The 70,033-nt window shown below is 50.1% G+C and overlaps 2 protein-coding genes across 9 annotated transcripts; one reads left to right on the top strand and one right to left on the bottom strand.

Annotated features, from left to right (window-relative positions):
* The first annotated feature begins 7,356 nt into the window (after positions 1-7,356).
* LOC130158941 (G-protein coupled receptor 83-like) lies at positions 7,357-19,543 on the top strand. Of its 6 annotated transcripts, none has more exons than XM_056360065.1 (6): positions 7,357-7,414; positions 10,151-10,226; positions 10,331-11,020; positions 11,721-11,846; positions 13,143-13,276; positions 17,372-19,543. In XM_056360065.1, the coding sequence occupies exons 3-6, from the start codon at positions 10,637-10,639 to the stop codon at positions 17,964-17,966; spliced, it is 1,239 nt and encodes a 412-aa protein (XP_056216040.1). In that variant the 5' UTR covers positions 7,357-7,414; positions 10,151-10,226; positions 10,331-10,636; the 3' UTR covers positions 17,967-19,543. The 6 variants fall into 6 exon arrangements, with proteins under 6 accessions (XP_056216040.1, XP_056216038.1, XP_056216036.1 ...); XM_056360061.1 differs by lacking the exon at positions 7,357-7,414 and adding an exon at positions 8,935-9,055; XM_056360066.1 differs by lacking the exon at positions 7,357-7,414 and adding an exon at positions 8,941-8,978.
* Positions 19,544-22,174: 2,631 nt separating this feature from the next.
* Positions 22,175-46,482, bottom strand: EDA2R (ectodysplasin A2 receptor). 3 transcript variants are annotated; one of them, XM_056360002.1, is made up of 9 exons: positions 46,390-46,482; positions 40,436-40,546; positions 39,589-39,767; positions 38,742-38,827; positions 38,299-38,463; positions 37,654-37,800; positions 36,701-37,191; positions 36,032-36,080; positions 31,091-35,624 (listed from the first exon to the last, which is right to left on the bottom strand). In XM_056360002.1, the coding sequence occupies exons 2-9, from the start codon at positions 40,520-40,522 to the stop codon at positions 35,329-35,331; spliced, it is 1,500 nt and encodes a 499-aa protein (XP_056215977.1). In that variant the 5' UTR covers positions 40,523-40,546; positions 46,390-46,482; the 3' UTR covers positions 31,091-35,328. The 3 variants fall into 3 exon arrangements, 2 of the variants coding, with proteins under 2 accessions (XP_056215978.1, XP_056215977.1); XR_008825531.1 differs by lacking the exon at positions 46,390-46,482 and adding an exon at positions 36,277-36,407 and having other exon boundaries at positions 35,538-35,624; positions 40,436-41,692; XM_056360003.1 differs by lacking the exons at positions 31,091-35,624; positions 46,390-46,482 and adding an exon at positions 22,175-23,326 and having other exon boundaries at positions 40,436-41,692.
* Between the last annotated feature and the right edge of the window lie 23,551 nt (positions 46,483-70,033).

Raw genomic sequence — 70,033 nt, forward strand, 5'->3', positions numbered from 1 at the left:
TTTGCAAATACCACTCCAAGCCCTCCCGTCACCCACTGAATCTCAGCTTTATGAAGGCTTTTGCTCCCCCGTGCTCCCTGCAAGCATGCCACTGCTACACTTGGCTTTTTTGCTGTTCAGAAACCTGCGAGAGCCTCAGCACCTTTTGTCCAGTGCCCGTACTGGTGCCGGTGCTGGTGCCCCAGGCCTGGCCACCCTGGGCTGCATGGGCAGAGCTGCAACCCTGGCCCAAGCCTGCCTCTGCACCTGCCCTGCAGGAAGAGGGTCAAGGCAAAATGCTGGCAGGCCAAGGGGCGATGCAGGAAGATACCTGTCACTGATGCTCTGTTACCTTTTCTACCCCACCCAGAAGATGGGGAAAATGCAGGGAGAGCCTTCCCAGATGACCAAGTGAGTTTTCACCAGAGATCCCCAGCTCAGAGGTTTTCTGACCTGGCACATCTGCTAAAAGCTGCCCACAGACACACTTGCCACCACGTTACGGTCCCCAAACCAGGGGCTTGGTGGGTGACTTGGACCCAGCTGGAGCTTGGGAGGATGCTGCAGCTGCTGTCAGTTTCTTGACACAACTGTCCTTTGCTGGCTTCTGCAACGCTGGGCCCTGTCACCTCTCTTCCTTTGGTCAGAGCTGCACAAAGGGACAGAGTTTTGAAGTAAATGTGTATTTTACCACTACTTTTGGTGACTCTTCTTCCTTCCTTCCTCCCTTCCTTTGGTATGTGAGTTGTCCCAGCAAACCAATCATGCCTTTAAATTAATCAGGCCCTTAAAGGGGACAAAGAGGATGAGCCATTACAGGATGCCATTATTTAAAAGCCAGGAAAATGTACAGCAAATGCCAAGGTGCTACCTGAGTTTTCTTCACCTTGTCAAATGCATCCAAATCTCAGGCTTTGCCTCCTTAGCTCGTGACAGGCAAGCTGCAAATGAGAGGTCTCTGTGATATCTGCCGGCACTCTTGCCTCCCGGCCTCAGACACCTTCAGAAGGGTTCAAGGTGGCAGCGGTTTCCTGTGGCAAGGTGCTGCCTTGCAGAGTTTCAGATCTCTGGCCTCAAATCATCCATGCACCCACAAGACAGGCTTAGTTTTAAGCCTGTGAAAAGTGAAGGAGCTTTGAACATTTCAGCAAAAGCCACAGGGGCCCCTGTGAACTCAGTGAAGGGCGTTTTTAAATGTAGTTTTTGCAGGGTCTCACCTGAACTTGGGAGTGTCCCTGTTTGCTGTTTCTGTATCTTCACAGGCAGGCTAAAAGCAACACGTGCTGGATGGTGCACCGAGAGCAAGCTGCAGCCAGAGATGGAGAAATAAACATGCACAGTAGCAATTGTATGTACAGCATGCACAAAAAATGACTTGCCCCTTCTACTCATTGCCAAGTCACTTTTATTAGCAATGAGTTTTCTGTTAAGCAAAAAACTTGGTTTATTGGTTGGTTTGCTTGGGTTTTTCTCTGTCCTGTACTCCTACATAGAGCATGAAGGAGAACTAAAGAAGAATCTCCTATGAAGAAAACACACGCTGTGGGGTGTTAAAGGCTTGGAGGCTTCTGGAGCCAAGAGTCTGCCACAGCAAAGAAAGATTCAGTTCTTCAGAGACTGTCGGAGGGGTTGGTCTTCCCACACATACGGGCTTTCCGATCTGAAGGACAGAAGGTTGCCAACCCGCGCATGAGCCAGGCTGGAGCGCTTGGAGGCACTGGCTGTCTGTCACTGTTACCTGCTGGTTTTTCATGCCATGACAGAAATCATGGGGCCAGCTGTCAGGCAGGAACTGAATGTGCCATCAGTGGTATTCTGTGTGATTTGAAGGAGTAAAAAAGGAAAAAAAAAAATAAAAATCAAGGCTGAAGCTCCAGATCCCAGTGGAGTCACTATACAATACCCATCAGCTCAGGGAGAGGGCTGATTTAAAATGTCGTGTTGGTTTCCTTTGTTTTGTCACCCAAGGCTTTCAGCTGAAGATTCAAGAACTATCAAACCCATTTTAAAGCCTTTCTTTTCCAACTGCTCCAAAGTTCCATCATTAGTAGCTATTACATACTTGCCATTTGTATTTTGAATAATAAAGTCTAAATTGTAACTGTCCATAGAAAATCAAATGCAATTGCTATTGCATTGTTGCTCTTTTCTTATTTCTCCTATTGAGGCCCATTTTGTAAAACCCCTCTGCTCAGTCGCTTGTGATGAATGTAAGTGCTATTTAGAATATATGCTAATGGCACACTCTAAAATTGAAATAATGTGTTTGAAGGCACTGTTCGAATTTAGGTGGGAAGCTAATGCTAGCTCATACTCTGACCCTGGGGAACTGTGACTGAATATCACTGGAAGATTAGTTTGTACTTCCCAGTTCCTGCCACCTGAATTTTAATTTGACTTAAGGTAGCAGATGAATTTAAAATTTCATTGTAGTTTCTGTTTTAAATGTTAAATATCAGTTGTTTAGAAATCTGGCATGTTTACCCCAGGTTAGGAAAACTTCTGCATGGCTGCTGCTGAGTAGCTCTGTCCAGGTGGAGGTTTGTAGTCCACCCTGAGTGAGCCAAGCTTGGATGAAACAGGAATATGAAGGGAAGCAGTCTGGTGCAGATCTTGCCCCACAGTTCAGAAGTGTACTAGTTTTGGCTGGGATGGTGTTGGTTTTCTTCTTAGTATCTGGTGCAGTGCTGTGTTTTGGATGTGGCATGATAAAGGTGTTGAGAACACACTGATGCTTTAGTTTTTGCTTCATAAAGTTTATGTTAAATCAAGGACTTTTCAGTTTCTCAGGCCCTGCCAGCAAGAGGGCTGGGGGGCTGGGGGGACACACAGCCAGCACAGCTAACCCAGGCTGGCCAAGGGGATATTCCATACCATATGGCATCATGCTCACTGTATAAACTGGGGGAAGAAGAAGGAAGGTGGGGATGTTTAGCATTGTGGCGTTTGTCTTCCCAAGTCCCTGTTATGCATGATGGAGCCCGGCTGTCCTGGGGATGGCTGAGCACCTACCTGCGATGGGAAGTGGTGAATGAATTCCTTGTTTTGCTTTGCCTGTGTGCATGACTTTCGCTTTCCTTATTAAACTGTCTTTATAACAACCCACAAGTTTTCTCACTTTTACCGTTCCAGTTCTCTCCCCCATCCCACTGTGGGGGGAGTGAGCAAGCGGCTGCTTGGGGCTTCATGGCCAGCTGGGGTTAAACCACAACAAGAAGTTATTAATTCAACCCCTGGCTGTGCTGCTCACACCCGAGGTGAACTCGAGCTTGCTTTTTAAACGTGTGTTTCGGGAGTGAGAAGGGATGAGTGACCTATACGTCGCTCAGCTGTGCACATGAAATAGTGCATGCAGGCGTAAGACTTTGTAATAAATATTTCAAGGGCTCAGCTATACATTTTGTGCCTTAAAATCTGATGGTGATAACACAGTAGACGCCAATATTTGAGAGCAAAAGGAGGAGTTCTTGCAGCTCATAAGTTACAATACATCTGGTGCCTGAGTATCTATCCGCGTTATTATTAATTCATCTGTCTAGAGGGCATCTAGCCCTCCGGGAAAGAAGAAGACCCTCTGACATTTAAAAGTAAGACAGAAAAAGATGCTGAATGTCTTTAATATCTCCAGCCTGCAAAGTCTCTGCAGAGACAGGCAGGTAGCTTGAATTTTGCCCAAGAAAACAGGCAAAAAAGTCTAAGCCATTTTATTTCACAATTCCTGCTTCTGAAATATTTTCTGATAGGTAAAAACGCAGTCAGGAGTCAGACACTTGTCTAATGACATGGAAAACAAAGGACTGGCAGCTCCATTGAGCATTCGTGGGACAGGAGGTGGCTGGCGTGGAGCAAAGGCACAAGTGCACAGTGTCAGTGTCAGAGGAGCCTTAAAGCAAGGGAAGACTCATTTATTTCATTGCTGTGAGTACTTTTAAAATAGCTTGATTTCAATCGAACGCTTTGAACCATGCCTTTGGGAACGTGGCTGACAATGATTCCAGTCCCTGCTTGGGTTTCAGGTTGCAGGCTATCCTCTGAGATGTTCAGCTCACCCAGACATGGAGGCACACGTGTGGACATGAGTGCAGCAGCTGATCCAGCTGCCTCAGCACCGGGCCATGTATGGTGCTCTGCTGAATCCCCCCACGCGTGCTGGGGGACCTGCTGGGGCTGGGAGCAGGCCAGCTGGGCACAGGTCAGTGCTGGCCATCACAGAAGTGGACAGAGCCAGTGGGGTGGGTAAGGGGAGCAGCTCCTGGTCAGTCCCTTCCTCTTCCCCTTGCACCAAGCAGGGGGGCTGTAACCTGGGACAAGAGGAAAAGCCAGGAGCGGTAGCAGGCATATGACTCCTCACCTATCCTCAATCTGGGAACCAAGCAAGCAATAAGGCGTAAGTGGGCAGTAGTGGGACCAGCTGCAAAGGGAAGAGTCTCTGTCCCCCGTTAGGAGGGTTAATAAGGATTCTTGTTGTACAAAGGAAGGCTAGGTGCAGCAATTGTAATGAATCAAGTCTTCATTCTTCAACCAATGAGTGCCTGAGTGTTTCAAGAGGTTCTAGCACATATCTGTAATTGAGTAACTTGCACCTGGAGAAATATAACGTGTCTGGGATTTTGCTGGAAATTTGATTAGACTTAATTTGTAGCTTTCCTCTTTGAACATGCTTGCAGTTATAAAGCCAGTAATAATATGTGCCAGGCAAGAAAAACATGAGATGATAATGAAATGACTCTTTAGATGCATAGGAATCTCACAGTCATGACGAGAATGACTTCAGGGGGGGAAAAAGCAGAAGCCTACCAGATCATCTTGTTGTAGTGATAATAAGCATACAGCGTGTCCTTCCTACAGCCCTGGAGCAAGGAACTCCATATAGTAAATACAAGACTTCATTCTGCTTCTGCTGAAAGCAGTTGGAGTTTTGCCACAGCCTTGAACTGAAGCAGCTTTGAGACCCTGGGAAGCAATAAATACAAAATTCTGAGCAAAGAACTGGTTTACTGGAAACAAACACATATCAAATACATATTATTTTTTCTCCCACAGAAGGAATTCCTATCTCTATTAGGCTCTGTTTTTTCTCCTATTTACTAGGAAGATCTTCAGTGCTTTCTCAAAAAGCCTCTAGCTGTTGTGGTGCAAGCTGGGATGCTCAGTCTGCTTCACAGCAAACATATACCCAATCTGGAGGAAAAAAAAAAATCTTGAAATTGTCGTGACTGTTTACTTGCCTTGACAGAGGTTGCAAGTGTGGCTGGAGACTAGGGTGTGTGCTAGAGCCGGGACAAATGATCCCAGCAAAGCTCAGCAAGCAGCCAGGAGCACACGGACCAATTGCTCATGGCTCCACAGCCGCCAGCAGCTCCAGCTTTGGGCAGCGCAGGGGAGGGCATGCACTGAGCTACCTCTTGCCAGCACCACCTCAGCTTTCCAGGATCATGAAACTGAGGCTGAGGATGCTTCTGGATTACTGGTTTTTAATTTCTTGGTAGCAACAGCTACTGGAGACTAGTCCATCTTTCTAGAGAAGAACTGAGGACACCAACTGCTCACTCTCACAGCAGGCAGAAAAGGCAACCTTCCTGCCAGAGAACAGGACAGATGTTAGGAAGCTTGTGTATAGCAATTTTAAATGCATTATTAATTGGAATTAGCAATAAGTAGATCATTTGGAAAAGTGTTGTTATCGCTGTAACAAACGGGACTGCCAACATCTTCTTGTTGAATTGGACTGGACTGTTCAAACCTTAGACTCATGATAAATTTGAAATATTGGTTCCACACATCAGTGTGTGACCTTTTAACCTGTAAACAGGATTCTCAGTCTAGCAGGAGGGATGTTCTCTGTGTCCCATGTCCCTCCTGTGTGCTCCCCATCCCACAGCTGCTCCCCTGCTGACGACATGTGGTCCAGGAGCCGGCCCAGCCTTCAACTTGGCGTGACATGGCTGTGGTGCTGCCAGCAAGAAACGGACACTGGGAGAGGTGCTATGGGCATGGAGAGCCATGGGCCTCAGCAGATCTCACAGGTGACTGGAAGGAAGCAGAAAACAAAACCTTCTTTCTTGCTTTTTCAATAAGATGTGGTTAACACACACAGCGTACAAGATAAGAAAGACAATAATATCTAGTTTAAAAATATGTTGTTTAAAATCTTTGTCTGAAACCCAAACTGTCTTTTTTCTCACATTTTTGTGTCAGCATCTGTCAAGAGGAATCTAGATATGGGAAAAACACTTATCTGAGAACAATCCATCAAGGCTGAAAATCTACTAAGGGCCTCATCTCAGAAATTCAGGCTTGGAGAGTTTTGTGCAGATTCCCCGCCCCCGTCCCCCCGTCCCCGTCCCCCCCTTTTCTCCCATTACTTAAGCTGCCAGTGTCTCTGCATGCACAGATGCTCCGTACCAGATCAGGTGTTGCAGGACCCACGCTTGAAGCCCACCCAGCCCAGGTTTGTGCCTGCAGCGGGCTCTGCTCTTGGGCAGTCGCTGCATCCCCACCAGGCGGCCACGGGCACTGCAGCTCTGGCCACCCCTGCCCGAGGGCTCGATCGGAGCCCAGAGGGTCAGTGCAAAGACCTCCATTGGGCTCAGCAGGCTTCAAATCGGGCTTTTGAAGAATCCCGTTTCAGAAAGGTGGCACAGGCACTAACTTTCTGTACCAGCTGGCCTGAGAATTAACACGGGGAGGAGATCAGACTTTCATCCTCAGCATCAGCATGTATGTGTTCTGGTGACCCAGACAGAAGAAAAAACTGAGGCATTACTCTAACTGCCGTTAATGGCTTTTGAGACCAGCCAAATCTCTTAGAAGAAAAGAATCTTGTTCCCTTTCACAAGACCTTAAGAGCAACTCGACTTCAAAAGGAACAGTGACAATTTCCACTACACGCATCGAGCGCCCTATCTGCTGTTTCCTATACTTTTAAAAAGAGAGTAACATGCAACTTGTAAGCAGCTCTTTGCTAAATGCCACAGAGGAACACACAAGTCAGGATTCCTGCAGAGTTCTACTATGCTGCGAACTGCTTTGTGCAGACTCTCTTGTAGCGTATGCAAATGTACTGCAAAGCATATGCAAACCCGCGGCACAGCAAGAGGTCGAGCCACGGCCAGCAGCGCACGGTGCTGCTTTCCAGTGACCTGGCGCACGCGCCTGGAGCCGGACCGCGCTCCTCGGCGGGACGGGCGGAGGCAGCGGGGCGGCCCCAGCGCTGCCCGCAGGGGCACAGCGGCCGCGGAGCCGCACTGTCGCGCGTGGAGCGGCGCCCCACGCGTGTTCCCGCGGGCTGCGACTCCCCTAAGGGAAAGGGGGGTGGGGGGTGTGTGCCCGGGGCCTTTTCATGAATGGAGCAGCGGCCCCGCCCCGGCCCCGCCCTGCAGCACGTGCGGCGCGGGGCGGGCGCAGCAGCGGCGGGGCCGGCGGCAGCGGCGGGGTGAGCGGTGCGGGGAGCGCGGTGCAGGGTGCGGGGCCGCCCGGGGACGGGGCGCCCGGTGGGCGGCTGCCGGGGTGCGCAGGCTCGTTACTTTGGGTTTGCGGGAGCGGAGGGTTTGCGTGTCTGCGTCGGGAAGAGGTGATGGGTGCAGCGGCGGGGGCCCGCAGGCAGTCTCTGACCCAGGCGCCGGTAGCCGGGGAAGTTGCACCGGGGCAGCCTTTGCCCCTGCAGCCCTTCAGGCCATGTCGCGATATGGGGCCCGCCAGGCAGGCTGTCCTGCACCGCGGGACCCTGGTGAGCGGCCGTCGCGGTAACCCGCGTTTAAGCACACGCTTCCTCAGGAAACCAGGGGAGTTGTCTCTGCTGTGCGTGTGGTCTCACCCAGGGCAACAGCCAATACCAAGAACCTCACCAGCTACTGAAAGTGATGTTTTACTGGGTATAGAAAGACCTGAGGAGAAATTCTGTGTTAGAAAATCAGGTTTCAGCTCCATCATGTCAAGGTCTTCCATCCTCCTCAGGCATTTGCTCCTTGTTCCTTACCTGGAAAGGACAAGATTCAGCTGTGCCATGGGTCAGGTCAGGAGAGCAGACCAATCCAGCTGAAAACAATGTTTATTTAATTTTCAGATGGATCAGAATTTTTATTTAGTTGTACAGGGACCTGGACATAGGCACAAGAGAAGTGACTATATGTAGGAAGGAACATCCCTATTCATCATCCACACTGAAGGCCATGGTGCCCTGGTCACTGTGAGCCACTCGGGAGTGCAGGTCCTACAGGTAGTCCTTGAGAAGTGGGCTTCTCAAGCACACAGGCACTTAAGAAAACCTGTTTGGCTTTTTAAAATTGAATAATCTGTACAAGGTTTCTTCTTGCTGTCCACCAGTCTGAAGCATACGGACTGTAAATCTGATTTGACCCATGCATTATAGCGGTTTCTTGAAACTCGGCCTGATCTCATGCCAGCAAAGACAAGTTTCCACATGAGAACCTAATGTAAATTGATGCAGGGAAGGGAATAGGTGGTTTCACCTGTCACTCTGCAGCATCCTCTCTCAAGCTCAGTGATGGCATTTCAGTGTAGCATGAACATCCCAGCTGTGCCTATTGAAAGATCAAAACCGCTCAGCTGGAGCTGACTAAAATAACACTTTTTTGTTACACACATGCTGCGTGACCCTTAGGCTCCTCTCACTGCCCACTGTGAGCTGTCATGCACTGTAAAGAACGACATCCTTGGTATATACCACAGTGGACAATAAAGAGGTGTGGAGCCCTGTGTGCCATACCCAGGTATGGGATAAACCTCGCAGGTCTCCTTAGGCCCTCAGTGTGATGGAGAGCCCCTCTGCTCTCCTGCACCACAAGTCCAGAGGGATGTAGTTCTGGATTCTCTCATTACCTGTGTAAGCATTAACTCCTTTCTGACTTGTGCCGAGCTCCTGTTCTCAGAGATGTTTTGCTACAATGAGTCCTGTGTGCCAACCGCCTTTTTCAAACAAATGTTCATCTCTTTCCCTGATTTCAGTTCTGCTCCCAGTTTCATGGCAGCTCCCCGGGGTAAGGATTATGAGTCACACTGGGACTGGGGCTGGTCCTGGTGCTCCCCACACCACCAGCGTTGGGACAACAAGAAGGTCAACTGCCTGCTGCATTGCAGCTGCTTTGCTCTAACAGCATCCATGACCATTTGTCACACTGTCCTACCTAGGCTTCTTTCACTCATAAAATTCCCCAGAAAACAGCCGTAGCCTCTTTGCAAGACTGGTTCTTCTCTCCGTCTCCTGAATGATTCCCTCTTCCTTCCACCCCACCCAGCTGCTTTAACATCCACTTGCTTTAGGAGACACTCTCTTGCAGGGCTTCTGGTACTTGCGACACTCCCCAGAGGAAGCAGGCAAGCCAAAACGTGTGGGTAAAAACGGTCCCCTGCATCTTATTTTGGTCAGAGGACAGCTGATCTCTGACTCTTGGTGTTTGCACTGCCAGCATGACTGAGTGGTGGGTTGGTTTGGGGTCTGCTGGTGGTCTGCTTTGGGCCACTGCCTGCCACGAGGAGAGGTGGCTGCCCTGGGCAGCCTGCTGGTCTGCTGTGTGGGAGGGTATGGGGGGGCCTTTTAGCACTCTGAAAGCTCCACTAATTAATCCTTTATGCTGTTCGAAGCCCATTGATTTGTGCACATGGCCTTGGGGCTTGATGGCAATGGCATGCGCCAAACAAAACAGCCACCCTCTCGAGAACCAACAGAGCTTCTAAATGACTTTCTCCTGCCTTGCGTAGCATATCTGTAAATGCCGGCATGCCTAGTTAATAGGTTCCACCTAACAGCAGTAGATCAATGCAATCTAAACTCAGCAGAAGTATCTAAAAATGGATGTCAGTAAAGGTGAGGAAGCAGAGATTTTGTCTCTAGGGAGTTGTTTTGTGTATCTGCTGCTGTGTGTTGGTTTGTTTGTATAGGGTGTAAGTGGCTCCTCTGTGAGCTGCATGTCCCTGCTGCTAAGTCTCACCTTTTGCAGGGAAGACTGTTCTCTCGCTGAAACTGAAACACTGGAAGCAGAATTCAGTTGTTATATGGAGAAGAAACTATGAGATAGACTAACGTCAACTTCTGATGTGATTTCCAGGTTCTGAATTGCTTTAGGATAATTGCACGGGTTATATGCAGACAAATTCTACCTCTCCTCTCAAAAATGATCCCCTAAATGGCTCTGCCTTTACCTTTCAACAGAAAAGAACTGGGTGTTTTGAAGCAAAGGATGGAAGCACCAACAGCGCAGCCTCCTGTGGAACTTGGAGGAAAAATGGTGAGAACAAAGAAGAAAAAGCTGATGTGGAATTAAAACAACTTCAGATCCTGCCTGAGGTTTTCCTACGTTTGCTACATGTAATAACTAGTTCTTCTTTCCAGCCTGCCTGTGGAGCTATTGCCCTTCTTGATCTACGAAGGAGTTGAGAGCCATGCACTCCCAGACCAGCCCGTTTCCAAGGTGCCGGTTGGATCTGCTCCCCAGTGACGCCTTTGCCCCTGGGGAACCCATCACACCTTCCAAGCTCCCTCCAGGTTTCTGCTTTAACGTGGTGTTTGTAATGGCAGCTGTGCCTTCACCAGCTTCCTAGAAAGTCAAGTAGCTGGAGGTGATGGATCACTTGCTACATCAGCTGGAGCTGTGATCCTAGCAGCCTCGAGCTGGGTGAAGACTCAGGTTAACCCGCCATGCCTCGCTTGCTGCTTCAGTCATACAGGTCACAGATGATGGGGTTTCTTGAGGAGTCTGACCATTACTCTTCCTTGGCCAAACTCATGTCAATCTTCCAAGCAACCAACAAGACCACCTTCAACTGGACAGACAGCAGCATTATTGAGTGGGAGAAATTTGCTGAGCTGGCTAAATACGAGCCAGAATCCCAGAAACCAATAGTGAAAGCTCTCCTGATTGTGGCGTACTCAGTCATTATCATCATGTCTCTCTTTGGGAACATGCTGGTGTGCCACGTGGTGCTGAAGAACAAGAGGATGCACTCAGCCACTAGCCTTTTCATCGTCAACCTGGCAGTGTCTGACATTATGATCACGCTGCTCAACACGCCTTTTACCCTGGTAAGTGGCCGGCTGTGCTGTCCCTTCAGCTTTCAGGGGAGTCTCTCACAAGAGCGCTCTGCTGGGTGGTCACACCCTCGGTGCACACTCTTCTAGGGCTGAGGTGTGAACCCAACACAACCAAGTCTAATAGACAGCTCTGCCAGGCAAGTAAAACACCGTTCAGCAGCCTGTGGGCTCCCTTTGCTCTGTCGGACTGTGTCTCCTGAAAGGCTCTAAAGTCTCTCCAGGCATGCCACCAAACCCCAGCAAGAGATTCCTGGGGAATGCAGAATTAAGTGCCTGGTTGAGCATGTACTTTTAATGTACATGCAGGAAAGGACTAGAGAGTCACACTTAAGACTTAGTAAGGTCTTCAGTGAAAGCTCTCTGGACCTGAAGGGGGATTTTGTGGCCAAACCATGGTCCAGTTTTTCGAAATGTAGTAGTTGGTATAATCAGAAAGTTATTACCGCTGTTCACAAATGGTGTTTATATGAATAGACCAGGAGGGCCGTGACAGCACCGCTGTTTAATCTGTGGGTTTTGAGCTTGTAAACTCTTATGTAATGGTTTTTCAAAATCCAGCATGGGTAATCTTTCTTTGGGTTTCAGGTGGAGCTGCCCAGCCAAGTGCCAGCTCAGGTGCAACCCAAACAGTTTCCCCATGGATTTGTTTTCAGTACACTTGCTGGCTGTTGACCTGTTGTTTTCCTCTCAGGTTCGGTTTGTGAACAGCACGTGGATCTTTGGAAAGGCCATGTGCCACATTAGCCGCTTCGTGCAGTACTGCTCCCTCCACGTCTCCACGCTGACCCTGACAGCCATCGCCCTGGACAGGCACCAGGTGAAATGCTGCCCATCCGCCGGTCCCTTGCATGGCTCTCCCCAAGCCCTTGTCAGTCTCTGGCGAGCCGTGGGTTCAGGGAGGCTGAATCTTGGGGATTAAACCCACATCCAGTGAGAATGCTCCAGAGCTAAATTCAAGGACGCCCCTCGTGTCTGGGGTAGGAAGGCTTGATGGACTCCTGTAGGCTCCCAGGTACAGGGCAGGGAGGGAAGAACCGAGTGGCATCGCAGGTTTCACAGGACACTCCAGACTTTCAGTGAAAAGCATGAGGACGCCTCCTTCATGCAGTTTGAAAAGAGCCAGGCCCAACCGAGCTGGTGGGTGCGGCAGGGCATGTTGGCTCAAGAGGCTTTGTTTAACATGGAGCATCTTGAAAGACAGCAGAGCCGACGCTGAGCGCAAAGTTTTGCTTCAGCTGTACAGGGAACTTTTCCAGGCTTTGACTTTGATACCCAAACCCCATAGAACACTAGCCTGTAGCGTCTTCAGCTTAAGTTCTAATTTAGTTGCCTGTTTGTTCTTTTTGCATTTATTTTCCCATTGGGCATTTGCTGTATCGTCAAGTTGCAGGACAGTTGGAGTAAAAAGAAATTCTGAGACTAATGTCCCATGGTGTAACTATGGGACCAGTGCTGGACCAGCATAAAGCAGGGCGGCAGAGTGGGAAATCTCTGTTGGGAGGAGATTTCAGCCTGTACCCACCATCTGCCCACAGCCAGGCTGCCTCAGCTGCCTGCTGCCATGGACGCACCCTGCACTGCCCGTACAGGAGAGAGCAGGCGGCCCAGGCCACGCGCTGATCTCTAGCAGTCAGTCCGATATTGTCTTCCAGACTCTCAGGTTTTATAGGCTCTTCACCTTTTCATCCAACAAAGAAAATTTTGTAACAGGTGAGTTAATGCCTCAAAAGAGGGGAGAAGGGGTCAGCTTCATAGGTTCAGCTAGAACATGAGACATTTCTTTACATAATTCATATAGATTAAACAAACATACCTGTAAGTGAAGAGACTTGTGTTAGGTGTCTTCTTTTATTCCTATCTAATGTAACCCACAATTTAAGGAAAACGGTCCTCGCAGAACAAAATAGAGGAAAAAGTTTATGTGAAAGCACTTCTGAGCAGACTGAAAAGTTCAGCGTTCCCAATTTCACTCTAATAAGCAGGACATTTTCCTAATCATGACTGTCATTTTCTTAACGGCATTAAACTATGTCAAAAAATGCCTCTGCTGTGTGCATTAGTGAGGGACTTTGCTTTCCCACGCGTAGGAGTCATGCTGAAGTCTCTGTTGCAGGTCATCCTGAACCCGCTGAAGCAGAGGATGTCACTAACGAAGGGAGCACTGAGCATCTCCGTTATCTGGCTGATGGCAACGTGTTTCTCCCTACCCCACGCCATCTATCAAAAGCTTTTCCAGTACAACTACAGGTGAGTTATTTCCCCCTCCAAGTGAGCATGAGGCAGTGCGGCAGCCCTCTGCAGCCATGGCTGTCATGGTGAGAGCTGCTGGAAGAGCTCCCAGGCTTGGGGAGGGACTTCATGGGGTCGGTGGGAGTTTGTGCCTGGGTGAAACCTCATCTTCCCGCAGCAGAGGCGTGGCCAGCTGGCGGAGCTGCCTGGCTCACTGCAGGGCATGCACGTCCTCAGGACATGGGTTTGCTTGTGCCACCTCCCCAGCGGCCAGCCGAGGGGGTGAGTCTCTGCGCCCAGCCACACGCCAGCGACAGGCTTCGGGCTGGGGCATGGCAGGGCCGAGGGACCGACCGCCGGTGTCACGGTACCATCAGGAGGGGCTTTCTCCCCAAAAGTCTGTTTTCTCCTGAGGGCCAAGAGGGAATTTCCTCTTCCCTCCTCGTGCTCACTCAGCTCCTTACACTTGAGAAGACCACATCTAGCCAGCTTGCTCAGACAAGGAGGAAGGAGAGAGCCAAAGCTGAAGTTTGAAAAAGGAAGAAAATAAAACTCATAGTGTAAACATCTGGTACTGACATTAGCAAGACCGTACAGAAAGAACAGGGAGGAGAGGGCTGCCTTTGTGAGTCAGCAGGGCTGTGTACCCCAGGACTCCAAGGCTTCATACACTGGTTCATCCATTTTACCTTCCTTGCATTTCATCCATCTGGATTTACAAAACAGGATCAGCCTTCCTTAAAGCTTGAGGCTCCTCTGCCTCAAAACCAAGAAAAGCAAAATGGAAACCTCCGCCTCTTCCTCTGCAGCAAAGGGCTGGTGAGAGGAGCAGTGCTTTGGCAGGGAAACGAAGCCATCTCAGTGTGCCTCCTTGCCATGCCCGGCAGGGACAGGAGCTCTTTGCTTGGCTGAGCACAACAGAAGCTATTAAACGGAGATGAAGTGCAATTTCACATCCATGGGAAGACTGCTGAAGTATCAGAAGGAAGCAAAGGTTCTGATCTAGAGGGGAAAAAAAGAAAAGGGGAAAAAAAAGAAAAAGACTATCTCCCCCACTTCCAGCTGATCTAATGATGGCATTCATTGCTGGGAAGTCACCCTCTCTACCAGGGAGAAATAAAGAAGCAGAAGGTTTGGGTTGGTTTACCCTTGCAGTCTTCTGTTCCTCCGGCCTGTTCTGGTCCCCTTGTCCCCACCAGCCTGTGGACTGCTGTGACTTCTCCTGGCTAGAAAACAGCCCATGCTACACAAACCAGTGCTTTTTGTGGTGGTGTGTTACACCGCTGATGCCTGCATTTCACAGGAATGCCGAGCTCGATGCTGAAAGGATAATCTTACAGTGAACCGTGTTTTCAGCTGGCGAGCAGCGTCCCAGGGAGCAGGGTAAGGAGGCAGCCATAGGCAGCAGGAGAAAAATTCCTGTTGTAGATATCGAGCTTCTGTATTGAGGACAAACACCTTTGCTCCTACAGCACAGCCACTTCCCTCCCATCAGCATGGCCAGGGGAGCGTGTGACTGCCTGCACAGGCTTTTTTATCGCTGTTTGTGTGCAAGGGGTTACACAAATCTGGAGTGCAGTCTGGGGCTTTGCAGCTTTTCCTTGTGCTTGTGATTGATTTGACTGAGAGATGCCTCTGGGGGGGATATAACATCTTCAACTGCTTAGACTTTGTAAACAAAGTGCTGGATTACTCCTCTACTTGCATTGCTTTGCAGCTGTGTTCGGGGTATTATTGAACAAATTGCTTATGAATGAACAAACACCACTATCTGTTTCACGGCATCTGTCTCTGTTCATCCTTTAGCATGGCCGGAGGAAACCGAGCCTCACATCGGCATGAGGCAGCTCAGCAATATAAGGACTTCCAGGACATGCTATTCTCATCCCTGCTTTCCATTGAATAAAAATTGTAGTTGTAATATGGCTTGTAATAGCTCTTGTAGGGCCAGGGGCTCCTGAGCATAGAATCAAATCACAGAATCATTTAAGTTGGAAAAGGCCTTTGAGATCATCAGGTCCAGACATTAACCCAGCACTGCCAAATGCATCACTAAACCTTGTCCCTAAGCATCTCATCTGTATGTTTTTTAAACGCCTCCAGGGATGGCAATTCCACCCCATCCCTGGTCAGCCTGCCCCAGTGCTTGCAGCAGTCCCACCAGGGAGCTGTTGGAGTTCTGGGGATGGGAGGACATGGGCTCCACCAGCACCAAACCGCCCTGCCTGCAGGGCACAGCAGTGCAGCCAAGTCCATGGCCCTACCACAGCTTACCAAAACACAGCATCCTGCCTGGTTTTGCTCTCAACCAGCCTCTTCCCTGAAATAATCATAAGCCTCTTCCACAGCTCTGTGCCCCTCTCTTTAGTGGGTGGGAGGACAGGGGGCAGTGAGGGCAGCAGATGGGTTGTGATTACCTGCGGGCTCACGCTACTGCCTGCTCTGTTCAAATATGTTTTTAAGCTCCGCAAGCACCAAAGCATCACTCTAGGTCTCAGCTGCACTCCAGCACCAATGGCCACAGCCCAGACACCATCCAGGCATTCCCCAAACAGCCAATTCGGGGTGGTGAGGGATGTCCACCCTACTCTCACCCCGGCACTTCTGCTCTTTACCTATGGCTTTGCTCTTCGTCTGTGGCAGGTTCGACCCCACACTGTGGTGTCACCTTGGGCATGGCGCTTCCTTCCCCTGCCAGATCTGCGGCTGCTTTGGCAGGTGCCCTTTGGCAGGCAGACGGGCAGAGCTGCCTGCAGGCAGGGGCTGGCTTCACCCATGCCAGCAGTGAGCCAGGTCCTGGGGAGGAAAAGATCAGGAGCTCAGTTCAGAAAAGATGATTTTTTTCCCTTCTGTGTCAGTTCCCCTCTTGAACAGCGTCTCCAGGGACCTCCATGGCAGTGCTCAGCAGAACCTTGCTCCCGTGCTTGTTGTCATCCCTCCAGCAGCGCATTCAGGCCCTGCTCACAGCCATCTGTCTGCAGGCACTCTTCTATCTGTGGCAGAAAAGCCAGCTCCAGAGGTTGGAAACAGGATATTAAAGATATTAATCAATACTGCAATGAATAACGCAGCTGGATGAGGACTAAAGTCTGTGCTGAATACAAGTAAGTGGAAGGCAAGGGTTGAAGAGAGAAGGGCAAAGTGGTGTAAGAGGTAGAAAAAGGAAAGAAAAGGAGAAAACTTCCACTGGAAATAAATGTATGAGTGCTGCTTTCTCCTAATGTTTCATCACTTCCAGTCACTTGCTGCAGGATGCAGAGGGGACGGAGGGTGTTTTGTGGAGGGTGCTGGGCTGCATCAGCTGAGAGCTGCTGCTGGCCAGAAAGTGTGAACAGAGCCTGGATCCACTGGGTTGAACATAATGGACTTCAGACGTGCTGTTAAAATAAGTTATCACATGTAGTTAAACTCCATTCTTTTGTTAATTTGCCATCAACAGTTAAACTGTCAGGCTTAAGTTAAACTTGAGTTAAGCACCAGGTTTTCTAATAATCACGCCTGTTATAAGAGGTGGCAATAAGGTTTTAACAGCCGCTCTCCTGAAAAGCTGACGGACACGGGATGGTCGGTACGGGGAGGAAGAAGTGCTGTCTGTGCACGGGGGTTGTTCTGGGGAGGAGAAGGCTGCCACTGCTGTGCCCATGTGCTCAGGGAAGGGGCAGATGCAGCCGGGTCAGTGCTGCTTTCACAGTGGCCCTTTTTGTAAGAGTGGGCCATCAGAGGTGACTTTTGCCACATTAAGGGGACACGAGGGACTCATTCGGTTAAAATCTGCTGCAGTTTCTAAGAGGAAACTCCAGTTTGTCTTTCTAAGGATTTCTTCTATCAGACAACACAACAGTCTAAGGAAAAAGAGATAACAATACACAGTGGCCAGTCCTATCCTCGGTGAGACCGACACAGAGAAGATCGTCAGACCACTCTCTGGGAAGCAGCGGTTTGACTGAGCTTTGTTTTGTTGAGCTGGGCATTATCTGCCTCCCTCTGCCTGTACAACACATCTGAGGAGGTGATTGTGGGTGGTGTGGAAGCTCCCCTGTGGTTTGCCAAACTGGCAGCACCCGTTTGCACGGCAGTGGCCACATGCCATGTATGTGTTTCTTTGTTTTCAAGGGAAGCTACTGTCCGGAGTTTGTGCCTCCCTGATTTTCCTGAGCCTGCAGAGCTGGTCTGGAAGTATCTGGACCTGTCTACCTTTCTCCTTCTTTACCTCCTGCCTCTGCTAATCATCACTGTCACGTACACACGCCTGGCCAAGAAGCTGTGGCTCCGCAATGCCATTGGAGATATCACCATGCAGCAGTATATCACCCACCACAAGAACAAGAAGAAGAGCATCAAGATGCTGATGCTGGTGGTGGTGGTCTTTGCTGTCTGCTGGTTCCCCCTCAACTGCTACGTGGTGCTCATCTCCAGTCTCGGCATTAAGACAAAGAACTCCCTCTATTTTGCCCTGCACTGGTTCGCCATGAGCAGCACCTGCTACAACCCTTTCATCTACTGCTGGCTGAACGAGAGCTTCCGCTCGGAGCTCAGGGCGCTGCTCTGCATGTGCCAGAGGATGCCCCGGGCTCAGGATGATGTGCTGCCGCCTGCAGTCACGTCCTGCCACGAGGCATGGATGGAGCAGGCCAGGCACAGGAAGGGACCTGCCTCGCAGACCCTATGCTCCACCAGGAACGCCCAGACAGCCAGCACAGAGCTGTGAGCCGCAGGGCCGAGGCGGGTGGGCTGGATGCAGTGGGCATCAAAGGGCACCTCCCCACTTACCCTCAGGAACTGAATGTTGCTGCTCTGGTGTTCTACTACCGATTTTTGACTTGTGTCATAGCAGCACCCCCTTTATGGAATGCAGTGGGCACAGCCTCTCCGGCACCCTCCCTGACAGCTCACAGCCGCCCTGACCCAAGGGGCAGCTATATATGCAGGAGACTCGAGGCCCACAGATGGGTTGATTTGCCTTCAGAGTTTCCCATCTTACTGCTGTCAGAGGCTGTGGGACCCATCTCTCCATCACAGCTTGTGCCGTCCCTTCTGCCCCAGCTCTGCCCCACCTCTGCCAGCAGCCAGCCAGCCCCGGCCGGGGGGCAAGCATGGCTGCGTGCGGGGCAGCAGCTGCAGCAGCCTCAGACAGCACACAGGCAGGCCAGTTTAGTCCACGGAGATTTTCTTTGGAGTTTTATTATAAATATATTAATTCAGGAAATAAACCTATACCGGCACTAAACAAAAGGCCACAAAATATTTCATCAGGGCTGTAGCATTCACTAACTGAAGAATGAAATCACTGTGCATAATTACTAATTGCTGTAAAAGACTTTCAGGTCAACAACAGAATTGATTTCAAGAGGGAAAGCTTTGTTTGTGGTTCTGGGAAAAATACCATTTAATTTAGCAATGCTTAGGAGGCAGGTGAAAAAAGGGGTGCAGAACAAAGGAAAGATTTAGCACATGAGAGAGAAGGGGGGGCGGTATGTGGGGAAAGACAAGGAAAAGAGAGATTAAAGGCAGAAAGAAACCAGAATTGCTACGTGATTTCACAAGTAGTGTGGAGCAGTGGCTGGGCACTGGGGGGCAGGCACCGGAAGGACCTCCTGGCCTGGCGTGTCCCTTTCTCTCCATCATACCGTCCCTCTTAAAATTAGCACCAAGACCAGAGAAGCCAGACTTCGCCTAACAGCTTCCCTGGCTGAGACTGAGCAGGGGACTTCTGTTACTTGGAGAAGACACACAAAAGACAGGAAAATATTTATTACTTACTTACCCATCCAGGCTTTGGGTTGAGTAGTCGTAAGTCTTTTGCAGGAATAAAGCTACGTGTGTTTTGAGTCCTGACCACTCCTGGGTGATCCTTCAATGCTTGGTGCTGGCGACTAGTATGTGCTGCGGTGGTGACAGAGGGGCTCTGGTACAGACCAGCCAAGGGGGTTCTTCTCTGTTCTTCAGACCTGAAAGTCCTAGGGAAACACTGTACTCATAGCAAAAAAAAAACCCAAACAAACTGCTTGGAATAAAAAAATAACCAGCGTTGATGCAGCCTCACCTTGAGTGCTGTGCATAGTGCTGGCCCCACCATTTAAGAAGGATGTGAAGGCCTTTGAATGTGTCCAGAGGAGAGCAACTGAGCTGGTGGCAGGGTTGGAAGGCATGTCCTGTGAGGAGCAGCTGAGGGCTTTGAGCCTGTCAAATTGGTGCAAACCAAGTGATGGTTTTCAGCATTTAAAGGTAGCATGGCTGCTTAGGGTCAGGGATGCTCTGGGTCTACCCTGGACTGAGCTTCTGCCTGGACAGAAGTGGGGGCCACTTGGGTTGCTGGTGGGGACAAGGACATGCTCCCACCAGCTTCCTGGGGGAGGATAAGACAGACCAAAGAAGGGAAACTAAGCATTGATTTCACCAGCCCCCTTCCCTCCCCCATTTGCACAGTGAGAAGGAACAGGAGAGAAAGGTGGGGAGGTCCTCACTTCCAGGCCGCTTGACCCCACTCCACCGCACCCCTGCACCTTGGGTGTATGTTGCACCATCTGCATGAAAAGACAGCAGAGCACCATGAGTGGCAGCAGCAGTGGGTGAATATGTGATCCCTGGGGCACTTCGCTTGGAAACAAACAATTATTTGAGTATGAGAATCCAAATCATCCATCAATTAATAAGGCAGACGCAGAGCTTGGCTAGCTGTGATTCATGGGCTTATTTGCTGTTCACAGTTATTCAACTGATTCAGACAGATACTTATGATAAACACCACTGGTGTCACCCGAAAACCATGCAGAGTTTAACAAAAACACTCACCTGAAATTTCATCCTGGACGAGCATATTCTTTATTTGCCATGTTTTATTGCCCCGGACAAAATTTTCCAGGGCTATTTGACGAACACCCACAAAGCAAACACTTCACAGAGAAACAAGAGAAGATGGAAGATGGCATCATGCCCCTGCTGAGCTCTCTGCAATGGCTCAGGTAGCTGTGCGTGAGGCCAGAGCCAAGCAGCATCGCTGGCACAGACGCACAGCCCCAGGCACAGCCCCACAGTGCTCCCTGTGTGCCTGTCCACAGGTGCATGGTGCACTGTGCACACAAAACTCACACAGTTTCTAAAGAGCTGTTCCTATGTTTTATTTCAATGTACATATTATGTCTTGGGCTTCTATGAAATAACCATAGCAACAACACTAACACTGCTATCTTCCACAAGAAATACAAAGCTATGGCTCTCACTGTGATTCTGAAATGAAATCTATCTCACCGTTGGCAAATTCTGGGCGATGAGCCAAGCCAGGGATTATATTCCCATCCCCAGGGCTGGTTTACAGTGCAAGATGGATAGACAGAAATTTTCAGTAGTTTCTTGAGGTGTTTCTCCAAGAATACTGGTACACACTGGTTGCTAGTTTCCTCAGAAACAGCCAAATTTGTGGGGAGCAACCAGCAAACCTTGGGGTCATACCTGCCCATCATCCCTTCAACAGGAGAGCTGTTCTGGGAGCCCCCATCACATCTAATGGCTATGGGTGGGGTAGAAGTCTCTTAACCTTGTGTTGAGTCCATCTTTAATACCTCTTAGGTTGGTCTTTTTCCCTTTCTTTCTTTCTTTCTTTCTCTTTCTTTCTTTCTTTCTTTCTTTCTTTCTTTCTTTCTTTCAACGGCTTCATAATCTTTTTTTGGAGGAATCAAAGACCTCATTCCAAAGAAGTGGGTCTCTCTCCATACCCCTTGATCTTCTGCTGATCTATGTCATTAGCTGTATCTTGCTGTGAAGAATAACCTAGCTGGTTTTCTTTGGATCTGTCAATTGTAACATCTCCTCATTGCTAAATTTTTCTCCCCTAAATGGGCATGATGTAAGAGCTGACTGTATTGCATCTTCGTAATGGCTTAGCTATCTAGGCTGGTAATTATCAATGCCTGGATGAGCCTGAAAGCCTTGCACGCTTTGCCCATTGCCTCGAGGCTCTTGTATCACTTGAGGATGCCCTGACTAACACAGTGGCACTCAGGCAAACTATAGGATGTACAGCATGAAGAAAAAAAAAAAATAATAAACTGAGCTATGTTGTTTGATTTGAGCAAGGCACAGTGACTGAGGGGCAAGGGATTGCACCTCTGCTGAACTGCAGGCGCAAGGCTTGCTGCCGCAGCCAATGGGCTTAGCCAGCCGAGGTTGGGAACAGAGAACCTAAGAAAGTCTGCTTTTGCTGAAACTGGCCAAGGCCTGAGCCAGCTCAGCAGGTAAACAGATTCTTAAACATTCATTAATTTGTCTTCAGACATGCTGCTCACTTGTGGGAATGGCTTCCTGAGTGGTGCCAGAGGCAGCCCAGTGACCAAGACCAATGAGACCAAGGGAGAGCTTCCAAAAATGGGACCACTGCTTCCCAGTGGGTGTTTTCCTCCCTGTTCCCAGGGGCTGTGCCCATGGGCTGCTGCGGGTTTTGTGCCCAGAGTCCTGCCCTGGCCAGGGCAGCAGGCAGCGGTGTGTGGGCAGCAGAAACAGCATGCTCGGCTCTCTGCAGCCCCATGGCATGGCAGCCCCATGGCATGGCAGTCCTGAGGCTGGAGGGCTGGACAGAAGCGTGGGGTGAAAGAGTCCCCCTGGAAGCCAGTGCCATCCAGAGAGCCCTGGTCCTGCTCCCGTGCTGCAGACCGAGCCGTTACCCCCTGTCTTTGGCAGCTGCGGCACGGCTCTCCCTGGCAGGCAGATGACTTGGATCTGTCCCAGGCAGGCAAAGCCCCAGGAGGCAAGACCCCGAGGGTGAATTTGGGGGGCAGATTATTAAAACACTGAGTTACCAGAAGTCTACTCCAAACTATTTCAGCACACACAAATCAGTATGTGAAGATTCAACAGAGACATGTCTCAGTGATTAACAGCTCAGATTTATTAAGGTTAGCTCATGCCAAATGCATCTAACTGCCTTCAGCATAGCTGCTGATGAAGACGATAACAGAGAACACAGCGCAGGGGATACCTGAATTCCAGAGACAAATCCCCTTATATAGCCCCATCACATAATGAACAAAGAAACCACAAAATGCCAACTAGATTAACAAAAAGCAAGCAGAAAAATACCCACAATGAGTCAGAAAATTAGCTCAGGAAGAAGAAACAGAATACAATTATCATCAGTTAGCTCTTCAAGTGGAAAACAGTACTGAGGGGTTGTCCAAAGCATGCTGAAGGAATAAATGTCCTCATTGAAATGCAGATCAAGCCCTGGTAAAGGGGAATATAGGTGGGTCTGTGTCAGAGACCATCCTCTTGCGCTGAGATATAACTCAGTAGATTGGGTCACTCCCAGACCAGGGAGGAAAAAGCCTGAACCTCTCCCAGGAGGCTTGGATGCAAAGGGCACACCCAGAATTAACACTTGGAAGATGATGAGCAGACACCCTCTGCCATGGGCAGCAAAGGAGAGCTGCTCTCTCAAGTCAGGGCAGATGGCTCTACCCTCTCACCGACTGAGGAGCAAACATGCCTGCCTCCCTCGAGCTATCACTCCTGCACTGCGGTAGGGAGAAAAATGCTTCTGATCTCCCCAGACTTTGGATGAAGCCCAAGCAGGAGTACTGACAGCGCACAGGCAGGTTTGTTGCACCAAGCACAATGCTGGAGTCAGCTCAGTGTAAGGTTTCAGAGCTTCTCACCAAGCTGCCCTGTCCCACCAGTGCTCAGCAGTAATCCCTACCCAAATTCCAGTATATATTCCTAAACTGCTCCCCTGAGCTTGATGCCTGAGCACTGCCAGTGCACATACCTTTTCAACGGATGCCTGCACCACTCAGCTCAGTGCCGAGCAGGCATGCCAGTGGCAAACTCATTGCCAGGATGTGTTGGCAATGCCGCGTTTCGGATGTCTATGTTGGAACAGGACTGAAGCCATTTGGGTCACTGGCTGATGGCACGAGGCAGGAGCATAGGAGCAGCTTGCCAAACACTGCTGCAGCTCTGGTGAGGGCCTGAGCGATGCTCTGGGTTGTGCTGGAGAGGCCAGGTAACAGTGGCAAGGAGAGGAGCCAGGCGGCACTGCCGGAGCAGGGAGGTCTGCAGTCAGCTGTGTCTGGTGTGCTGCAAGAGAGCAAACCTTCCTTAGGAGGCTGCTGGAAGTCTCCCCAGACAGCAAAGCAAGAGCACTGCTTGCCTGGCTGCCCCCTTGCCCCCTATTTTTAACTTTGCCCCAGTAATAAGGGTTGAAGTAACACATTTGGCACTTGTAACAAGGTTTTGTTCTCCCATGAGCCCATACTGGCTAATAATGCCTTGTTCAGCAATGCCAAATCACATGAGGATGCTGCCCTCTGCAATGAGCTGGCAATTAAGATCAGCTGTCACTTATCAGAAGAGAGAGGAAAAAAAAATAGTAATAAACCCCCCTCCCAAAACAACAGGCTGAGTCCAGCAGAAGCCATGTGTCTGCTTTTACAGCACAAGTCTGTTACTTGAAGAGACTTTTCCATGTCAGACCTGATAAAAATCTCCTTGCCTTGACAGATAAGAACAGACAAATTGCTTTATAAAATCAGATTGATGGACCATCTAATTTGTCTGCTAATGACAAAACCAACTGCTTTATGGAACACCATAAGGGACAATTATAGGGAGTGTCCTCATCAACGGGGACATGCACTCAGAGCATGCCTTTGGGAGAGGCACCATGTCACATGTGCCCAGAAAGGGTCTGGCCCACAGAACAGCTGGGCACTTGCAGACTGGTATAAAAAGGGTAAGAAAAAAAAAAAAAAAAAGCGCAAAGGGACGACACTGGCAACACCAGCCTGCCTAATACCCCTTGTTACAGAAGCTTAAAATAGCACAGAAAGCCCAAATATCGTGTAGTTTTCCATGATTTTTATTCTACATATTCTTGGAAACACTAAAGCTCTTTTGGAAACTTTAAGAGTTCTGATTTACAAGCTTTTATCTGGTTGTTCCTTTGAGCACTTACCATGGCAAGGCACAATGTCTGGTAAGTGAAGAGCACCGATTGTCTTTTCATTATCTTAGGATGTTGGCATGACAGCAAATGAATAGAATAGGAAATAAAAAACAAGCTGGGGAGCTAAAAGGAGGGAAGGGAGAGGGAAGGGAGGCTTTATACTAAGGTGTCATTCACAGGAGCACATTGTGTGGGCAGCTGGACCCCAACAGAGACCTGTTCATCTGTGCAGGCAGCTGCTTTCGCCAGAGGCAAAGGTAGCCCTGGCAGCATTTTGTTCATCATCTTGTGCCGGCCCCTCCATGGTGACTCCAGGTTTGGCACCAAGCGTGTGGAAACTACAACGGTCACACCATTTAATGGCAGCCTGGTGCCTGCTTGTGAAAGATGCTGAGATCTTCTTAGAGCTCCTCTGTGTGTGGGGGGGGGTGGTGGTGTGGGTGGGGGTGGTGGTGGGCAGGGAGGTGCACAGTGTGTGTGTGCGGTGTGGACACAGTGTCTCATACCAGCAAAAATGGAGCAATCGTTGCTGCAGGTTGTGTGCTCGCCGGCACGGGCTGCTGGTACCTCCGGGGAACCTGCTGCCAGGAGGTGAGAGCCTGCATCTGCCTTGGCCAGCAAGCGACAGCAAAGTGTTTGGGGATGTTATGTCGGGTTTGACCAACATATTCTACTCCAAAACCTTCACAAGACAGCTGTAAAGGACATGAGTGTGGGAGAATCAAACAGTAAAAAAGCAGGAAATTAAAGCTTCCCATGAAAACTGGCATTCTTGTGCCTATGCGTTCTGTTACAGGTATTGCCATTTTCAGCTAAATGTCAGCCAGATTAATGAGATCTTATATGTGTATGAAACACGTTTTCCACTAACCTCATTCTTGGGGAAAGCATAATTCTTCCATTTGGAGTTTTCCAATAAGAACTTGATGTGGGTGAGGCAGTCAGAGTGTGGTAAAAATCCATGGAAGTTACTTCCATGAGGCAAAGTTAACCACCACGAAAACCAGAGCTCTTTGCTGGAATGCAGTGCTCGCAGCGCTGGCTGGAGCAATGGTGGGTGATGGTCAAAGGACGGTGTGGACCCACAGTGCTCACTGCTCTCCCACAGATGCCTCCTGCTTTCTCCCCTTGCAGTCCCACTGGCAACGTGAGCTTTGCACCCCATTTTGCCTGTCCTGCATCCTACCTCCCTCAGCCTCTTCTCCCTGCTCAGCTCGGTCAGGCAGCCACTGCTGTCTGCCTGAGCTGGGCTCGGCTTATGCCGGGCTAGTAACAGCCTAGTGGCCAAGCCTGAACCAATTTACCTACCCTTTCCAAAGCTGGGTTGTCAGAATTTTTTGTTTCGCTTTTGCATTTCTCCTGGTCATTGCAAAGGAAGGAGAGAGTGAGGGTGAAGGTGGGAGGAACTGCAGTATTTTCCTATTTGTTGTTTTAAGCATTGCTAATATATTCTCTCCCTCCCTATACAAAGTGGAGGTTATGAGCCTTTCCTCCACTTCATTTAAGTTATGTTTATATATATGTATGTATGTATACATACACACACTGTGGGTGCTAGGGTGCAATCTCAGATACCCTTCTGTGGCACGTGGGACAGGAGTGCACCCCCGTTAGTGCCTGGGGTAAGGGGCCACATGCTTTGGGAGGACCCTCTTGGACACAACCAGGGTGAGAACTCATCGAGGACACAGAGCAGCTCACGACCAGCCCTACCCCCGGTGGAGCTCTGCCGGTGGAGCAGCCCCCACCATGGTCCTTGCTGCGTGCCCCGGGTCCTGTGGCACCCACCAAGCAGCATCAGGGCGACGCAGGACAGAGCCCCCCGGCTCGGGGTTGTGTCCGACTCGTCCAGCCTTTGGAGGTGGCTGGGGCAAATATCCCAAGGCATCGTGTGCTTGTTGCTCCTACTTGTGTTAAATTAACTGTAGGCAGCAAGAAATGATGAAAACTGGCCCTATTGTTGTTGGATTTGATTGAGGCATTTATTTGTAATCCAATAACTCCTTAAAACCAGTTCAAAGGAGTATGTGAGGCGGAGTTTGAAGAGGTATTGAATGGGTTGCAAAAACACTTTATTCTTTTGCTAAAACTCTGTTCCCCAGCGCAGCTACATTTGAATCCAAAATCAGCCCATTACCTGTTAGCATAATAATTGTCACACAGAAATGGGCTGGCCAGTCTCAAAAAGCCTCATTTACCACCAAGAGTCAGGGAAGGAATACAGGAATTTCACTGGGATAATAATGTATTTTTCATGGATAATAATAGTTATTGGCATCAGACTGTCCCTGAAGACAGAGTGAGTGCTTGTTTTCATCAGCAAGGCTTTATGATTGGAGCTGCAAAGTTTTGCCTTAAAAAATGAACTTCTGCTTGTTGCTTCCAGTTCAGTTCCAGTTAAGAGCATTTGCTGCCATTAATATCCTCCTAATCCTCTAAACACAATGCCCAGTTTCCCAGCCCACCACCCACGCAGCCAGGGCAGCGTGACCTGAGGCGGGGGTCGACTCCTTCGGGCTGGGCGGGCAGGTGACAGCAGAGGCAGACCCAGGGCGCGGGTGCTGCTTCGTCTGCCCAGCAAAGCCGTGGGGTGATGTTTGCCCATGCTGCGCAGGTGATGGAAAGCCACCAGAGATGCTGATGCCCCGGATACATGCACCATGGAGCTTTTTAGCTGCTTTTTGAAGAGTCCCTGTGGGTCAGCCCACCGGTTTGAAAGGTGAGTTTGGAAGGTAGAAGAAAAAGAAATTTCTGTCTCCTGGCAAACACATTCAATAATTCAATAACATGCTGTAAAATGTGTTTTCATTCACTTTAATTGCCCTTGTGTCCTGCAGAGAAGCAGCAATACAAGAACTGTGCATGCAGGGGAAAGCTTGTGGAAAATACAAAATGTGAAAAGCAGAGAACAAACCATAAAAAAAGTCATGTGTGGAGAAGAAGAGGAAAGTGGAGAAGGAAAGAAATTTGGGACTGGAAAGACAGTTCTCTGAAATGGATTTAAGTCTTCAGTTTTAACAACCAAAATTTAATTAACTACCCTCTAGCTGCTTATGCAGAGGAGACAGGAGCACACAGAAATTTGTGCAGAGTGGATTTAAAGGTTCAGTGCTGCAATTACTCTGTCAAAGAGAGCACGGAGGTGCGGCTGAGCAAGACGAGCCAAGCGGTAGAAGTGGTTTATTACGGCACTAAGTGCCGATGCCTACAGGGATGAGTAATGCCCATGTGAGGAACAGCAGCAGAGCACAGGGGAGCTGGGCATCACCTGGGCCTGTCCCTAATGATGTGAAAATGAGCTGAAACTTAATTACCCGCTTTCTCCTTGAGTTCACTCCTGTGAATCCCCTTCTCTCCCTGACATTGTTCCCCTGAGGTTTCTCCTCTTTCTTCCTTGTAGCAGATGTGCATGGGGAGGCTGGAGAGCAGAGCTGGACTCTCCACTGCGAGCAGCTGCTGCATTGCCACTGCCACCCCTTACCTAAAAGCCACTGCAGCAGCTGGCTGCCACCGCTGCTGTGTGCAGAGACACGGGCGATGCTCTCAGCACAGCCCTGGCTCTGCTCCCCCGGCCAGGGTCTGCACGGCTGCAACAACCTGGCATGATGGGGCACCAGGCTGAGAGGAGGGACCAGCAGTACCTTCCTCCTCTCCTTCCCCTTCTCCATGGCTGTCCCACGCTTGCGTCCAAGGACAGCCTGTCACAGGTGTTTGAAGGAAAACCTTGGAGGAATGTAGTTTCCTTGCTGGTGAGCCTCTAAGTCCAGATGTGGTTTGGTGCCCGGCTGCCCACCTAAATTCTGCCAGACTATTCATGCTGGGCAAGCAGATGTTAATGACCTGGCTTAAGGTACCTTCTACTGACAAAAAATTGATGGAATGGTTTTCAACCCACCTGAAATGCACTCCGAACGTTAGTGAGAGTCTTGTGTCACGTAATGGAATGCAATCAGGCATCTGTGTGTGCTAACGAAGCAGCTGTGCCAGGTTAAACCTCCGCAGGGTTCGCTCCGCTTGCTGCCAGTGGGTTTGCTGCCTCTCGTATTTGTGGTGGATCACCTTTCCTCAGAGCCTGTTGGCCTACGTTTAAACATCATAGCTTTCTATAGGGTATGGAAGAAAACGAAATGCAAGAGCAGGAAAGCTGCCCTTCCCAAGGTGTCACTGAGCACCTTTCACTTCTGCCATGTGCTGACCCCAGCTTGGCAGCTCAGCCAACTTCCCCCGAGGAGCACAACCTCCCCTCTTCTGACCCTTTCCTGCAGAGGAATGAGCAGCCTTCCTCTGCTCATATGGGGCCTCTTCCTGCCCTGTAAGTGGAATTTTTTGGTCTGTATTTTAACACCACATTGTTTTTAATCCAGATCACCCCACCCAGACCAAAGACGGACAAACAAACACAGGGTTTCAGGAAAAAGGTCTGTGAAAGCACTTGCTCTGTGCCTCCAGAATCTGCACAAGGGAAACCTTAGAAAGCTTGTCTGACATAACTGTTCACAGATCACACAGTCCTTGTTAGTGCAGGGCTCATTAATTAGCCTGGTGCTTGCTGTAGGCTGCCAAGCGGGATCCGACCCAGAGCATTTCATTAGTGGGAACATCTCCTTCAGCCTGGCCAGACCCCCCCACCAGCTCCCCTTAGCGACGCAGTGCTCACCAGGCCAAAGGATGTGCCCTCAGATGGCAGCTCCTGATGAGAAGGATGCAAAGAGCCCACTTGACTTGCAATAGCACCTCAGCAGGACTTAAGGTCTGCTCAGGGTTTACTGGTCTGCACAAGGACACAGGGTCACTGGTCTCCACCTTTGCAGTTACTTCATCAGGGGATGCAAGTGATGTATCTCAACACCTGCCCTGTTTCAGCCAAGTTCTTTAAAGCAAAAACCCATTGGTCAGGGATATCTGGCTTGGCAGGACCACTGGCTACAAGCTGTGGCTGCTGGGAACGGCAGGACAGACATCTGCATTCCTGCTCCAGAGACCAGCTCCTAAGAACACCCAGTGCATGTGCCTCATGTGGGCCAAACAGCATTTACTGGCATCCTCCTCTGGAACCGGAGGCTTGTCAGGCAGTCGGCCCGTGTGCTCTGCATGCCTTTGTACAGCTTTGCATCCCAGCTGGAGACGTTCCTCCCGGAGGCAGTTGAGGTGAGGACCATGTATACCCCAGCATCTTAACACGCTGCCATCCTCTGCAGGCTGTGGCTACTGAGGCACCAGGAGCTGGAGAGGCAGGAGTCAGCCTTGCTCTGAGCGCCTGGCAGCTCGTTTCAACCCCACACTTCTCTACTTGCATGGAGCACACACGTTCCTTCTGCCAGCTCTGCCCACATACGTCTGCCTCTTATCACAGCGCTAGGAACAGCAGTCGCAAGTACTTTGAGGGGAACACGGTTTGTCATCTCTCCTCGTGCATCAGCCAAAACTGAGGCGAGACCAGACAACACAAATGCTCTGAGGCAAGGAGCAGCGCAGGGTGTAAACCTCTTGTTCACAGGGAGCTCCTGGTTTGGGTGGAAGCATCTGCTTTGCATGGGAGTGGTCACCCCAAGGACTTCTCCAGAAGAGCAAACCCTTGAGGTAGGGCCAAACCCACCCACACCTTACCTACTGCAGTGTGTCCAGCCCTCAGACACCAGAGAACGCAAAGTCCTAGATGCTTACAGCCCTATAACCAGTAGTCACTGGAAGATAAGGCAAGGCATACTCCAAATTCCCATCCCAACAGCACGCAAGAGGCTGCTCTCCCAACAAAGATGCCTCCAGTACTCTCACCCAAAGGCAGCCTTCCTGCAGCCTGCCAGCAGCCTCAGGCAAGCTGCTGGGCATGGGCTGGGCTCACAGCCCCAGGCCCAGCCTCGCCTGCGGGAGGGCTGGGGTGCTCCCCAGCCTCCAGCACCTCTGCCTGCACCATCCACCTGTGGTTTCATTTGGGGCTTGGTACAGGCAGAGGCATCAGGATCACTTCCCCCTTGCAGACCTTCAGTAAGGCTGGTTGCCCTTGGTACAGCAGCAAGTTCATTGCACTATTAACCTGGAGTGCTTTATTTCTAGCATCTGTGGAAACAGAGGCTTCATGCACCCAAGGAGCTCCATGGAAAAGTCTTCTTTGGAAACCATGCATACTCAGCACCTTGACGGATACTATGGTTTTGCATTCAGTGATGAATGTCTGGTTCTTCTGGGCTTTATTTCAGAGGCTTCTTTATGCATACCTATTGTATTGCCTTAGCAGGAGGCACAGCTAGCGAGCGATGCAGGACTGCCCGCAACAGCATCATGTGTGGGTGTTCTTCACACTAGCAACGAGCTATAGCACTACAACCACCTATAAAGCCTGCAAGAGTTTGGACAAGTATAACAACTTTAATTAGAAAAAAAAATAATCATCACATCCTTCATTCTAATAATTATTTTAAGGAACAGACCAAATGTAAGGGCATGAACAGACTTAACAAGCACTATAATTACCAAGCTTCAACAACTGTTCCACAGCAAAGCTTCAGGAACCGGAGGTCCCTGGGCACCATTTACGGGGTCTCTGCCTCCTACCCAGACCACGCAACAACCCCCCACCCTGGGATTTGACCCTTCTGAAGATTAAGCCTGCAGAAGAAATAGGCAGCTTGTGGGGAAGGGGTCACAGGCCACGGCCGCTCCTCTCTAGCAGCACCCGATTAAGCCTTTGCTGCCCCGTTCCCACACCAGTGCCATGAGGCTGACTGACTCAGCTGCAACAGCATCTCTCTCTGAGATGCCTGCCCCTCCCAGACGTCCCCCTCTGTCAGATCCGTGGGCAGGCAGGGGGCTCGCAGTCACCCTTGCCTGTATGCTGCTGCCCAACACAGACCCACAGGCTGGAGAGGAGAAGAATCAAAACTCTGAGCATCACCACCTCCAGCTCCAAAATTTATTTAACCACAAACACACAGCATTTGAGAGCACCGGGTCTGGGAGGAATGTGGGGCACGCACACACCCCCTTGTTTAACAAAAAGGGCAGGAGCCTCGGCTTCTGCTTTATTTGAATACAAACATCACCCCAGAAAACAACAGGAACAACTACTTCAAAATTACAATGGTAATTACACAGAATTTACAAAAATATAAATAACCTATTTGTAACCTTAAAGAAAAGTAACATCCACCATAAAACACACCATGTATTGCCCCAGGTAAGCTATGGCTACAGAAATTTATTCAATTTTTATATTTTTTTTTAATAAGAAAAGCACCAGAGTCTGCATTATTAAGTAATCCAAAACAAATGGGGCATTTCCCCCTACCACTTGCAGACTTTTCTAGGAAGTGTGCCCAGCTCATTAAAACCAAGTTTTCTTCAGTATTGCCTGCTTCTGTAAAAATATATTCAAGGTACAATTCTTAAAAGAACCCTGATTGAGAAAAGCACCCAAGGATGTACTATTTGTTTGTTTTAATGACCACTTTAACAGGATTTAAACATGTGCTTAGTTTAAGTCTATGCTTAAGAGCTTTCCACAACAGGGCTGGATTTAAAATTATCATATAAATTCCTCTGCAAATCAGACTTCCAGACAAGAGTGGTGTCAAAAACAATCGCTTGTAAAAAAAAATAAAATAATCCTGCCACACGAGAGTATTTCCAACGTTCAGCCCTAGCCAAATTTTGCACATATGCTGAACTATTTGATTCCTTTCAGCTCTTGTTGAGTCATGCCAGCTTGGCACAAACAGCTTCCTGACGCTGCAACGTGAGATTCAGCGCTATGGGAATTTCCTTTGCTTACATTCCATGTATTGTGCTGAAAATACTATTAAAAAGCAAGAGTCAAGTGTCAAGTCCATTGGCTCCCAGCTAAAGAAATTCATCACCCAGGGACAGTCGCTCTTTCCATGTCCACCTCACAGTGTTATGTCCTGCTTTTCAGGCTCTGGTAGTTCCAGTCTCCTGAGGGCTTCGGCTGGGCTCCTGGCAGTCTGGCCAAAGGGGTCCCCCCACGGGGGTGCGTTAAAGGCCACCTGTAGTAATTCTGCCCCTGTAAACACAGCTGATTTTGCCACCACAGCTGGAAGGAGGGTGCCCACCACAAACACCAGTGAGCTGGCAGGAGCTGGAGGGGCTGAATGGCTGAAAAGCACCCCCCCACAATGCCCTTGTGCAGGGTCAAGCCTCCCTGGAGCACCAACCACAGCAACTCACACCAAGTGTGGGGGCTCTGGGTAGGGCTGAAAACACTTAAAACACACTTAAAAGCACCCCTGCCTCGTGCTGCCAGCCCAGCACCGCAGGCAGCGCACCCAGCATCGCCTGGCAGGGCAGGAGCTGCAGCACAGCACAAACCCACCCCATGCACCGTGTACAGCATGGCACAAACCTGCCCTACACATTGTATACAGCACGGTGCAAACCCACCCTACACGCTGCCACATCAGCCTCAAGGCAGAGGTTAAGTTTTGGCCGTGAATAATATTGCTTAGACATCAAACAGTTGAAAAATAGTTTACCTTAAAAACTACAAAGGGAGTGAGGCTGATTTCTTTAAAGGGAGGAAAAAAATAATAATTTGAGAAGTAATCCATCCAATGGGTCCAGAGCCCACCCTCTGGCATGCCAGCAGAACTGCTCAGCACGCATGGGAGGGATGAACGTGAGGACCTGCAGCACACATGTGTGACGATGTCCTCGTTATTCACCGTTTTTAATTTAACACCCACTCCCACCCATCCCTTGCTCCTGAGGCTGTGGTGGGACAGGAGGCGGCCCAGCTCTGCCGCCCTGCCCCATGGCCACAGCTCTGGGCACCCCAAGGGACAACCCACTGGTGGCACCAGTGACACCCACACAGGGACACGCAGGACAAGCCACCCTGACTAGTTTCAACTTCAAAGCCAGAGCTGGTGAGTTGAGCTACAGGAATGCTTACTCAGGCAGCTGTAGGTAAATTTATCTTAATTCCCGCTGGAAGTGACTAAGCGTGTCCACAGAGGGATTAAATATTTATTTGATTTTGTTACATGATTAATCCAAACACTCTCTCCCTGCTGCAGATAAACCTCAAATGAAAATACCCTGACCCCAGGCTGTGTTTGCTTTAGCAATACTTTTCCTGACTGCTCCGTAACAGACCAAGCATGTAACAAGAGCCTGGCTAACCCTAGCCTAAAACAGGTACAAGGTCTAATACTTTTGGGTCTTGCAGAGCAGAGACCAATAAAATGACCTTGACCTTGGAAGCAACAAACAGCAGGGGAGAGAAAGTGTCATATCCAGCTGAAACTGGCCATGCCTCTCCTTATCTAACCGCATCCTGAGTGTGTTCAAGTCTTAACAGCATTGAACGGGGAAAAGAAAAAAAAAACCAACCAGCAGCTATTAATACCCGCGTCGGGCCAGCTCTGAGGGAAGGGCTGCCTTCCCAGAAGGTCGCCTGCTTTTTTCCAAGTACCGTGGTCAGATAAAAGGCAAAACTTGAGAGCTCGGCGGGAAGGCTGGCGGGTGCCCGGGCGGGCGGCAAGGGTAACAGTGCCGCTTGCTGGCAAACTCTGCTCGGCCGGGACCCGGAACGGGGGATGGCAGAAGGCCGGCGCCAGCCGTGGCGCTGAGGAACAAAGCGCGGAGCGAGCACCGCTGGCTCGGCCCCGGCGATGCCACCCGGGGCCCCAGGACAACCCAGGGCGGCGCTTGGCATCCGCCACCTAAAGGTGCCCAGCGTAGATCCGCGGGTCGCAGGGAGCTTCGGGCCAAGGGCGCCCGCCGCAACCCATGAGCTCAACGGGATCGGCATCCGCGGCCGGGCTGGCAGCAACGCGCTGCCCCCGCCCCGGGCAGCTCCCGCGTGCCTGGCCGCCCCCGCCTCACCCCCGCGCACACGCCAGGCGGGATCCCACTGCATCCCCCAGCCCCGTCTGTCGGGCCGCCAGCAAAATCCTGTGGAGCGTCTCAGGGGCTGGAGGCAGATTCAGAACAGCCTGGCTATGCCTGCAGCCACCAGCCCCGGGACACAGCACCCGAAATCAGGGGTGCCCGACGCAGGCGGGACTGCTTCAAGCCCTGACAGGTCCTCCAGGAAGAAGTTAAAAGCAGAAGGGTGCTCCCCTCCCTGGAAGCTACTCCCAGAAATGAGAAAATCAGGCCATTTTTAGGCAGGGAAAAAGAAAAAAAAAAAACAGACAAAAAGAGGAAAAAATATTTCAAAACAAGCCAGCTCTGTGATGACTGGCATGGGGACATCACCACTGAGTGTGGTGCAGCCACGGTCATGGCTTCAGCTGCTGCCCAGCACGGGCACAGCACTGGCTCTGCCCGGGACCCGGCCCCGAAGCAGCCCTGCCCCAGCCACCCATGCCACCACAGGGGTGTTTGCCAAGCCTCGGTGCTCAGCAGAGGTCTGTGGGGCTGGGGTGCACGGCAGGAGCCAGGGGAGTGGGCCAGCACCCTCCCCAGGCTAGCAGCCACAGCACTGTAACAAGGACAAATGTCAGCCCAACCCAGAGATCAGTAAGAGACTTAGAATCACAGAATCTGCACCGCTTCACCAAGGGGAAGGTGCCAGGGCGGCACGGGGAGACCAAAGGCTGGAGCCCAGCACAGCAGCCACAGCCAGGTCCCCTGTGAGGGCAGTCTCCAGCACACAGGAGAGGAGCAAGTGAAAAAGTAAACAGGGAAAGTGGCAACCAGCACCTGGGAAAGCAGAGCATGGGCCAGATGAAGGACAGGAAAGCTGGAATGGGAGAGGCAATGGCTGTGCCCATAGGAGCATGGCTGCCTGCAAAGACCTTAGCCCCATGGCCAAGGGACCCCACACCAACAGCGGAGCAGCATGGGGCTTGCTGCAGAGTGAGAGCACCAGGGCACAGCAACGGGCAGCACTCTGCTGCTGGACAAGGGTGTCAACAGCTGGAGAAAAATGGGCTCCAGAGAGGCCCAAGCAAACCCTCTCACACAGAGCCTGGGAGAAGGCATGGCTGCAGCTTCCCAGCACAACCCCGAGGAGGGGTGCTCCCCGTCGCATCCTTCTGTTCCCCAATGCAAAGACCATCTCCACGTACTCCCCACGTGCACACCAGAGATGATGTGTCCGCAGGGCTACCAAATCCTCTCCCATACCAGTACACACAGTGCCTGGAGCTTCCTCGTCCCTTCTCTGTCCTCTCTAGCACTGGTGGCCCTGAGCCTGGCTGAGCACGAAGTGGTCACAGAGCAGGAGCAGGGCATCGAACCGCTGGAGCCGCTGCAGAGCTTGGGCCAGGAGTGGGATGGTGACTGCATCTCCCGAGTAAGCAAAGTGAGCGACGAGCTGCTCAAATCCAGGTATCCGCCCCAGCAACTGGGGTGCGACCCCTAGCTCCAGCGCCACGTGGCTGAAGTTCTTCACGCTGTTCAAGGAAGGGTCCAACAAGAAGGCAAGTGACTGCACCAAAGAATGGGGCAGCTCTGCTACCAGGAGACCTGGGGACAGCAACACAGCAAAGTGGGGGTAGAAACCAACCTATCCAGCTAGGATAAGGATAAACTGAGCAGCCAGACTCCAGTCCCTGTCCCTACCGAACAGGTGAAATGCCACCCTGCCAGGGCAGGTACCTCCTCCAGCATCACCTTCAGTTTGCTTAGTCCTGGGGAGGCTGGTAACTGGTAACAACTGGGCATCCATCTGCCACCCACACACAGACCATTCAGGCAGTATCACAAAAAACCTACCCTGTGAACTAGTACCAAAGGCCATGAAAGTCAAGTCAAGTCCCAGTCATGACTGGCACCTCCACACAGCCATGGTGGGCTTCTGGAGGAGCTTCCTTCCAAGGATTTGCCTCTCCCCACTACACCAGTAACAAAGATGAGGCTGGAAAGACACTTACCCTTTGCTGTGCTGCTGATCTGGGTCACGAGGCTCTGGGCATCATCCACCTGGCAAGACAAAGACCCCAGAGTTGGTGGCAGCCTGGTGAGAACAGCATTGCCAGCCACTGCTCCAGGGCCATCACAGGGGCATCCCTGAGGCTCAGACCAGCACTTCTCCTTCCAGCACTACCATCCCACGGAGCCAATGACCTCCTTGGGATGCTGCAGGGCCTCCCAGCACACTGCTTCCATAAACGGTCACCTGGAGCTAGGCTGTAAAACGCAGCTCTCTGCCAGACGTTTTCTGAGCCTCAATGATGTTAGTCACCAGGTTCATTAGGAGCTCACCAGAGAAGGAGGTGGAACCAGCCCCCCTGGTACCAGGTCAGTTTTCTGGAGAGCAAGAGGACAGGAGCCACACAAGAGCACATCAATTAAAGATATGCTTGTACATTCAATAAATTGACTCTGGTCTTTTGGGTGTTCGAAACCACCCCCGCAGGTCACAACTCCATGGCTGATGGCCTGTTGAGTGACACAGCACTAAACATCTGGCAAATTGCTTTTTTGTAAGTGCTGGTTAGTGCCAGATATTAATGAGCCTTAGTCTACATCCCTAACCTGCTGTGCCCCAGCCCGGGTCTCTGGCAGCTGTTTAGAGGAGCTATGAGGCTGGAGGAACTTACCGGCTGCTCCCCGCTTTCAGCGGTGGGATTTGCAAAGGTGGAGGGTGGGCACTGGGCCCCCTGCTGCCCCACGCCACTGCTCTCTGCCGGGACCCTCTGTGCTGCCTGGCTTGCTGCCTCCTCCGGCCGCTCGCTGCCTGCAAACTCTGCCTGGCTGGAGAACTTCTGGAGGTCCAGCTCGGTGCACTCCACTGGGGCGTGTGGCCACTTGTGCTGCATCTCAGAGGCACAGGAGGAGAGGGGGGCCAGGGCCTCCGCCATGCCCAGCTGGCCCTGCCTGGGGTCGGAGGGCAGCAGAACCCCAGCCAGGCAGTCGCCACAGCCTGAGGCCCGAATGAGGGGCTGGCTTTCCAGGAGGCCCCTGCCCAGCTGGGCTTTGGAGGCAGCGCTGACCGTGACACCCAACGGCAAGTCCATCTCCAGCTGGAGAGAGGGGAGCTGGAGCCCCACGGCTTCCCCATCTGAGATGAACTGCACTGCTTCCACGGGGCCTGAAAGCAGAAACCAGCGTGGCTCAGCACAGCCCGGGATCTGCCCTGGCCCCCACAGGGGGTCTGCCAGCCCTGCTGCTAAACCCACTGGCCCAGGGCCTGCGGGCAGTGCCAGGAGCACCCTGTCAGGGGTCAGAGCCTCATCCCCTGCACCACCACTGAGCAAACCCACTTTTGCGCCCTTCTGCAAAGTTTTGCCTGGGGTCTATCCCTCCCCCAGTTGCACAGGAACTGGGCTGAGAGGATCATGAGCCACAAGGGCTGTGCAGGAGTGTTTCTGCTCCAAGGTCTGCAAGCGTTTTTTAAGAAAGGCCCCAGATTTCATGTTGGTGGGACTCAAGACATCATCTGGCTCCATCCTTCTTGCCTAAGGGCATCTCAGTAAGTCCTAGGACTGCAGGAGCTGGAGCCCCGCACCACCCTCCCTCCCCAGAGGAAGGGGACGGCAGCAGGAGCAGGTACCTTCTGCCTGCCTGTAGCAGGGGCTCAGGTTCTTCACACCCAGGCAGCAGGGACCAGACATCTGCTCCTCACACAGGAATCTGCTGGGTTGTGCCATGGTCGGGAACATTGCTCGCTGGCCTGAGAAGTTCTGAGTCCTGAGGAAGACTTGGAGGATACAGGAGAACCAGTCTGAGCAAAGGCTTGGCCTGCTTCCCCAGCACCTCCTCAGCCGTGTGGTATGTCTGCCAGTGAGGAGCTGGGAGCTGCCTGGCATGCTGCTGGATGCCAACTTGCCCCAACCCCAGCCACCAAACCCACCGCCCCCTTCCCTTACCAGTCCTCCAGCCCTGCCAAGAGTCACTCAACCTCAGCCCACCCCCGAGAAACCCCAGGAAGAGAGGATCGCCAGTTCTGACAAAGGGCTTTCTCTTCCTAATTATGGTACTAATGGTGAGGGAGGTTCCTCTGCATCTTTCAGCAGGCAAAGCACAAGAGAGGTCCTGCAGATGTAAAAAACAGGATGAGGTGTTTATCCTGTCTGAGCACAGGAACGCTTGGGTCGCTGCACGAGCAGCAATGCTGGGGGCACTGCTCTGGGGAGTGGGGAGGGGGCCACGAGCGCGTGTGAATAGCAAAGGGGAAGCGCTGCAGGCACTGACTCACCTCGCTGGCACTGGCTCTTCCAAAACCGTTTGCAGTAGATGATGGAGAGTGCCAGAAGCACCAGTACGATGATGACCAGGGCACTGCTGGTCAGTGCAAGAAGGGCTGTGTCCTGCGGCGGTACGGTGGGGACAGCTACCTTCACCAGGTTTGTTCTGGACCGACCTGCAAACACACCAGCCACACAATGCTGGAGCCTAATCCCAAGGCTTGGGCCACCCCTCCCTGCCCATCCCTCTCCACCCACAATGACTGCACCTCCTCCAGCAGGTCTGCAGGACAGCAGCAGCCAGCAGGATCAGTGAAAGGATGGTGCACATCCGAGTGCACACCTTTGGCACAGTCACAGGGACTTTGTGTGCACCATGAGCCTGCCCCACCGCGCCCACAGTGCCCACCCTACCCCAGCAGCTTGCCCGCCACCAGTGAGGGACGGCACGTACACTGGGGCTCGGAGGAGGGTGTCTGCTTGGTGCAAGGGATGCACTCCCAGTCCAGCTGCCCACTGATCCGTGCCTTGCGGTAAAACCTGCCAACAGAGCAGAGGGTCTCAGCAGTGCAGGCCCCATGGTGAGCAACCCCCCACACTCCTGCCCTGGCACACTGGGACAATCCAAGGCAGCAGGTCTCTCCATCGCTGGCTGAAGCCGTACCCGCAGCCACTTTTTCATGGCCAGCCATTTTTGCCAAGGAGCGACATCACTTGAACAGCCTACCCCTGTCCTGGTCTGTCAAAATGCACGATACCTCCATGAAGGCACAGGAACACCCCAGCCTACAAACGCATCTGGGATAGAGTCTCATAAACCAGAGCACCGACTTGTTCCTCTGTCCCAAGCCCCACAGCGTGCCGGCATGTGGTCCACAGCCCTCCAGCATTTCAGACTGGTTGTATGCAGCAGCCTTCATTTCAGCAACCCCTTACACTCACCACCCAAGGCATGGTCTGTCCTCTTTGGTAACCACCCACTGTAATGGTCTACAGCCATTCATCTTCCAGGGCTTAACCACTCTGGTGTCCACAGGAACAACTCAGGCCTGGAAGTTTTCTTCCACTGCTCATTCACGGGAGCCTTCAGGTTCCCTTCTATGGAGCTACAAGGGGGCCATCAGATGGGTCTGACCTGCATGTCATTAGCAGTGTCCTCAAAGAGGCAGGCCTGGCTCACCAGGGCTCCTCTTATGTCCCATGTTCTGGGTGGCCTCAGATAAAGCCCCCTCTGTCCATCCCCTCCTTGCATGCTCCCAGGTGAGATCATTGCGGCTCTGCTAGAGCCAGGCTCCGCTCACCCCGGCAGGCACTCCCCACAGACCGCGTTGGTCGTTGATGTGCAGTTGGATTTCTGGATGCGGTTGATGAGGGCGCAGGACAGGCATGGCTTGCAGCCGTGATGCCCCCAGCTGTCCTTAAACTTCCTGGGAGGGCAGGCAACACACTGCACATCCCCCCCGCCGCTGTCGGCACAGTCCTGCAAGACACGAGGTTGGGTGCACAGCTGCAGTGAGAAGCCACTTCAGGTCCCAAAGTGGTACCGATGGAAACAGCACCCCTTCTTTGGGGGCAAAGGGTGGAGGGGTTACTGCTCATGCAAAGGGTCCTCAGAACCCAGCCAAGAGCAGATGCCACCAGAGCAGCTCTGACGGAAACATGCTGGGAAGCTGCTGCCCTGCCATGCTCCCCCAGCTGTGTTTAGGGAAGAGGAAAGCTCCAGCAGCGCTGGAAGCAGGGGGGACCCCTGGGCCCTGGGGTAGGAACCGCAACTCCCACCTCCGAGGCTGGGTCAAACCCCCAGCAGAAGCGCCCTGCTCGTGACCATCCACTGTGCAGCCTGGCTGGGCAGCGCAACTTCACTTGGGGCTGTGACTGGGATTTCAGATATTCAGATTTCCATCAGCAAAAGAAAAGAAGGCAACTGCAGCAGCAACCCAAAATCCCTTCCCATCTCCTACTTGCATCATCTCACCCTTCCGTCCAGGGTGAGACCATTCACTGTCCCTTCCCACCAAGTCCCAGCTCTTCCCAGCATGCCAGGACCTAGCATTACCCCTCCAAAGGAAGACTGGCAGAGGATTCACCTAGCACTGTGAAAGCCTTGGTGCTAGATGATGCCCGGTCCTTCCAGAGCAGCCGATTTACCTTGGAAAGCTCCTGCCCGGGCATGCATTTTCTGCAGGGGATGCATTTCCTATGCTCATCCAGGTACTCGCTCTCTTGGCAGTCCATCCGGGCTGGAGAGGGGCAGGGAGCCTGAGAAGAGGAGAAGACAGAGGTCACAGCCAGCCCCAGCACTTTTCAGACCAGTAGCATGCCCTTCACCGGGCAGAAGTTTCCACTCTGGCAGGTGGGATGGCAGCCTGCATTTCTTGTGCATCACGGACATCACTGGCAGGAGGGGGCTGCCTGTTCCCACTGCATGGAAGGCAGCTCCAGCAGCTCAGGGAGGGCTTCCCAGCAAGGCTGGTGATGAACCACCTGCTTCTGCTATCACGTTGCAGCCTTCACAATGGAGCAAATTAAATTTAACTTCCAGTATTAAGGTAGATGCACCAACTGCTCAGGTCACTGATTTGCCAGTGGACTTTGCCAGCCCTGGCTGTAGGTCTGGGTATCCCAGATTATCAGGAGAGCTCAGTCCCAGCAAAGTACCAGCTTTTGGATCCAGCATTTGGTCTGACACGACCAAATGCTGGTGGCCAGCTGCATCCCCAGCAGAACAGGACACATACCTGCAGCCCTGCTGTGCTGGCCTGGGGCTGTGTGGGCTGCTCAGGGTCTTGCTCTGCAAGCCCACTTGCAGCTCAGTGTGGGCTTGCTTGCAGAGATCTCTGAAGACCAGCAGAACAGAGGCACCCCCTGCCCACAAAAACATCAACCAGAGCCTTCCCAAGGTGAAACAGTGGCTTAGCTGAAGCTAATGGCAGAACCGCCCCAGCTGCAGTGTGCACCATCAGCAAGGGCGGCTCACAGGGGAACACGGGACAGGCACCTCGCCGAGAGCAAGCAACTCTGACTGAAGCGACAAACCCCAGCAATTTATTTGGAGTTTTGGGGCTGTCTCTTCCTTTCTGCATATTCCAGGTGGGTTCTTCCACAATGACAGAAATGAAATAAAATCCACCCCCACTAGACCAATCTTCATTTTGCTTTCCTCATAACCTCGTGCAGCAAATCAGGACAGAAACAGTGTTCAACCAGCCTGGGGAGCAAGACTCGTTAACTTCTAAACACCCCCCAAGAACAGGGACCACCTGAAAATGCTCTTTTGAAGATCACCACCCTGAACCACCTGGGCAAACCTGGCATGTCAACCAGAGCTGTCCTGCTCCGCAGCCTCGGGAGGAGGAAGGGCTTGGCCGGGATGCCCGTCCCCTGCAAGGCTCTAGCAGCAGAGAGGGGAGCGGACTGCAGGCCCCCGAGCACCCCCTCCTGCCACAGCCCCCTTCCCCTCCCAGGCACCAAACACAACATCCCATGGCAGCATTCCTCTGCAGGCTTTTTCTGCACTCCTCAGCTTAATCTCCCACCACTCCCAGCTGCCTTTTGGAAGTGGACACTTGGACAGGCTCCCCAGGCTCTGAACGACTGAGATTCATTCGAGATGAAGCCTGCCCTGGACGAGCATAGAAAGTGAGTCACCCCTCAGTGTAGCTCCTGTACACGGCCAGGTCTCATCAGCCGATACAAGGGAAGGCAGAGCAAGCCAGTGAGGACCGGCGATGAGAAGCTAAAGGGAGCTAAATTTATCTTGCAAACATCTTGGGAGGGGCACAGTCACAGCCTATAAATAGCGTAAAGGTTACCGACACTACCGAATAAATAAAGGAGATTCGTCACCATCTCAGAAGGTGGCGAGGAGGGAGCTCGGTGCCAGTGCCCTGGGAGAAGCACAGGGTTTAGCGCTGGCATTCGGCTACAGGCTGAATCCAGTAGGAAAAATAATAAGGGGGGAGACAGGTCCCAAATGGGTGACAACTGCTTCGGAGGGCTAGCATGCTGCCAGCCTGAACCCACCCTCCCAGGGAGCTCAGTGTCACAGCCTGGCTCACCCCTGCCCCATGCAGTGGGCTCAGCACCGCTGATGCTCTGGCTCGGAGCACGGAGCTTGATTTAGGCTTTTCACTCGTTCCAAGAGCACAAGACATGTGAAACAGGACTGCAGGCAACAGAAAATGAGCCAAGACACCAGAGTCTGGAGAACAAGGGGACCAATTTTCACCAGCTCTCCAAAGTGCTGCTATAACACAATAAAGAAGTAAAAACAATCCCAAACCAGCAGTCTCTTCGGTGAAACTGTCCTGCGAACACAACACAACCACTTTCTCCCATACATTTACAGACTTTTCTGCACTTCAGCAGGGCCTGTGGCTAAGGGTACACCCCTTGCAGACTGTCTCCCTGGAAGAGCACAGCTTAAACCAGTTTCTCCCAATACAGAAAGTTACACAGTGTATCCCATGCCGGTACAGCTCCATGCGCAAGGCCATCTGCCAGCATGACTGTATCGCTCCGGGACAGGGGGGGGACCGCAACCATGCCAGCAGAACCATTATGCGTAGAGCAGTCTTGCTGTTTCTCAAGCCACAATATAATGATAGATGGAATGAACACTTTGTTGAATATCTGGCATGAAATTCAAAGCTGTGGGATTTTTATACTTCTTATTTTAACAATACCAGAACCAAGACATTTAATTTGTTAAGTGGAGCATACGTCCAAACCACACAGCACTGCTCTGGTAAAGCAGCGATTTCTGATAGTCTAATAAGCAACTGAAACAACTGGTCCTAATTAGCCAAAAGTAAAAAGCAAAAACAAACAACAAAACCCACCCAACCCTTTGGAAACTGCACGGGATCCCAAGGTGACTGCCAGAGCAACAGATTTTATTTGCAAGTGAGGAACATAAACATGACACAGTATCAATGCGCTTCTAGGTTGGAGGGAAGCAAAACATACTGCCATCGTTTCAAGATGCATGAAATCTTCTAACTTAAAGACATTGTTGTTTCTTAAAGGACTCTTTTATTGTCTTAAAGAGACATCTTGTCTGAGCAAGGCAAGCAGAACATGCTACCCGCTGTGTTGTTGTTCAAGGCAGCAAAAACATGAGTTGCTGAATGAGTTTCACTGCATGAGATAAAAAGCATTTCAACAAAGCTACAATGCAAGTTGCAGTTCATTCACTTCCATGACAGTTCTGGAGCTCCATTAACGCAACTTTCAAAAAAATTAGACTATATGGGAATCTAAACTATTTCTTTTGTGTCCAGTAATGGATTCTGGTAGGAGAAAGAGGGCAAGGAAATCAGTAAGTGAAAGTGAATGATGAAAGATGTGCCACTTACCTGAAGATGTTTATCTGAAAGTTGGGAAATGTCCAAAGACCCTTATTGTTGACATAAAGGATGTACTAATTGCTAATCCCTTGGATTTTTGTTATCTTTAAGAAGGTCCTTTGGTCCTAAGTTCTTGTTGTCTATGCAAGGTGGCAAAGACAAGGACTTGAAATCATGGTCACTAGTTTAGTGAGGAACAGAGTCTGTGCAGAGACAAAGAGGTAAAAAGTTCACTGGAGGAAGACTCACGATCTTCATCCTGAAGACCCCCAGAAGACCACTCCTCAAGGATATTGTGCAGGTGTGAGATATGTAAATGAGTTCCCAGAATTGTAATGAATATGTAAACGATTTCCCAGAAAGTTAATGAATAGACATGAGTGACTTGTATAAAGAAGAGACTGAAAAGTCCCCTAGGTGTGCATGACTTTGGTGGAGTGATCTCCCACGCACCTAGTGCTGCTGAATAAAGATAACCTCCGCTCACTCGTATATTGGTAAAGTGATTCTTCAAATCAAAAGCATACAAAAAGCATCATCAGTGGAAGTGTTAGCACTTCTGTTTCTCCCTGTCTGACTACAGGCCAGCAGGTACCCGGGGGCAGGCAGGGTGGCATGGGACCTGCAGCAGGAGATGGACTGGGCTGGTCACTGCCCCAGGCGTGGGACCTGTCCCCTTGAGCTGTGGGTCTCTGCTCGCTGGGGACAGGGAGGGGGGTGCCGAGACCCACCTTCAGGGGCTCTGGCACCTGCACACTGGCAGCAGCTCTTCCACGTCACCATCACAGCAGGTTTCTGCTCTGTGGTACCACAGACCAGCACAGCCAGGCAGTAACCGCATCTCAGATGAGAGACTTGTATACATTGGAACATAAAACTAGAGCGTTGAAATCCTAAATAAGTACTGCAAGTGGGAAGGAGGGGGGAAAAATGAAATGTTATCTGGAAAATATTACTGCATGCCTTGCATTTGGCAGTGTCTAGTCCCAGTCTCTTGCTCAGTCATTCCTCTGCTCCTGCTCATTAGCCCACACTCATTTTGTCTGGACAGCATCTATCTGCACCTCCCCATGCTATAAACCATGCTGGGAGTGACTCTGCCACCCTGGAAGATGCCTTGCAGACAAAGGACTGCTCAGAGAAGTAAAAAATAGGGGGTGGGGAAAGGCTGAATCTTTCCACATGGCTTGGAAATCAGCAGGTTCTTCAATATACTTTGAAATCCTACTCAGCAGATTGTGCACTAATTGTTTAATTTGGAGAGGCTGGGAACTTCTGTTTGCTTAAGGTGAAAGCACCCCAAGCTGGTCTCATCTCCCTTTATCACATGGCAAGAGCCCCCAGGTTGCAACGCTCACTTCTGGCTCCTGCTTGCCGATGCCAGCTGCAGCCAGGGGCATCAGAAACAACATCAGCTCCCCCAGTACAGGGCAGAGCACAACCCTCCTGGCTTTGCTGCTATTCCCATTCAGCTTCGTGGAGTCCCACAAGGCATCTGCCCAGGCACAGGTTTATCCTGGCCTAAATGATGGTGCTGCATGCCCCCGGAGAGAGCTGGGGAGCCAGGCTACAAACCACGGTGGACAACTGAGGCTTGAGAAGGGAGAATCCAGGGTTCTGGAGGACCACAACATCCCTGCAGGACACCAATGACTTCAGTCCCAGGGCCCCAGAGTTAAAGCCACAAGGCTCTATGCCTATATTGACCACATAGAGGTAAGTAATTATCGCCTGGGACCATACCTACTGACTTTTGTCAAGTTCTGGCTGTCCACCATAGGCATCCACACTCTCTGCCTTACCAGACATCCCAAGAAAGACTTCCAGAACTCCTACCCGTTTTCAGAAAACTCTGGATTTCTTCCCACCTGGCTTTTGCCCCACATCTACCTCTTAGTAACTGTCACGGTCTTGCTTGCAACAACAACTCAGTCTGTCTGGACTGCCTGGGTTAAAGTTTTGGGGTTTTCTTCTGCAGTTTTCAACCCCATCATAAACACCATCACGGAGATTACACTGTGAAAAGCATCGCGTAATCTGAGTGGCCACCGTCACAAACACAACCGCAACGAGTGCTTACCCGCACTAACGAGACGTGCCCCTGAAACGGTTCTGGCACCCGTCCGCAGGCCAAACCCCTGAACGTTTCCACGGGGCGCGCACCGCGCGGGTCCCGCAGCCGGCCCGGCGAGCAGCTCCCTGCGAGGGCGCCCCCGCGCCGGCCCGGCGCGCCCGGGGGCGGTGGCAGCGGCCCCCACGCCTGCAGCGGCTGCCGCCCGAGCCCCCGCCCGCCTCCCCCCCACCCCGGCAGGCCCCGGCTCGCCCGCCGCCCACCAGCCCCGTGCGCCCAGCCCGGCCGCGGCCCAGGCCACGCGGGACCGGCTGCCGAGAGCCGCACGGCCCCGACGGCGCCCCCCGCCGCCCGGCCGCGGGAGGGCGGGCAGCGCGCCGGGATATGCCCGGGCACGTCTCGGCCAGGGGCTCCACGGCCCCCCGGCGGCCCGTCCGCCCTGCAGCCCTCTGCCCGGCACCCCTCCGCCCCGGTCTCCGCCGCCCCCGGCCCCCCGTGCCCCTCGGGGGTGCCCGCCGCAGCCGGCTGCAGCCCACGTGTATCCCGGGTGCGGGACCCGCCGCAGTCCATCCCGACCCCCCGCCACCTCCACCGCCCCCGCCCGGCGGTGACACCGGCACCAGGAGGGTCGGGACAGCCGCCCCCGCGGGCGGGCGGGCAGGTGCGCGGACCCCGCAGCTTACCTGCGTCCCGGTGCCGGCAGGACGGAGCGGCAGCGCGGGCAGGACGCAGCGCGGCGGCACCGGCAGGACGGAGCGTACCGAGGCCGACCGGGCTCCGCGGGACCCCGCGTGGAGCACAGCGCGTCCCAGGCAGCGGCGAAAGTCCGGCGCCCCGCCCCCGGCCCGCCTCCCCAACCTCCCATTGGCGGGCGCTGCCGCCTGGGCGGGGATATGCAAATGAACGCCCCCTGCAGGAGCGTTCGGGAGCGGCTCAGATCTGCAGCGCCGAGCACCGGTACGGGGTGGGGACCGGCAGTGGCAGGACTGGGGCCAGGACCGGGGCCACCCCGGGCCAGGACCGGGGAGCCGCGCTGTGCTATACGGCGTAGGGGCAGAGTAACGAGGGGGCGTCCCGGTGTTACTGACCGCGATGTGGTAAAACCGAAGCCCCGGGCCACTGGTGTCCTGGGGGCTGAGCAGCCCCCGGCGGCGGCGCGGAGGAGCGGCGGGAGGGGGCCCGCTGCCCGGAGCCTCATGCTGCGGCCCCGGGGACCTGGGCTGGCTTGGTCCCTCAGCTGGAGGGTCTGGGCCTCTGGGAGCGCCCCTGCCCGGCTGTCCCTCGCCGAGAGCCAGCGTGCCCTGTGGCGCTGTGCCTGTGCCCGCCAGACACACCTGCTGCGTGGGCCGGCACCGGGGCAGCGCAGCGTCACCGTGGCGGGGGGCAGCGCAGGACTGCCATGGCCAGGGGCTTTTCTCGCGCTCAGAATTAAACTCCTGACAGTGCTTTTGGTGTGACTCACCGCTTCAGTCCTTCGGGTGGTTTGGGGGAGTCATCCTGGAAGTGTCCCAGGATTATTGTGCACAAGTCATACTCCACCACAGCATGTACCAAATTGCCCTGTGGAATCTAATGTTCCTGTGTGGGAGGGAATTTATTTTCCTGTAGTGCTGCTCTTGGCACTCTCTCTTCAGTTTATTGTGTCTCCAAACTGCTTAGCCCCTCAGCTGCGACCTGCCAGGCCCACTGCAAAACCTTCCCGCCTTCCCGGGCTTGAGGAGGCGGAGGGTGGGCAGTGAGTGCTGCTCATTTCGGTGCCTTGGGCAGTAGCTCTCAGTGAGAGTTGTTACATGAGGATGTGTACCTGAATCGTGTTTGGTTTTAAACCTATTGTTTTTGGACTTTGTCTCAATTTCTTTCTGAAGTCAAGCAATCTCTCCCCAGCAAATGCTTTTGAGAAGTCCTGTAAGTTCCCTGCCATCAAAAGGCTCTTAGAGAAGCTAGACTCTCAGATTGGAATAACTGGAAGGTTTTCGTAGGAAATTCAATTAATGTCAACTGTCTCACTGTTTTCTCACTAAGTCTTCTGATTTTTCACAACTCGGTGCTTCAGCCAGGTTAATGATGCAATCTCCACAGGCAAAAAAAGCCCAATAGGAATTGTTCTGTGGGGGGATAAGGATGACTTCATCTTTCACATGCGGCAGTTTGCCTCATACCAGTCTGTGTCTGATGCAACTGGCCTGCAGTGCAATGCTGCTGCCCCTCTTGCATCATGCAGACGGCAGCATGAGAGTAGCCAGCGCCAACGGAGGGACCACCTCGCATCAGGGCTCTAAGGCAGGCAGGACAGTCAGGGACACCAACACCAGCTTCTGCGCTTTGGGGGGCTGATATAAGAGTTGTTTAACTGAGCAAAATTACATCAACAGAGGTCATCTGTAAAATTATTTTCTACTCCACAGCTGACTGAGTCAAGGTGGAAGAATTGCAGATAGAGATCCGGCTGCTGGGTGGTTATGCACAGGCTGCCCCAAGCCCTCGCTGTTTGGGGTGCTGAGGGGCTGTGCAGCCATCCTGTGATGGCCAGCCCGAGCCTACCAGAGCTGCGGCTGTGGCTAAGGCGGGTGGCCCCACTCTCACCCCAATTTCATTCTGGGGAATTCTGCTGACCCACCTCGGTGGCCTCATGGATGCTGGAGAAAGCTACCAGTAGGCTGGAAGTGCTGTCATTGTGGTGGGTTTTTTCCCAGTCAGATCAGCACCTCACAGCCACCTACACGAGCACTGGTGCTGCCCCGAGGATGGCTGGTCCCTGCAGCGAGCTGGGGAGGTGCCAAGGCTGCCTGCTTCGTAGCCGCACAAACTTTAGATGGGCTTTGGTGGCTTTGCCAAATGGCACCAAGGAGTGACGGGTTGTGTGATGTTTGCCAGATTTCTGACATTCCAAATGCAAGGATCGCTGGGTCAAGGAAAGTGCTGTACATCCAGCAGATCTGGGTGTATTTTGCAGGCTTAGGCCTTTGAGATGTCAGCTTCAGCCTACAGAAATGTGTCCTGAGGTATTTGGTGTTGTGACTGTAATTACCTGATACACTTAGGGTCGTGTTCTCTCCATTAAGTTGTAACTACATAGCACAATTAATATAATTGCCATATTATGCATTAGCAGACCCATAAATTCTGAAACACAGAATCTGTTTTATAGGCTTTTCTTACAGACCGAAGTATTCACAATGCTAGATGACACCAAGCGAGGCTGGAACCTACCGTGGGGGCAAAGCAGTCTGTGAACACCCCACCCGCACACAGTCACAGCCACACACTCCCCTCCACTGGCACAGGGGCATCATCCACTTCACCCATGAAGTGGTGAAGAAGCCACACTTGCACAGTCATCTTCCACCTCCCCCTCCGTTTCAGATCTGCACTCTGCCCGGCCCTGCTTAAGGCATCACAAAGGCATACTTTACCCAGGCGGGGAGATTATAAAAGGCAACAGGAGCAGAATTCCCCTTGCAGATGCTCTGATGCAGCTGGCCCCCAGGTGAGGCCTGCTGGAGGTGCTCCATGGCAGCACCCACTGCTCAGCCCAGCACGACGTTCAGCTGAAGTCTCATCCCTGCCAGGCTGATGTTTCTCCAGTTTTAGTTCTTACTTCATGATCAAGGCCACCTCTTTGGAGCCACCTTTGTTGCTCACCTTGTGAGAGAAGCTGCTTTGGGCTGAGATCTACTAATTTTCCCTATGAGAAATTTCCTGTGATTGTCTAAGATATAGCTGAGCAGTAGAGATTTGAGGTGATCTGTGACTTACTTGTTCTTTGATTCAGTGCCATTTCCACTTACAGTGCTAAAAATAATAGGTTGTATGTTCAGAGGAACTTATTCTCTTGCCTGGCCATATGGTATTTACTGCATCTGTTCATCTAACTCAGTGAGCAAGTTTCTTTCCAGGGCCATTACATAAATCGGGTTTTTCACATGATCACCCCATGCGTGCTATGACTCTTCTGTACATGTCAGTTAGGATTTGTTGCTGACTTTCTTGTGAAGGTATTTAGAAGACATTTGGCTTCTCTAAAATACTGTCTTGTGGTGCTCCAGGGTGAGTCAGAAAGCTAGGCAAGCCTTTCCCAAGGCAGAAACCTTGCTTTCCTGTGCTCATGGCATGTTCCAGCCTGGAGGGAGGTTTTAAGATTCCACTGAAATCCAGGTTCAGCTGACCAAAAGACTATAACCCTCTGAGACAGAGACCTGTGCCTCAAAACCCATCCAGGCTGCCCTGTCTTGACAATGATTTAGCATCTTCATGCCACTCTTTGAGGCAGTGACACTCAATTCCTGGACAGAGCCTGAGGAAAAGGGGACAGACTGTGGGATCTGCTTTTATGTCAGCATCACTAAGTTGCTTTCCTGGGAAGTGGAGGTGGCAAATGAAGTTCCCTTCTCAGTGTGAGAAGTTGACAAGCTCACCTAAGAACAAGTATCGGCTGGCCACAAGAAAGGCTGGCTGACAGCCTTTCTCTGACAGACTCAAGGACAAAACTAAGGTGATGCTTCTCCAGGAGAGTCTCCCAGCAAACTGGTTCAGGGACAAGCGGTACCTTTGCAGATGGCTTATTTTTCCAGTGAACTTGTCCAGCCCATGAAAGCCAAGTAGGCTTTTACATTCTCAGCCTTCCCAGGCAGAATATCCACATGCACTTGTGCGGGACACTGTCACCTCTCTTTTCAAACCTGTGCATTCGCTCTTGGGTACAGGCCTGTAAAAATTAATGCCACAGCATCTCATTTGCTATTGCCTGAAGTCTTTACCTGGACCTATAGTACCCATCACAAATCTTTTTAGAGCATTAATGGTTAAAAATATTCCAGATCTGCTCATCTTCACATTTGTCCTGGTTTCAGCTGGGACAGAGTTAATTTTCTTCCTAATAGCTGGTGCAGTGCTGGGGTTTGGATTTAGGAGAGAGTAATGATAACACACTGATGTTTTAGTTGTTGCTGGGTAATGTTCATGCTAAGTCAAGGACTTTTCAGTTTCTCAGGCCCTGCCAGTGAGTGGGGCTGGCAGGGGGGCAAAAGAAATTGGGAGGAACACAGCTGGGACAGCTGACCTAAAATATTCCATACCATAGAGCATTATGTTCGGTATATAAACCGGGGGGAGTTGGCTGGGGCGGGGGGATCGCTGCTGGGGGACTGGCTGGGCACTGCTCAGCAGGGTGTGAGCAACTTGTTTGTGCATCACTTGTGGGTTTTTTTCTGGAGTTTTACTTCCCTTTCAGTTATCTCCCTTTTCATTACTATTATCATTATTATTATCATAATTAGTATAAGTATTATATTTTACTTTATTTCAATTATTAAACTATTCTTATGTCAGGCCATGGGTTTTGCCCTTTTCTGATTCTCCTCCCCATCCCACTGCCAGTGGGGAGTGAGCAGGCAGCTGCGTGTTTTGTTGCTGTCAGGGTTAAATCACGACAACATTTGAAAAAAACACCCTCCAGAGAAAAGGTTATCACTTCTGTGTCTGAAAACTCATGCATTTGGTTTCCCCCAGCTATCTCACGCTGTACACCTTGCCCTTGCACCCCTCCGGCAGGACTGTTTTTCCACAGCATCTCGTGAGGCGGAAGCACAGATGCTTCCGTGCGCGCTGGAAGGTGTGAGGATGCACCTTGGCAGGCAGGCACAGGCAAGGCGCAGGGCATCGCCCGCAAGAGCTGCGGGTCAGCACCGATCCCGGCATTTCCCCGGGGGAGCTCTTGTTTCTCGCTGCCGGAGGACGGCGCTCCCAGGCGGCCGCGCAGCCGGCGCCGGGCCGCCCGCAGCTGCGCACCCCACCGGCAGGGGGCGCTGGGCGCTCGCTGGGAGCTGCCGGGCCGCTCGCACAGCCAAGTTCATGGCACGCCCCTCGCGGCCAGGCTCGGTTTGGGAAGGTCACACAACCACCCACACAGATTTAATTTTACTTTGCCTTAAATTCTTCTTTTCTTTCCCTCTACTCTCGACCCAGTGTCACTCATTTTCTCCGGGTTTACCTCACTGCTCCTCTGTGTTCCTTCCCAGCCGCAAACCGCCAGGTTTCCTCAGTAACAGACAGCCTCTTCCCTGCCACCTCGCTGACTGTGCCCTTCACCCATTCCAGCCTGCACAGCTTGCCCACGCCATAACCCGTGGGACATGACACTTTGCTCCTCTGTTTCACACGATTATGTGCAACAACCTGCAGTTGTAACTGTAAGAATAGAAGCAGGCAGTACCCCTGATGACAGAGATGATGTGTTCAAACTCAGCGTTGTACAGGCAGATAGCCCTTGCTTTCACACTATTCTTCTCAACAGCAAGCCTCAAATGAGTTGTGTTTTCCCTTATTGCATTGCTCACTCATCTCCATAACATTGCTAAAAGTCCTTCTTTTCCCCACCAGGGTTTGCATCCTTCGGACAGCTAAAGACGACTCAAATATCCTTACTAAAAAGCAGCAGATGAGGCATGAAGGGGGACTCAGATCACTATGTCTGTGCTTGGTTTTGCTCATAAGCAGGTGGTGTAGTATGGGCTTGGAGCATCATCACATCAGAGATGGATCACACCGACGGAACTTTCACAAAACAGCAAGTATGGTGAGGAGACTGCTACATCTTCTGGAGAAGGGGCCAGGGAGGCTTTGGAGGGTCTGGGTGAATCAGGGATGCTGTGGACCCAATTTCTCCTTAACTCACTGCTTTCTAAGTGACCCAAGAGAAGAGAGCTTGGGGTCCATCTTTGGGAGACAATATTCTGCTGCAGTGGATGATGATTGCCCTCATCCCACTAGTGTGGTACACTGGACACTTCCTGAGAACGATCCCAGAAATTATGTTGGAGGACACAGACCATCTCCAGCCCTTTTCCACTGCTTCAATAGAGAGGCTCGCCCTAGCTCTGTGGGGAGAAGATTATCACAATGGCACATGGAGCCAGAGGGCTGGGCTGGGTCACCATGCTATGACCACTGACATCATGGTCATGCAGCAGACCTGACTTCTGGTGGGGCTGGTCTCCTCTGTGGTGCATGAGGTTTGGCAGTGGCACCCCTCTCCTCCTGAACAGGAGCTGTTGCTGCACCTGGGCCACACCGGGATTCATGGACAGGGCTGATACAAGACCACTCCACCAAGAAAAAGAAGAGAGCAGATGCCCTTTATGCCTGCCTCTGAAGAGAGCCTGTCTCTGCCCCCCAGACCTGGGATCAGACACGGGATCCCACCCAGCGCTCATGGCACTGCTGCCCACAGTCACCCTGTTATTGCCCCCTTTTTTCAGCATCCTCCAGCTTCCTGCTTCACTTTGTTTTTCAACACAAAGGCATTTTGCTCTTTCCCCGCTGTGTCTCTCACTTGTCTTCAGTAACTCGTTGGTGGTTTCCAGCCACCATTTATTTTCTTCACTTCTCCAGTGGGAAGGGCAGTATGGGGCCATTGATTCTTCTCCCGCCTGGCTCACAAGGCAGAAGTCCCACTGCCAGACTTGCAGGGACTCTGTGACTGCTACTGGCTCTGGACTGCCCACTGAGCCCTGCCATCACCAGCTGGCATGGGTTACTCTTCCCTCGTAATCAGTACTCTTCTCTGAGCAACATCTTTGCACAGCCTCTTAGCTAGGGCAAACGCCACAGACTGGCCCAGTTCCAAGTGACATCAGAGAAGGCAGGACCAGACCTTTCAGGAATGATGGGAGAGACTCTATTGTCTTAGAGGACTGAGTATATCTGTCCAAGAGCTACATGCAAGGACCCCATTGCTTACCTGAGTGGTAAGATGCAATTGAAAACTCTCAGAGAGAAAAGCACTACTGCACCCAACCCTATTGCCTACATCAGTCTTGCTGGACATATGTGCTTGGTTTTGTTTCTTTCCAATGCTCTCCAATTAGTCTTTCTTAAAGGAAAAAGATAGGAGTATCCAGAGAGTTATTCCAGTTTGTTTCACATAGTTAAAGCCATTAACAAAGCTGGATTTGCAACCATATAAGTGAAACAACCACACATATGTGAGCAGTAAAATGTAAATGGTTCTGGAGTTACTTTAGTGACTTAGAGCCTCTGAGTTACCACCTTGCCATCAGCCGTCTGCCGTACTCCTGCTCAGTGCTCCTCCACACTAGCTGGGTTGGAAAAGCAAGGAAACGGTTGTCTGTCAGATTTCTTGCCCTCCGTCACTGCCTCTGCTGCAGAACAAGCTCCCCACAGGCTATCCCAGCCTTCATCTGAGGCAGCACTATTTTGCAGAGCACTGACAGAGCTGCAAAGGGCCCTGGAGAGCTTTGGCAACAGGGAAGAGAACAAAAAGAAACTCTAATTTGAGAGAAAAAGGACAAGGTATGATTTTAGCTTTTCACCTAGGAGGATGCACACAGTTCTGCTTATCGTGAGTGTCACAGGGATCTAGCTGCTGGTTGTTAGGAAAAGGCACAAAATTCAGAAGACAGTCTGGAAACCTTTAAAAAAATGATGAACAAGTAGGGCTGGGCTGCAGTTTATACCCAAAGAAGTCATCTCTTCTTTCCTGCTCCTCAGCTTGGTCAGGATGCCCAGGGATGGGTTGCTCACTTTCCCCTGCAATGCAAAAACTGGAGGTTGTCAGTCAAGCCCTGGGTTTCCAGTTCAGAACAAATAAAAGGAGATGCTTCCTTATGCAACTGGGAGTTGAGCCATGAAACTCCTCAACAAAAAGATTCTGTGGATGCCACATTTGTCCATGGGTTTGGCAGAAAACTAGGGAGTTCAAGGAAGAGAAGTCCATCAAGGTTTAAAAAATAAATGTTTGTGCTCTGTTTTCAGTCTCTTCTGCCTTTCCCCATGCCTGGCTATTGTCAGAATCAGGGTACTGGGCTGGAGGGTCCTTTGGTGTGGCCCTGGAAGCTCGTTCTTCCATTCTATGGTAATTCCCTTTCTGGAGTATTTCCCTCCAATTAATTTAGTCTTTGCCTTTACCTCCAAAGCTTTACATAGCTCTGGTCACCTGAAAATAGTCCTTTTTGTCAGGTGCATGCCAGCTTGTCCCTGTGCCAGCTGTCTGTGCCAATGCTTTCAGCCTTACCCCACTGTTTGTCAGGTTTTCACATCAACAGCTTTACGCAGCCCAGCTCCAGTGCCTGGCTCAGGCTCCCTGTGCAATTTGCCACTTTCATTCCGCCACTGGAATCTGAGGTCTTCAAGGCAGCATCAGCCCTCGGGGTTTGGAAGAACATCTCTCCTTCTGGATGCTGTGCAAAAGACCAACAATACAGAATAATCATTAGTCAGGGTTAAGAGAGCAGATAGTGTGTGTTTGTGTCACCAGTGAAAGAGGCAGTACCACAGAGGGAAGCTTGAGCAGTTAGATGCCCAGTGATGGTTGACCCTGACTTTGTGACAGAAGAAACAGTGAATAAAGAAACCCCTGTCTGACAAGCTAAAAGTGCTGCACAAGGGAGTTAGCATAGTGATGGAAACATGACAGGCTTGTTCAAGGAGAGGGGGAGCAAAGGCATTTGTAGCTTTTATTATCTACTTGATTCTTCCTGTAAAACTGACCAGGGGCAAGGAGGAAACAGCAGTGACTCCATGGTGTCTTCTTCCAGATGGGAAAGGCACAGGAGCACTTGGCTGAGGTCTACAAATGCTGAAACCTGCCTTGATGTGCCCTGTATCCTACAGCTACCCGGGCTGTGGGTATCTTTTCTCTTTATGGGAGCTTCTGGGAGGGTGAATCAGTAAAGAAAAAACAAGACAATATCCAAATATATATATATATTTTAAACTATGGAGCAATAACCAATGAGTTTTAAGCTCATAACTCCTACTTTTCTCAAATACGGAATTGTTCAGTGCAACAACAATGTGCTTGCTTGTTCTCTGACAGCATCTTGGGACTGCCAGAAAGATTGTCAGTACCTTTCTACCAGTCCTGCCAAAGGAAAACTCCTGAAATAACACTGTAATGTTCTCTAAACACTGCAGGGGAAAGATGTGTGCCAATAATTTCTATCCTGTTTCTACTTTTAATCATGCTGAAAGAACAGGTTGCCAAAAATTAATGCCATGAAAAGCATAAGGGGTTATGCAGAACTGTTTTCACTCTGCAACTAAAACATGCATCTTTCCTGATAAATGCCCAGGAAGCTGGTTCCCAACAGATTTTCTTTAAAGTGTTGGAAGAATATGTAACTTAGGAATGAATAACAGTTGGTGTATTTCATAGAATCATTTTGGTTGGAAAGTGGTGGCCTTGGCAGTGCTGGGTTAACAGCTGGACTTGATGATCTCAAAGGTCTTTTCCAACCTAAATGATTCTGTGATTCTATGATCATTGAGTCCAACTGTTAACCCAGCACTGCCAATTCCACCACGAAACCATGTCCTTAAGCACCACATCTATGCATTTTTTAAATTCCTCCAGGGATGGTGACTCAACTGTTTCCCTGGGCAGCCTGTGCCAGCGCTTGGACACCCTTTCCGTGAAGAACTTTTTCCTAATGCCCAATCTAAACCTTCCCTAGCACAACTTGAGGCCATTCCCTCTTGTCCTCTCACCTGTTACCTGAGAGAAGAAACTCACCCCACCTCTCTACAGCCCCCTTGTAGAAGAATGAAGCTGGGTTAATTAGCATTGATAATATACAGCTGTGGGTTGGCCGATGTAGATAAGGTGCAGCTGTGGCTGATTCTGTTAAGTGGTTGAGAGCCAATGAAGAGAGAACAGCTGAAGAAGAATTGGAGGGATGAAGTTACAGAGAGAAGAGAGGGAACAGAGAGAATATGAGCCCTGGATGAGATGAGACTAGGAGAAGGCAGCAGAGGGACTGGCATGAAGAGTATGCTGGTATGAGATGGTAAAAGACCTTGTTGCAGCTTGATAGTTTGGAGAGTGCTGTGATACCCCCTCTCAGGCAGTTGTAGAGAGGCAATCAGGTTTTCCCCCCCAAGCCCTGTTTCTCCAGGCTAACCTCCCCAGCCGCTCCCAATCAGTCTTGTGCCCCAGCCCCTTCTCCAGCTCCGTTGCCCTGCTTTGGATGCACTTTCTGGCTGGTCAGTCTCCTTCATGGGCAGAATCTTCTCTCCTGGAGTTCCTTCCTCCCTGCACAACTCAGCTCAGGGAGGTAGAACAGCTGGAACACGTTAACCAGCTGAGCCAGCTTTCCGGAGCTATTTCCTTCCACACAAGGCAGCAAAGCACTCATCCAGCTGCTTCACCCATCTGCTGGCCATCACTTTCCCCTCTGAACTGGGGAGGCACTCTGTTGTTCTCACAGCCCCTGTTTATTTGGGAGTCTTCCTCCTGGATTCTGACCTGTGCTGACCAGAGAAGCACCTTCCACCTTAAAAAAAAAACAAAAATCAACCCAACAAAAGAACCCGCAAACCACCAAACCCACAAAAGCTAGCAGAGTGCTACCTGATTCACAGCTACCTGAGGGCAAATGGGGACCCCGACCTGCAGCGGGTGCTAGGACCAGCAACAGCTTTTGTTGTTGCAGCTGGGACAGTTTCTCCTGCTCTTCCTTTTCCTGTCTGTGCTCTGCTCTGTGGTGTTACAATGTGGAGCATCCATAGCACACCAATGGCCTCTTCTCCAGCCCCTGATGGCAGCCCCCCTAAAACACAACTGCTCGGCAAACTAATAGAGCTTCAAGAAGCTTCTCATGCTCTTAAGACAAAACATCATCCTGCTCTCATCTGGTATATTTGAAAATTGCTTTGGACGTGCAATATGCTATTTAATGACTATGATTGCTTCTGGAATTTGTTTTTTCTTTAAATATATTTTCCAACTGAAAATACCAGTATTAGTGCTTAATCACATATCATTTCCATCATCTACCTGGTGTGGGTTAATACGTATGCAGTTTGTGATAGTCACGATTTCTTATTGCAAGCCTGAAGTGTCAGTGAAGGTACATCTGGCCACATTACAAAGAAGACAATTCACACAGCTGCTGAAGATCAAAATGTCAGTCTGATAACACTGCAGGATATAAATCCAGGAAATGAGAAAACATGGCTGCAGAAATGAATTATCATGAAAATTACTATTTTTCTTCTTTTTGCATTTCATGTACAATCGACAGTGCAGAAGCTTGTGAAGTGGCTTATTAAGGTTCTTCAAAACAGAAAATATTTTACAGCAACAGTGTTCATCAGAGATATTCTTCTTATCAGTTCAGAGGAGGAAACAATGCCTGAACTCCACTACTGGCTGCATCTGTGAAATCACACAGAAGCAAACCAATGCAGCTTCAGTGGAGCTCATCTGTGGAGACCACAGCTGAGAGATCACCGTGCAACCTGGATGACAACAAAGGGAAACCTACCAAGCATCTGATAATACCATAGATAATATAACAAAATTAGAAAACAGCCCAAGAAAATGTAACTGGATATCCTAGGAGTGTACTACTGCTTTACAGGCAATGATGCTGAATCACAAAGTATAAGTTTTAACCTCCTCAGGTCTCAGAATCAGATGAATGTTGCCTGCTTCAGTCATGTGCCTCTTCAGATAGAACAAAGGCGCTCATTATCCAGGGTAAAGCAAATTATAATCTCTCTTGGCCAAGGCACTGAAGCATGCTTCTGTGCTTTTGTTGAAAAGCCATTAAGAGAGGATATGGGACTTGAATTCTAACTAGACTGTATTACTGTGTATCTTACTCAGTAACTGAAGCAATTCATAGATCCCTTGGCTTCCAGGAAATATCATCAGCTTCTTCAGAATGGCACTCAGTTGCCAGCCATTCCCCCCAGCAGAGATGCCAACCTGGCCAGAAAAAAAGCTGGCAGACTTGTGGAGGCAAGTAGCTGTAGAGCGCTGTAGCATGAAATGAAACTGCTGTTTACTTCCCGCTTGCGGAGCCACTGCATGAACACCAGTGTGAATCCCTGTTCACTTGGGTTCCAATAATCTATGCACATAAAAATGATGTCCACGTTAATTCAGGTGTTGAGTGGATGATAAGAGCTGCAGAATTCAGATGTGTCCTGAAGTTTCTTAAGAACTGTGGGTAACCCTGACAAATCATGGTGGGAGTGTGCGTTGGTAACCGGCTCAGGAATGTGCAAGCTGCAGTCTGGTACAAAGGAAAGACTGAAATAATCTTGCACACTATTCCCTCTTTATTATGAAAAACTAAGGAAAGGCAGAAGAAAATTAAGATGCTTGAAATGACATCTCTAATATCCTGCAAGTAATGCACAATGTATTTAACTGCTTTCAGTGTCAGCTCATGTTGTGGTTTATATTTTGCACAAATATATAGATTAAGAATCTCTGATCACAAAATGTTTAAAGCATGGCTTCTTGCAAAATACCTTTATGTGATGTTAGATCCTTTAAGAACAGAGACATGTGTCTTCAAAAATCACCATCAGTTTGGCACTTCAGATGGTACCTCTTGCTGAATCTTTTACCTTGAGTCACCAATAAAAACATAAAATCTATTCCCTAGCTTTCTGTTTTACTTTACACCTAAAGTCAAGCTGAGCTGGAGCTTTGTCAAATTGTAATTGTTAAATACTGTTTTTCCCAGTATGTCTGGCCCAAATGAGAAATACAAGTGCCAAAACATTGCAAGGAAACCTGTCTGCATGTATATGGGACCCAGCTGGAAGCAGGAAATGCTAAACACAGCAAGAAATTATTTTCACACAACTTCCCAGATACATTGTATGACACCAACATTACTTGGAGATGCCTACGGCTGTCTTAAAAAAACAGCCTTTGGGAAGGTCATCCATCAATAACTCTCATCATGCCTTTTTCCTTTTTATCCCCAGTGAATTAATGATTTTGGACATGCACATAGAAACTTGATTAATTAAAGCAGCAGCAACACAGGCTTCAAAATTTTGCTGTTCCTGAAGAGACCACCTTGGCTCGGCTCGGTCAGCAACCAAGAACCACTGTGTTGTACATAGGAGCTAACCTAATATATTCCACCCACATCAGGAGAGCTGTGAACATGTGTAAGAACTGTGTCCTGACCTGCAGCTAGCCAGCTGATAATTCATTCTTGACCTGCAGCTGTTTGCAGCCAGACTCCATGAGAACACAAAGCCTGTTAAGCTTGACCAGCTGAAAACAGGTTCTCATCTATGCTGGCTTCCCCACCAGCCTGATATATAAGGAAATGTCATGAGCAGCTCTTTGTTGGTTGTATCTTTCTCATTTTATCAGTGCTCCAAGCTCTAGTTCCTGCTGCAGTCCTGCTCTTCTGATCACTGCCCACGTCTTGCCTGCTGGCCAGGTGCATCCTTGGATTTCCCCAGTTTCTGACTCTGCCTCATCCTGACCTCAGGGTTTGGCTTCACCCTTGACCTTTGCCTGATTTTCCGCAACCTCATATGCAACACATGGCATATTCAGACAGTCCAAACTGAGAAATGTTGCTATGCTTGACATCAATGACCTTTTTCTACCATTTCAGTTGATCATGATGTACCATCCTCTAAGAGAGGACTGGAAGCAGATAGGTTAAATTTGAGGACAACTGCAGACAACTGAAAGCAATATGATAGCAGCAGAAAGGTCTCTGGAATTCTCTGATGAAAGAGAAGTATAGATTATTGCCATTCACAAACTTCACATTTCACACTCTGGAAGATTTAAATCATGTCTCTCAAAGTGGTCATGAGCTGGGCAAGCCAAAGAAGCAGCATCCAGAGACATGTTTTCCTCTGAATCAGAGGAACCTCTGGCTGCCAGTCTTGTAAGCTGTGCAACTGAAACCAAGGAGATGTCATGCTGGTGGTGGTGAGTGGCCTCCTCCCCTCCTCTGGTAACAGTGATTCCTGGGCTTCCCTTGTTAGAAGGAGATGTATCAAAATGAGCCTCACAGAAGTGCATGTAATGAAAGATGTTCAGTGAAAGTACAAGAAGCAGAGCTTTGCACTGATCCCATCATAGAATGAAATAACACCTACACTAATTGTTCTTATGGCAGTCAGTGATAAAGACAGTAATATGGGAACAGTAGAAACCACAAAGCAGAAATTGCAATGGGTTAGGCACTTTTTTTGCTGCCACTAAAAAAACCAGAACTGTCTACCTCTAATCACTTGCCTCTGCATATGCACTAACATAGTAAAACAAATTACACAGACCTACTAGCCAACATGTTTTGGGGCATATGCTATCACAGGTGTCAGAAAGAACGTTTAGGACAGTATTGTGTCAGTGCATCAAAAGACAACTTTTTTTCCTGTGCAGAAGGTTAGACACCCTAATAACTGTTTCAGTGAAGGAATGATTCATTTAAGAGGTTGAGTGCTACAGAGCTGTCTATTGTGAACAAAAAGTCCACACAGCATGAAACCTTCTACAGATAGCACCAGTTCAAATGTGTTAATTGTTCAAGTGTGCTTCCAAAATCACTGGGGGTATTCCTGGAGCAGACTGGGCATGTGACTGCCATTATTTATCACCAAACACTGCCAAAGCCCGTTCATTAGAAATGCATCCTGGCAGTTGACCCAGTCAAATAAATACACATGCAGCAAATCAGGTCTCAGTTACAGAATCATTTCTGTATTTTTCAGCATGTATGTCTGTCCATGTAGAATGTTCTCAAAAGGCAGTATAGCATACTGCAAGCTTTAGCGCTTGCTGTAGCATACAGTGGTGAATGCATTCCAGCCAAAAGAGTTTGAAGGAGCAGTATGAGAGGAAGTGCTCCTGGTACTTTTCAAAAAACCACACTAAAGTAAGGGTGCATCTTCAGTGAGTGCACAGTAAAAGACTAGACACTTGGGATATTATTCTACAGAAGATACTTTCTGTTGGCCAAACATTGCTGATCCTTTACTAAAGCACTAGGTATCAGTGGTTCCAAGAATTCAGCAGAGCAGTATCAGTTTTTCAATAGAAATGATCAAAGCCAGAGGGTAACCCACAGGTGTTCAGGGAATGACATGTTCAAAGCTAACAATAGACTGAACACGGGATGCCATTTCACGCCCTGTGCCAGGGCTCATGGCAGCTGGACTGTTTCACTGATCAAAAAGACTGAAGTTGTACTTTCACCTTTGATCCAGTGATTCCTGTGGAGCCAAGATTTCAGCCCTGCCCGTTCAGAGGCACTGAGTACTCAAAGCTTCCAGTGGTCATAAGGAAAACAACTCGTCTGAAAGTCAGTGCTGAGCAGACTTAGAGAAGGAGAGGTCACATTCCAGAGAAAGGGGAAACCAGCATTGTGTATGGCGTTAGTGTGTCTGCGAGACTGGAGGCCTCCTCCTCACTGCCCTCTCCTCCACCTTGAGCAAGACTCCCTCAGTCTTGTTTCACAAGACATCTCTTGGTCAGAGAAGTCCCTTGTCTGGAAAGTCTTGTTAAGGAAACTTTTTCTTAAGGACAATTGCTACGTACCATAAGGGTTAATCCAAGTACTACATAATGAAGAAAAAAACATAAAAAACATAGGGTGGAGGGATATTTCACACACCTATCGATATGCATTTAACTCAAAGGAGCCTGTTGGGCACGCTGTAAAGCTGAGAGAGAAAACAGGAGATTCTTCTTCTAGCTTTGGGTCCACAACAGCCTTCAGATCTGTCTGTCTCCCTCTACACTGACTGCCTGGGGTACTTGGGGGAAGTGGGAACCTAGCCTGGACACTTAAAGTAGATCAGGTTTTAAGCCCTACATGGGCACTGAAGAGCTGGATAATGACCTTAAGTTTGTTTACATCATTTAAATACCTAGGAAAAAGATAAGTAACTTTCATCTTGCTAAGATAATTTTTTATTTGAATGATAAAACAGTAACGTCTTGGCTTCTTGGGCGGGGGATGCGTGTATAACAGATTAATTCTGTATCACTCTTCTGTGTCACTCTTCTCTGTCCCTTCTTTCTCCAGAAATCAATTAGTCTTGAATACAAAATAACCAAGTCTTATAATTAAACCTCATCTTATCAAAGGCAATGGTTGAACTGTGACTTGTGAGTAACAATAACACTTCAAAATAAAACATTTTATCAGTATGAAAATTGTTCATCCTGTACTTCAAACAGTTGTTTCAAAAGTTATTTCTAGTAATAATCAATAATCACGGGAACTGCTCTTGCAGGTGTAAAGCATAAAAAATTATGTGCTTATTTCCATCTGTTTATTAAAACTGCATAAAGAAAAAACTATTGTACCCATATTTCTCCCAGCTGTGCATGGCTTAACACTGATTCAGCCACTAATATCTAAAACATTCCTGTCTAGTGTTAGTGTTAATGTGGATAAATAATCCTACCTCAGATTAAAAAAAAAAAAAAGAAAAGAAAAGAAAGAACATAATCACCATTCCACAGATTTTATTTCCATTTTCTTGGTATTATACAGGTAGAGAAAAACCTACAGAGACAGAGTTATAAACTTAGTAAAAAATAAATTTTAAAGGGGAAAAAAACCAAAACCATATTCTGGTAGCAATGAGATGCTAATAAAAATCCCAAAAGGTTACTTTCAATGAACTTTCCTCTTACCCAGTATCACAAATTGTTTTGTAAAGAGAAAGTAATCAGTTAAATGTTTTGCAGAAAGAGGAAATACTGAGTTTCTTCAAGAAACAGGGGAAGCACACAGAGATAACTGTGTAAAACTTGGATTTCAGTTGGATTGTCATGCACTCCATGTTGCCAACACCCAGGATTTCATCATTAACCATGCAATGTTCAGATTTTATAGCTTCAGTCCTGGTGCCAGATGACTACATCCAAATAGAAGTCCCATTGTTTTGTTGTTTTGAAATTGGAATTTTAAAGCAAAGCCCTCCCACTTGCACAGGATAACCAAGAAATAGTCTGAAAGTTCAAAAACATTTTTTTCTCCACAGTGCTCTTTTCAGATATATGAATAATGAATGATTTTGAAGCACTGTTTCCTGGTATTTTAGTCTCCCCCGTGATTCTGGTAGACTGGATAACATCATTACTGTTTACTTTCCCTGAAACAACACACCAACAGCAGCTGTGTGTCAACAATGTCTCTTTTTAACCCGGTTTTATAAGTGAGTAAGGCTTATCTAATTATATTGCCTCTCTGACCTTACAGCTATTGCTCACAGCCTCCTTGTTACCTTCTGAAGTTACTGCTAGCTTCACTCAGATGTAGCTCAACAGCAAAGGTCTTACAGAAACCAAGTCACTGTAAGTTCTGCACAATCAGTTGTGTTGGTGATAGATGGGAGAGATCCCAAGTGACACTCATGAAAGGAAAAAGCTAAGGTGTGAGCTCAGGCATGATCTACTTTGCTATTGTGCTGCTGCCAGGGCGGCAATTAGGAGAATGGGAGCGAGTCAAGGGGATGGAATAGCAGATGTGGGTGGACTCTGCAACAGGAGTAGTCGGGATGCTGTTGGGAGAGATGAAAAGGGATGTGAAATGAGTACTAGTATGGAAATTAGTAGAGTGTTCAAAAGATAGCATGTTTTCAAGGGATGTTGCCTCTTGGTCCACATGGCTAGTACTTGAAGCCTTAAGGAATTGTTTCTGTTAAGACATGAAAATGGTATTGTGAGTCAGGTCTTTCTTCAGTTCACTGCTTCCTATTTACAGGTGTTGAAAGTTCTGTTTCTTGGTAAACGTGGTAAAGGTCAGCAATAGCTAGAAGTTTCCATGCTAACTGTTTCCAAGCACACTTTTCTAGCCAGCTCTGTTACCTGAAGTGCTTTTTGTTCTCTACTTGCATCAAACTCCTGATGAATTCTCAGGCTTTCCAATTCCCTTCTGCTTGGACACAAAGCCAGACAAAGCTGCAATTACCCACAAGCACTGGTAGCCAGTTTCCTAAGAAAACATCTTGTTTTGCCACAGTTATTTCTTGTTTAGGACTTGCAAAGAAACATTTCATCTTGGGCAATGATTTCTATTTATACTGTTGTTACAAAAAGGTGAGTAGTGATGTTTTCCACTGAGAGGCATGAGAGGTAGCCACCTCTTTCATTAGCTTTATCAAGAACTTTGGTTCCCAGCACCCCCAGAACGTTTGTTAACCGTCATGAGTATCTTTTGATATGACTGCTCTTTTTCCATATGGAGGCAGACTTAAACTGTGATTTCCACCATTCTTAAGGACATGTGTCAAGGGGGATTTATTGTTCAGTGGAAGACACCCATCACAGTATTACACGACTGGAGAAACAGTAAAGTGAAAAGAGGACTTATTTTCCATAAATGGATTCTTACCATGCTCCACAGCTGAATTATATGTTAGAACATGTACACAAGTCATGATAACAGATATCCTGACTTTAGAACATAGTTTACAATAAAATAAAGCTGAAATGTAAAACCAGCAGAGATTAAAACCAGGAGACAAGCACATGTTACTGATGGAAGAGCAGAAGGTAACAGAAGGTTGTGTTGCAATTATGGAGGAAAGAGAAGAACATGATCTCAAAAGCTGAAAGCAAGAGGATTTGCTGATTGATTTGCTTCTTGAGTTTCTAAGCAAACTCCAAAACATTACAAGGCAATCAAGGAAATGGGATGTAAATTTCCCTTTTTTGCAGCTGAAGTCTTCATATTGATGTCATACACCAGAACCTCTAAAGATTAATTAAATAACCTATACTGCCAGGCCAGCCTTGCTTTCCAGTGGCACTGCTGCACATCAATACGCTACGGACTGGTGCCTAGGGCTGGACTGCTTCACTCCCAGAACTAGCAGCAGGGTTGGAAGAAGCATAAAGCTATGCAGAGCACATGTGGAGTGGGAGCGAACGCTGCCCGCTATTCTGCAGTGACTCCCTCTGACTAATGTGGAAGCAGTTTAGGTCTGCGGGAGGCAGAGAAAGTTCTGAAGGGAAAAAGGTGAGAAGCTTTATGCCACTCCTTCTTAATTCATGCATTCTGTGCCGAATTCTACAAGTCCTCAATGAAATCAGAGGAGTTTTTGGAGAACTGGGAGATTTGTGCTGAGACTCACCAGCAGTGTGCTTAGGTGGGCCAAACTGAAACTCAGTTTTGTTTCTTCAGCCAAAAACTGAAATCAAGGAGAATTAAAGTGCTTTTGCCAGTATATTGAGATGAGAGGTGAGGAAAGTGCAAAGGCAGCGTTCATAACAGTGGGGAATGGCGTTAGTGATAGAACTAGTCCATAGTAAAGCCACAATGCCAGCACACAGACGATGCGAACACTGCCACCCTGGGCAGTAGATTGGCATTGTTAACAGCAATCTGCAGCTCTGGCTCTTTGGGTGATAATATACACAATTTCTGAATTTTCGGACCTGGTTTCCAGCGTCCCTCAAATCCGCATCAGACAGTGGGCTGGTTCCACGTCCCTGGTGCAGCACACCCCAGGCCTCACCAGAACGTGGCGTGAAGCTGCCCTGCGTGCCACTGTGTGGGGACACGACACAGCCCACAGAGCGACCCCTGAGCCTGCCAAGCCTGGGAGAAATGAGAGAGAATGCCATGCTTCCCTCCCGCACTGCCCACAGTGCAGGGCCTCCTTCCACAGCACGGCGCAGCTGGCCCACCACTGCGGGGCCTGGGGGAACGCTGCGGTGGCCACGCAAACATGGGTGAAGTGGCCAGCCAGCTTTTGCTTTTCCAGGCCAGGACACTGAAGTGAGAAGAGGGAGTCACAGTGGGGACTGTCGAGGAGACAGTAGCAAGAGCCCGGGCACCAGATGGCCTTATGGAGCCAGCATGGCAAGGGGAGGCACAGCATCTGCCCCAAGGGAAGGAGATGGGGGACCATGCTGTGTGGAAGCGGGTTTTGTGGGGGGGTTCCCTGCCCTACCACGCGTCTCATCCCGGCTTTTCAGCATTATTAGCTATACGAGCACCACACGCTCATGACAGGCCTGGCCCTTTTAGCTCTTTCCGACAGCGACAGCAACCGACACTGGGCGCGGCGCTGTCACGACACCACTTGCTTCGGGCTTGCAGGAGCTGGCGGGCCCCGCCTCAGGCAGCCCCGCTGCCCGCAGGGCCCGCAGGGCAGCACAAGATGGCGCCGCGCCCCCTCCTGCTGCCTGCCGCGCCCGCTGCCTGCCCCCGCGCCCCGCCCGCAGGCGCCGCTCCCGCCGAGCGGGGATGGCGGCGGTGGGGCGCTCCGGCTCTTCCTTGCTCTGCCGCTCCGCTGCCTCCGGTGGTAGGGCCCGCAGCTCGTTCTACCGCATGTGAATCTCGTCCAGTTGAATGGAGTGGAGTTAAACTGTGGATTTTAGAGCTTCTAGCAGTAATTGGGTCGAGTCGGTGCCTGCAAGCGCTCTCAGATGATTTTTATGCAGTATTCACTCAACCTGAGGGCCATTAAATAGCAAATAACACTCGCTGGGCTCAGACCAAAGGACTGATGCGTCTAGGGGCACGGCACGCTCAGGCACCGATCTCTGGCCTGCAGCAGTGGCCCAAGAGCGGGGAGAGCCTGGCATGGCTGCACCACGGTTGAGGAGAGCCGGGCCTGGCAGCCCGGGCAGCCGCCGCAGCCCCCGCAGCCCTGGGCCGCCTCACCGCCGCTGCGGGCCCAGCACTGCGCCAGGAGAGCTCCAGCAGCTGGGCCCGGGGCCACAGGCCTCGGCCTCAGGCCTGTGTCTGACTGTGCCCTAAAGCGGCTCTCACACAGAAAAAGCTCTTAGTCAAGTGGTAAGGGGGCAGCCGGGGCAGAGGGAAGGATGATGAAGAAGGAATGAAAACGTTGGCGTGGGGGGAAGAGATCTAAAATGTTGCTGATCATGGGCAGCACGCTTCATGCTGTGCTTAGCAGCTCTCCTGTCTTGCTGCTGTTCCACATAATGTGGCAGCGGTAGTGGGACCATGTCGCTTCCTGAGAGAAAAAAGTGGCACAGACACTGTTTATGCGTGGACTTCAGAGCCGAATTTTAAATTGGAAGCAAGCTCCGCAGACAGTTGTCTTCTTGGTTGCACAGTGTTGCTTTTAATCAAACAGGGCCCATTCAGTAAGGTATCACATATCCATTTTCTTCAGTCACCTTCAGTTGGAGATGATGGTCAAGAGTACTTTGCAGGATTTTTTCATTTGTGAAGATAACATCATTTTGGTGTGCTGTTGAATCTACAGCTCACTGCTGCTAAGACAATACACCTCTCCACGGGTATGTAGCAGCACACTGATTTTTGTTTGCTGTGGCTGAGCTAAAGGAAACTGTGTTTTCACGTGAGCTGGCTGTGAAATGCTGCTGTTAAGTGGTTTTTCTCAGGTGGGCACTTGCTACTGTGTTCTGAACTGTCTAGACCAGGGGTCCTCTAACTTTTTAAAGAGGGGGCCGGCACAGATGAAGTGGCAGGCAGTCATCTGCGGCTGCTTGGTTTCCCCCCCCAACTTCAGGCGGGGGGGGGTGGGGTGGGTGGGAGCGGATTGAGGACCCTGGGGGGCTGTATCTGGCCTGCGGGCCGTAGTTTGTGGACCCCTGGTCTAGACCAAGATGTGATGAAGCCTGCAATTAACAAGTCATGTGGTACACCTGTGAATAGGTAACTTCTAGAAAAAAAACCCTCACCTTAAATAACATAAAAGGTATCATTATTGTGCGTAACTCACTGGCCCGTCCTTTGCTTGTGGAATGAGTTCCAAATCCTCACATAAATATGCAGCACTATCTATCGTTACTGCATGCTTTACCCCTCACACTGTTTCCTCACCTACAACCACAGTGACAAAACCCTTGACAGATTTGTGGGGCATGAGAAGAGTGTTCCCTGTGGCCCTTCAGGAACTGCTTGCCTAAAGGGAATGGGTCGAGTCTAAAGCACACAGGGCAATGTTACTCATTGGCCAAAGCTCTCACACACAGGCGGCTTTGCTGTGGGAGTGTGGTGAGGATGCAGAAAGGAGGGACCACCAGGAAGATACCAGGTGGATGTAATGGGCTTGAGAAATCACTGTATGGCTGTATTAGCTGCTCACACCAAGGCTGAATTGTACTTTGTGGCAGAGGGCAGTTTTGTTGAAACAGGCTGAGGTTGCATATTGAATAAACTGGATTTCTGTCATTGGGAAATAAGTGGGTTTCTATGTAGAAAGTAAAGGAATTGGTTTTCATAGGTTCATAGGATGGTTTGGGTTGGAAGGGGCCTTGGAAGGTCATCTAGTCCAACCCCCCTGCCATTGGCAAGGACATCTTTCTTCACAGATCAAGTTGCCTAAAGCCCCATCCAACTTGACTATGAACACTTCTGAGGATGGGGCATTCACAGCTTCTCTGGGCAACCTGTTCCAGTTGGACATAGAGCCCTTGCCTGCAACAGTTTGAATGCAGCCATCCAGACAATTCCTTATCCATTAAATAGTCCATCCATTTTTGTTAGTATTTGGAATGCCTGGAAATTATGGCTGGCTGACCAAATGATCACTGCCCTTTGAAACGCACTACAGGTGTTTTTCTTCATGGCTATGGCTGAAAGCTCACATAAAGTGTTTTGAGGGCTGTTCTAGAGCAGCCAGGACAGCTTCCCTGCTGCTGAACTGTTTCCAGTGCCAGAAGTTTATCCCATCCTCCACCTCCTTGTGATGGGGTAGTAGCAGGGAGGTACAGGAATAGTTGTGCTCATTTGAAAGTCAGTAAGAGTAGCCCTGTTGTGCAAAGCAAGTGTAGGGACATAGAGAGCTGTATAAATAAATGTCAGAGACCAGGATAAGCAACATAAATTGAAACTGAATGAAGTTAAGATGATCACCAAAGGCTTTATATTAATCCTATGTGATCTGCATGGAATGTCCATGGAAGTAAGATGGAATAATGAGCAAGGTGACCCAGAACTCCTCACATGCCAGATATCCCCTGGTTCCCAGGTCCTTCATGACAGTTTGAAATTATACCTATGCCCTCCTCTGATGCTTCTCAATTTGTGGAACAAACAGACCTTCTTTACTCCCCTCCCAAGTTCTTCTATATAATTTTCTGTAATCTTTCCAAATATTGGCATACTGCTATATTCCTCTTCAGCAGTCCTAGAGTCTGCACTTAGAACTTGTGGTGGAAGACAGACCATCGGTATGCAAGAATATTCGTGAGTCAATGCTGTTAAAACCAATGCAAGAGACTTAAGGGCCCTTTAATCCTCACTTCTTCTTTCAACTCTCCACTACCGTAATGTTTTCCCTTTGATGGAGCAGTACTTATGCTCCATATTTCATGCATTAAATGCAGTCAGTTGTCAATTCAGAACAAAAGAAGGCAACATTACCTATGCAAATGCTTTAGCTAAATGCTTTCCTCATTGTTCCCAAAAGGAAAAATAACGAGACAGCATGCAGCCATAATGCCCATTACAAATTTTCTAATCTTTAGTTTTAGTTTCTGCTTACTGCAGCAGTTTGTGCATATCACCCTCAGTGAGATGTTCAAATTAAGTGCAGCATTTCCAGAAAGATGCTCCAACATACACCCAAAGTGGG

The sequence above is a fragment of the Falco biarmicus genome, chromosome 14, assembly GCF_023638135.1.
Source record: "Falco biarmicus isolate bFalBia1 chromosome 14, bFalBia1.pri, whole genome shotgun sequence".
In the NCBI taxonomy this organism is placed as follows: domain Eukaryota; kingdom Metazoa; phylum Chordata; class Aves; order Falconiformes; family Falconidae; genus Falco; species Falco biarmicus.

Coding starts and splice junctions, on each gene's coding strand:
- EDA2R (XM_056360002.1), bottom strand. CDS start 40,522: ATGGACTGCCAAGAGAGCGAGTACCTGGATGAGCATAGGAAATGCATC. Junction 39,768..40,435: donor CCGGGCAGGAGCTTTCCAAG/GTAAATCGGCTG, acceptor CGTGTCTTGCAG/GACTGTGCCGACAGCGGCGG. Junction 37,801..38,298: donor GAAGAGCCAGTGCCAGCGAG/GTGAGTCAGTGC, acceptor GTATCCTCCAAG/TCTTCCTCAGGACTCAGAAC.
- LOC130158941 (XM_056360065.1), top strand. CDS start 10,637: ATGCCTCGCTTGCTGCTTCAGTCATACAGGTCACAGATGATGGGGTTT. Junction 11,021..11,720: donor TCAACACGCCTTTTACCCTG/GTAAGTGGCCGG, acceptor TTTTCCTCTCAG/GTTCGGTTTGTGAACAGCAC. Junction 13,277..17,371: donor CTTTTCCAGTACAACTACAG/GTGAGTTATTTC, acceptor TTTGTTTTCAAG/GGAAGCTACTGTCCGGAGTT.